Here is a 60,948-nt window from a genome sequence, read left to right as displayed (position 1 = left end):
GCCTCTGTCTCCCAAGTGCTGTGATGAAAGGAATTTGCCACCACTGCCAGCTGGAAATGTGTTTTAAGGCCTTAGCTGTGGTACATTTTGGTAAGTGCTCTAGTTCACTGAATATGATCAAATTATCTGCACTGTTTTTAAATATCCATTTTCTTTTGTTTACATATATATATATAATGGATATATCTCAGTAAATTCTACCTTGGAGTGAGTTTTTTTCTTTTTTTCGAGAAAAGTGTGGCTTCATAGAAGGTGAATAATGAAATTATTTTTCTTATTTAGTCACGTATTTACATATTCATACTCTCCAGTGTGTCATCAGTCTAATGTCAATCCAACTGCAATATATATATATATTTAAGATAGGGTCTCATGAAGCCCAGGCTGGACTTGAACTTGCTATGTAGCTCTGGGAGTGGACCAGGCCTGTGTCTGCTAAGAATGCACTTTACAAGCCGAGCTGCAGCCTCAGTCTCCAACTTCAGTATTTCTAATAAAACCAACGTTATAGCATGCAGGTCTGTGTTTTTGCTTCTTCATGATTAAAATGATCAACTCTTCTTTGTGCATCATCATATTTTTATTTTAGATTAATATTATTTTATGCTAGGCACTCTGCTAAGAAATTTACATGCATTATTTACTTTTCCCAATAACTTTTGAGGTAGAACCATTATTAGTCCCATATAGAAATAAGACAGAAGGTTACAAAAGACCAAAAGCTCTAAAATTAGGGATGGGAAACAGAAGAACAAGGATTAGAGCCTAGATCTATTTTAATTCTGGATGTTCCAAGGGAGGGGGAACATTGGCATGAAGGGTTTAGAAGGTAGTTTGAAACAAGGTGCTGGGGACAAGGTGGCCTGTTAGGTTACTTTAAGGACTGTGTGCTTTTCCCCTATGAACTTTTAGATGTCAGTAAGTAAGTAACCTTAACTAATGAAGGATAAATAATAAGACCAAGATGTGTTCTTCTAAAGTTTGGATGAAGTGTGAAGACTGACCGAGGCATGAGTGAGTACACTGGAAGGCTATTTCAGTACCCACACAAATCAGATTAACAAGTAGATGACAAGGAGGATGAAATAGCAAGGGTTCTAATGGGTCAGATTTGGATCATATTATGAGATCAAATCTATAGCTATTGGCAACTGATTGGATGTAGAGGGTGATGGAGAGGAAAGGGACAGGAACGACTCCATAGTATGGACCTTCTCATGATGAGCAAGGTGTGCACGTTGCCTGAAGGATTTCCTGCAATCTTTGCATTCGTACGGCTTCTCTCCGGTATGAATTCTCTGATGGAGAGTGAGAGAGCCACTGTAACTGAAGGCTTTCCCACAAGTATTACATTCATAAGGTTTCTCTCCAGTATGGATTCTCTGATGCTGAGCAAGGCCGGCGTTTTGGCTAAACGTTTTCTGACATTCCTTACACGTGTAGGGTTTCTCTCCAGTGTGACTTCTCTGGTGCTGAGTGAGTGAGGAACTGTTGCTGAAGGCCTTTTTGCATTCGGCACACTCATAGGGCTTCTCTCCAGTGTGAACCCTCTGGTGCTGATCAAGGTAAGCAATCTGGCTAAAAGCTTTCCTGCAGACTTTACATTCGTAAGGTTTTTCTCCAGTATGGACTCTCTGGTGCTGAGAAAGGTGTGCATACTGGCTGAAAGATTTCCTGCATTCTTTACATTCATAGGGCCTCTCTCCGGTATGAACTCTTTGATGTACAATTAGGTATCCACGGTGACTAAAAGCTTTCCCACACACATTACACACGTAAGGTTTCTCTCCTGTATGAATTCGCTGATGCTGTGCAAGAAACGAAGCATTACTAAAGGCTTTCCCACAGTCAGTACATTCAAAAGGTCTCTCTCCAGTATGAATTCTCTGATGCTGAGTCAAGTGTGCAATCTGGCTGAAGGCTTTTTTACATTCCTTACACTGATAAGGTTTCTCTCCGGTATGAACTCTTTGATGCTGAGCCAGATGTGCATTCTGGCTGAAGGCCTTGCTACATTCTTTACACTCAAAAGGCTTCTCCCCAGTGTGGATTCTCTTATGCTGAGCTAGGTTTGCGTTCTGGCTGAAGGCCTTCCCACACTCAATGCATGCATAGGGCTTCTCTCCAGTATGAATTCTCTGGTGGAGAGTCAGGGATGAGCTCTGGTGGAAGACTTTCTCACATTCGTTACACTTAAGAACTTTCCTTTCTACATGCGCCTTCTTAGGTTTCACCTCAACAGACTTTTTTCGGTAGCTTCTCTTTTGTGGCTCACACTGATGTGTTTTTTCTTTGGTAGAGAAACTTTGTGGTATATCTAGTATTGCATCCTGATGGGATATTTGCCAAGATGGATTACACCCATTACTCTGATCTTCAGGGACTTCTTTATGAACGGTGAGCAATTGATCAGAATGTACCTTCTGACCTCCCAACCCATTCTTAAGCCAGTGTTCACTTCCATGGTTTTCTTTCCAATTGGAACAGTCAAGGCTATATCTAAGATGGCTTCTTTCCTTTGGTAGGACTTTGGCTGATTCTTCATAAATATCTTGCTTTGATGAAAATTCAATGCCTTTGAATATATAATCCCAATCTAAGGGAAACCAAGAAAACAGATGTTTTAAAATCCATTCATTATAAGAAAAGAAAGTGCTCAGAGAAAGTAAAATACTAAAAAAAAAAAAAATTAAAGAATTTAACATCTCTTAATACATCTTAAAAACTAAATTAAGAAAGGTGATTAAGCCGGGCGGTGGTGGCACATGCCTTTAATCCCAGCACTTAAGATTTTTCTCCAGTATGGAGGCAGAGGCAGGTGGATCTCTGTGAGTTCGAGGCCAGTCTGGTCTACACAGTGAGTTTCAGGACAGCTAGAGCTACTCTATGGTGAATTTTTACCTTCTAGGAAAGGTGCTTCTGAAAACAATTTTCTTTGTAATACGTTCTAACCAAATATAAATTTTCAGTCGATTGCTGAAGCCACAATGTCATCATGAAAACATCATTTCTTGTCAAACTGCTTACTTTTATTAACTTAGTAAGGCTTTAATTTGGCTTCTCCTTATTAGTCCCACATAAGATTACCTCTTTTTAAAAAACTACATTTAGCCATTTAATCCCAGCACTTGGGAGGCAGGGGCAGATGGATCTTTGTGAGTTCAAGGCCAGCCTGGTCTACAGTGAAAGTTCCAGAACAGCCAGGGCTACACACTGATCAGAGAAACATTGTTTCAAAAAAAAAAAAAAAGACAAAGAAACCCCCGTCTAAAAAAACAAAACAAAACAAAAAAAACCAAGAGTGCTGGTAACACAGGAGTGCTGGTAATACAGGAGTGCTGGTAATACAGGAGTGCTGGTAACACAGGAGTGCTGGTAATACAGGATGGTAATACAGGAGTGCTGGTAATACAGGAGTGCTGGTAATACAGGAGTGCTGGTAATACAGGAGTGCTGGTAATACAGGAGTGCTAGTCAGACGGCTCAGGGCACAAAGGCGTCTGCCATTCCGCCCGATGACCTAAAGCTGAAGTCCAGAACCCACACTAAAGGAGGAAAGAACCAACTCCTAAACTTGGTTCTTTGGCCTCCATATACATGCACACACGTACACACACAAAGCAAATAAAATATTTTTAAAAATTTAGAAAAATTATAAGAGAAAAATTGTCAACATCAGATCTAAAAGGAGTTAATCATCATGTTCTATAGAACTAAAAAGATAGTTTTATAAAGTAAATTATGTTAATCAACTGTATAGCTCATTTCAAATGCATGATCTATTGAAAGATAATGCCTTACCAAAGATGAAGCAAAGAATTAAATCACCCAAATCCTCCTATATTCATTGCCTCTGTTCCCTACACATATATGTCTTCTCTAGTGAATCCCACCAAAGATTTAAGGGAAAAAGAATACCATTCTGGGAAACCTTTCCGGAAAGCAGAGGTCGACAAAAGACTCCTGTTTTCACAAGTCCATTATTATCTTGATAATGAAGCCAGATAAATTACAGGCAATCCCGCAGGCCAGTGGAGTGTCTAAACACAAATGCAAAATGCTGACCAAAACCATAGCAAATCAAACTAATAAAATACGGGAAGCATAATTTTGACCAAAAATAAATCCAAGGAATGCAAGGTTAGTTGAATATTGAATAATCATCAGTGCGGTTCACTATGTTAATGGTAATATATTATCTGAACAGTTGTAGAATGAGTATTTTTAATTATAAATTTTTTAGCAAGAAAGGGATCTATCTGATCTCTCTCAATTGATATGTAAACATAATCCCAAACAAAGCTCCTTGAGTAGAAATTCTCAATTTCATTCTAAAATTGATATGAACTGTAAAAGTTCTGAAACAGTAAAAGTCAGTTTTATAAAAGGTACTACATGGTGTCAAAGCTTAGTGTAAAGGAACCTGTGTCAAAACTCAAATTGTTTGATTTATATGGATGCAGTTTACCATCTATAAATATATCCTAAGATCAACACTATGTGAGCTGGGCAGTGGTAGCACACGCCTTTAATTCCAGCACTCAGGAGGCAGAGGCAGGCAGATCTCTGTGAATTCAAGTCCGGCTTTGTCTGTAAAGCGAAATCCTGTCTCAAAATACCCCACTTCACAAAATATAATACAACCACTATATGACCAAATACGATAAAACAATCTGAACAAAATGTAAGGTGATGTGGGGTTCCCCTCTGTATGTTGTGAATATTATTGCTTAATAAAGGAACTGCTTTGGGCCTAGAGCAAGCTATAGGGGAACAGAGTAGGTGGGGAAAACTAAGCTGAACGGTGGGAAAAAGGAGGAGGAGTCAGAGAGAAGCCATGGAGCTGCTGCTGGAGACAGATATGCTGAAACTTTGCTAGTAGGCCCAGACCTCCTGGTGATACACAGATTAATGGAGATGGGTTAAATTAAGATAATACGAGTTAGCTAATAAAAAGTTAGAGCTAATGGGCCAAGCAGTGATTTAATTAATAAAGTTTCCATTGTGATTATTTTGGTTCTGGGCAGCCGGGATGAACAAGCGGCCTTTCCTCAACAGTAACAGATCAAGAAAATTATCCTTCAAACAACTCAAATGAAAGGGAAGTTTAAAACTATAAGAGAGAATAGTAACAAAAATCATGAACTATCAGAATCCACAGGAAACAGCTGAAGATACCCAGAGGAAATCTCAAAGCCCTTGACAATTTATCACCAATAAGAGAGACTGAGAGTGGCAGGCTAAGCTACCCTAGCAGCATTATCGAGAATACAATAAATGGAAAAATCAGGAGGAAAGAAAAAGCCAAAACCAAGAATTGAAAAAGAATAGTAGGGGTCTGGAGAGCTGGCTCGGCAGTTAAGAACACTGGCTGCTCTTCCAGAGGACTCAGGTACAATTCCCAGCACCCACATGGCAGCTCACGACTGTCTGGAACTCCAGTTCCAGGGGCTGTGATGCTAATACACTTATAATAAAATAAATATTTAAAAAAAGGAAGAAAAAGAGAATAGTAATACAAAATAAATGCACACGCTGGATCTTGAAAAATACAACTGATTTATGAATAGAAACCTAATACATTACTTAAAATAGCAAACTGTTATAGATATAAAAGAATGAGTTATGGGATTGCTTTGCTCGGGTTCAGGGAAACACAACTGATAATGTAAATGAGAAGGATAACTACTAGGGAAACACACAACACGTAATGAAACTACAGAGGATGTCGAGAAAACTGTCAGTACTGCAACCCTTTCATACAGTTCCTCATGTGGTGACCCACAATCATAACACTATTCTCATTGCTACTTCACAGCTGTGATTCTGCTACTGTTGTGAATCATTATGTAAATATCTGTGTTTTCTGATGGTTTTAGGCGACCCCAGTGAAAGGGTTGTTCAACTCCCCCAACTGGGTAGTGACACATAGGATGAGTGAAACACTGTGTTAGATTAAAACAAACAAAAAAACCCACTGTGTCCTTGACCACAGCTAGGAAGTAAACATTCCCAGGTACCTTTCCAAAGCAGCTACTGTCCTCTCTACGATACAAAAATCACCTGTGGTGGGAATGCCTAACAGGAAATCTCACTCAGAGAGGCCATCTGCCTGGAGCCCTGTGTCCATCAAAAGCTCCTGGTTATCTTGGGGTAACTCTGACCAAGGAAGTGAAAGATCTATTTGACAAGAACTTTAAGTCTTTGAAGAAAGAAATTGAAGAGGACACCAGAAAATGGAAGGATCTCCCTTGTTCTTGGATTGGGAGGATCAACATAGTAAAAATGGCAATTCTACCAAAAGCAATCTTATAGATTCAATGCAATCCCCATCAAAATCCCATCAAAATTCTTCACAGATCTGGAGAAGACAATAATCAACTTTATATGGAAAAACAAAAAACCCAGGATAGCCAAAACAATCTTATACAATAAAGGATCGTCTGGAGGCATTACCATCCCTGACTTCAAACTCTATTACAGAGCTACAGTATTGAAAACAGCTTGGTATTGGCATAAAAACAGAGAAGTCGACCAATGGAATCGTATAGAAGACCCTGACTTTAACCCACAAACCTATGAACACCTGATTTTCCATAAAGGAGCTAAAAGTATACAATGGAAAAAAAGACAGCATCTTCAACAAATTGTGCTGGCAAAACTGGATGTCAATCTGTAGAAGAATAAAAATAGACCCATATCTATCACCATGCACAAAACTCAAGTCCAAATGGATTAAAGACCAATATCAGTCCGAACACACTGAACCTGATAGAAAAGAAAGTGGGAAGTACTCTACAACACATAGGCACAGGAGACCACTTCCTACACATAACCCCAGCAGCACAGACATTAGGGGCCTCATGGAATAAATGGGACCTCCTGAGACTGAGAAGCTTCCGTAAAGCAAAGGACACTGTCACTAAGACAAAAAGGCAACCCACTGACTGGGAGAAGATCTTCACCAACCCCGCAACTGACAAAGGTCTGATCTCCAAAATATATAAAGAACTCAAGAAACTAGACCGTAAAAGGCTAATCAACCCAATTATAAAATTGGGCACTGAGCTGAACAGAGAATTCTCAACAGAAGAAATTCAAATGGCCAAAAGACGATCAGGGAAATGCAAATCAAGACAACTTTAACCTGTCAGACAACATCTTACACCTGTCAGAATGGCTAAAATCAAAAACACCAATGATAGCCTTTGCTGGAGAGGTTGTGGAGAAAGGGGTACACTCATCCATTGCTGGTGGGAATGCAAACTTGTGCAACCACTTTGGAAAGCAGTGTGGCGGTTTCTCAGGAAATTCGCGATCAACCTACCCCTGGACCCAGCAATACCACTCTTGGAATAGGCCCTATCATACAACAAAAGTATATGCTCAACTATGTTCATAGCAGCGTTGTTTGTAATAGCCAGAACCTGGAAACAACCTAGATGCCCTTCAATGGAAGAATGGATGAAGAAAGTATGGAATATATACATATTAGAGTACTACTCAGCAGTAAAAAACAAGGACTTCTTGAATTTTGCATGCAAATGGATGGAAATAGAAAACACTATCCTGAGTGAGGTAAGCCAGACCCAAAAAGAGGAACATGGTATATACTCACTCATATTTGGTTTCTAGCCATAAATAAAGGACATTGAGCCTATGATTTGTGATCCTAGAGAAGCTAAATAAGGAGAACCCAAAGAAAAACATATAGGCATCCTTCTGAATATTAACCTTCATCAGGCGATGAAAGAAGACAGAGACAGAGACTCACATTGGAGCACCGGACTGAAATCCCAAGGTCCAAATCAGGAGCAGAAGGAGAGAGAACACGAGCAAGGAACTCAGGACCGTGAGGGGTGTACCCACACACTGAGACAATGGGGATGTTCTATTGGGAACTCACCAAGGCCAGCTGGCCTGGGTCTGAAATAGCCTGGGATAAAACCGGACTCGCTGAACATAGTGGACAATGAGGACTACTGAGAACTCAAGAACAATGGCAATGAGTTTTTGATCCTACTGCACGTACTGGCTTTGTGGGAGCCTAGGCAGTTTGGATGCTCACCTTACTAGACCTGGATTGAGGTGGGTGGTCCTTGGACTTCCCACAAGGCAGGGAACACTAATTGCTCTTCGGGCTGACGAGGGAGGGGGAGGAAAATGGGAGGCGGTGGCGGGGAGGAGGCAGAAATCTTTAATAAATAAATAAACAAACAAACAAATAAATAAATAAATAAAATTAAAAAAAAAGCTCCTGGTTCTCGGGCTTCCCCTATCGGTGTGAGCATCTGACCTGATGCTCCAACGTCTCTCTGCAGCTTGCTGTTTATTCTTCTACTGCTGCAGGCTGTGTACCTAATAAACTCATGCACTCTAAACCAGCTCGGCATGATAGACCGTCCTCTGCAAGGACCACATGCTTTAAAGAAAGCTACTCCAGAAGCGCCAACAGTGAGCTGGGCCTTCGCCAACATCTGAGGCTGACCAGCAAGGGGCTCCCACTCACCAGGGCAGGCATCTCTCGCTCCTTCCTTCTGCACTATGCAGGGGTCCTTTCCTTGTTCCAGTAATGAGATCACAGCTGGCTTGTAAACAGGAATTCCTGCTTCCAAGAAACAGAAGAGGAATTAGTCACTCTCGGCGTTCAAGTCCCCTCCTCATCAGGAAGGGGGGATATTACAGGTGGGAGCTAAGGGAGACGGGAAATAATTCTTTAGAATGAGCAACACAAAGGGACCAGTCTAAAAAAGCTGCCAATTCTGTAAAATGTAACTTATAAAACAGAATTCTCTTTGAACTTTTGGAGTGGGTTTGCTAGCTCGCCCAGGCTGTTTCCCCAGGCAGTCCTCCTTCCCCAGCAGGTGGCTCTTCTTGGTTGTCAACCTGACTACATCTAGAATTACCTAAAACCCTAGTGGCTGGGTACACCCGTGAGATTTTTTTTTCTTAATTAGAGCATCTGAGGTGGAAGGCCCGCCTTTAACCTGGGCCACACATTCTGCTGACAGCCTACATAAGGACATGGAAGGAAACTTGCTCTCTTTGCCTGCTTGCTCTAGATCTCGTTGGTACGTCCATTGCTTCACTGACATTAGAGCCTACTGTGGGATTCTGGTGTATACTGAAGACCAGCGGAGACATCCAGCCTTATGGACAGAACAACTACAGGATTCTTGGACCTTCTGTTAGTAGATGGCCATTGTTGGACTAGCTGTACCACAGCCTGTAAGACATATGTGTGTGTGTGCACACGCATATATAATAACATAGTATATATACTATATGTGTATACACACACACACACATATATTCATCCTATCAGTTCTGTTCCTCTAGAGAACCCTGACTAATACACCAGTCCTCTGGAACTGGAACTACAGGCATGTGCCACTCCATGGGCTTAAGAAAGAGAAACTGGACCAATAAAATGGCTCAGTGGGAAAAGAATTTGCTGTGTAAGCTTGATATCCTGAGTTCCATCCATGGAACCCTGAAAAGGGGGAGGGAGAGAACTGACATCACAGAGTTGTCCTCTGACCTCCAAACACACACTGTGGCATGTGCACACAACTCCCCAACATACACATGCACGCGTGCACACACACACACACACACACGGGGGGGGGGGTAATTTTAATTTTTTTTAATAAAAAGGAGAAATTTAGTAAAGCAACTCAGGGGTATCCCAGAGACATTTCACAGAGCACAGCCCATGTGTAGAGTTGGAATTCTCCAGAGACGTCCTTACCCAGCGACACTAGGCTCCTATAGTTCTCCAACATCACCTTCCTGTACAAGTCTTTCTGAGCATCATTCAGCCATTCCCATTCCTCTTGAGTGAAATTTACAGCTACATCTCCAAACGTCACCAAATCCTGAAATGATATAAACATGTTCTGGTTCAAATTCTTACATGGGCCTCGATTAGACAGTTAAAGCTGGAACATGGCAGCACATTCCCGCAATCCCAGCATTCAGGAGGCAAATGTTGGGCGTTCTGAGTTCCAGGGCAGCCTGGGCTGCACAGTGAGTTCAAAGCTATATTGTGAGACCCCATCTCAAACCAACCAATCAACAAACAGCAAAACAATACAGCAGAACAGAGAAGAGTTAGCACAAGCTAAACTGTCTATGCTTTGGGTTTTATGTGGCTCAGGCTGTCTCAAATTCACAACCCTCTGTCTCAGCTTCCCAAGTGCTAAGTTTCCCCCCCACCCCCAATAGACAGGGTATAGCTACACAACACAAGCTGGCCTTGAACTTTTGGTCCCTTTGCCTTAGTTCCCCAAGTGCTGGACCTACAGGTATGGCCACCGTAAACCCTTCAGGCACAAGCGGCCGGTTCCCACCCCCAGACTACTCTAAGTGTCACAACCTCAGTTCCCAGCCCCTGGAGATGCAGGTGGCCAAGCTCTGCCCCGTGGAAAAAAAGTCCAAGATCAGGTTAAATACTCCCATCAATCCCTGAGCTTGCCCTGAGATCAAGCCACAAAATGCCAACAATCACAGGCCACCCTGTAAAGCTCTGCCCCTAAGAAACCCTTCATGAAGCCTGCCTCCTGTTCAGTTGCTGCTTCTCTCCTGAGCAGAGGTGGCCACCCTCTTCTGTCTTTCCCAATAGATCTCTTGTGTGAGGTTTGCTGTGTGGTGTGACTTTGTGGTCTTCCTTGGCTCCCAACTGCTGGGGTACCTTTCCCTTCAGAGCTGTAACAGAGCCCCCATCTTACGTTCTAAAAACTGCACGTCAAATGGTTGCCATGCTTGGTCTCGGTGTTCTCTTATGGGAAGTGCGTAACTTCTGAGAAGCTCTTGTTGGAGTAACACCAAAATCAATACAGTGTATAGCACACAGCTGACTCATATTAAATACCAAACAACTTCTCCATTTGGAGAAAATGGGATACGCGGGGCAGGAAAAAAGTGTTATGTAAAAAGTAGTGGATGTGTATTACCTTAGAAAGTTAAGAATTTATAAAAATGATGTATAATTAATTAGATGCATCAAATAAGGCAGAAGAAGAAATAAAGTTGTGAACAAAGAACAGATGAAATAAAAGAAAAACAAGGAGAATGCTAGGCTTACACAATCGTCTGTAAGGAACAACACTGAGGGAAATGTACTAATAAAAAGGCTTTATTTTCATATTCTCTTTATAACAAGAATACTTTAAAATGTAATCTTTATTGACAATAATTAGTTTTTGAGATCCTATTTATGTGTTTTATTTGTGTGCATGAGTGTTTTGCCTATATGTATGTCTGTTTACTGTGTGTGTGCCTGAAGTCCATGGAGACCAGAAAAGGGCATCAGATCCCCTGAGATTGGCATTACAGATGGCTGTGGGTGCTGGGAAACAAGATCAGGTCTTTTAAATATACAGCCACAAGTTCTCTCTCTCTCTCTCTCTCTCTCTCTCTCTCTCTCTCTCTCTCTCTCTCTTTTGTGCACGCGCGCGCGCACGCGCGCGCGCACACACACACACACACACACACACACACACACACACACACACAGAGTTATGCTCCTCTAGATCAGTAGATCTCAACCTTCCTAATGCTGCAACCCTTTAATATAGTTCCTCATGTTGTGGGGACCCCCAAACATAAATTATTTTTGTTGCTACTTCATAACTGTAATTTTGCTCCTGTCATGAATCATAACATGTAGCTATCTGATATGCAGGATATCTAATATGGGACCCATGTGAAAGGGTTGTTTGACCCCCAGAGGGGTTGCAACCCACAAGTTGAGAACTACTGCTCTAAAGAACCCTGACTACAAGCACTCAGGAGGCAGAGGCAGGTGGATCTCTGTGAGTTCGAGGCCAGCCTGGTCTACAGAGTGAGCTCCAGGACATCCAAGGCTACACAGAGAAATGCTGCCTTGAAAAAAAAAAATCAAAAGAACCCTGACTGATATATTCTCCAAAAGAAAGATCTAGCATACCATGACTTGCGTGGGGGAAAGGTCACCTTACCCTGTGAATATGCCACCTACCTCACAAATACTCATAAAAATTACTTTTAGATTCAAACAGAGAACTCATTGTGCTGGCACTGCCTTTGGGAGCAGCAATCTCTCTGTATATCACTTATTTAATTTTTCTTTACTAAATAAATTTCCACTTAAACTGCTGGTGTCTCCTGACTGGATTCTTTCCTTCCAGAGACTCCTATAACATCCTTTCATCATTCCTGAGTATGTAAGGATAATCAGCACATCTATTGGTTGTATTGTTGAAATGTTTGATTTTTATTTTTTTTGAAAGATGTATTTATTTATTTATTACGTATACAGTGTTCTGTCTATCTGTATGCTTGCAGGCCAGAAGAAGGCACCAGATCTCATTACAGGTGGCTGTGAGCCACCATGTGGTTGCTGGGAACTGAACTCAGGACCTCTGGAAGAGCAGTCAGTGCTCTTAATCTCTGAGCCATCTCTCCAGCCCCTGAAATGTTTGATTTTTAAAAACCGCTATTTGTGATGGTTGGTGTAGCTTACTTGACAGACTCTTAGATGTAAGTGTTATAGCTCTGAGGGGAAAGATATCCTGGCAATCAGGAGCCAAGGGTACCACAAAGCCACACTGTACTACAAACCTCTCGTAGAGAATTATTAGGAAAAACGCAGGAGGGTGGCTGCCTCTGTTTGGGTGAGAAGCAGCAGGGAACTGAGAGAGAGATAGATCTTATATAGGGTTTCTTGGGGGTAGCAATTTCCAGGGAGGGGATTGGTAGGATTTCAAGCACTAAACTTAGGGAGAGCTCAGGGACTGGTGGGATTTCAAACCCCAGAAGTGAGCTCAGACTTTTTACCTTACAGTAGAATCATTCTCCTCCTCCCTGCCTCTGCCTCCCGAGTGCCACCACCGCTGCCCACCCTCACTGGGTGTCTTAACTGTCCTTTCTGTCACTGTGATAAAATACCCTGACAAGGGCTGGAGAGATGGCTCAGTTCATTCACTTCTCAGCATGGGATGCTCACAATATCTAGAACTCCAGTTCCAAGGGCTCTGACTCCCTCCTTCCTCCTCCGACCTCCACCAGGCATTCACATGGTACACAGGCACACATGCAGGTAAAACAATCATACACACGAAATAAATAAATCTAAAGGAAGAAAGAAAAGAAAGTACCCTGCCGGGCGGTGGTGACACACACCTTTAATCCCAGCACTCGGGAGGCAGAGGCAGGTGGATCTCTGTGAGTTCTAGACTAGCCTGGTCTACAAGAGCTAGTTCCAGTTCCAGGACAGGCTCCAAAAACACAGAGAAACCCTGTCTCGAAAAACCAAAAAAAAAAAAAAAAAGAAAAAAAAGAAAGTACCCTGACAAAAATAACTTAAGGGGAAAGAATTTATTTCAGCTCACAGTTGACGATTACAGTCCACCACTGCAGAGGAAGTAACAGTGGCAGGAACATGAGACACCTACTCACACTGCATCCACAGTAAAGAAACGTGATAGCAGGGTGGGGGCAGCACATGTTTAACCCCAGCACTCCAGAGGCAGAGGCAAGCAGATCTTTGAGCTTGAGGCCAGCCTGGTCTACAAAGCGAGTTCCAGGACAGTCAGGGCTACACAGAGAAACCCTGTGTTGACAAACAAACAAACAAACAATGCCCCCCCATGTTCGAATATTTGAATCTTAGTCATCAGGGAGTAGCACTATTTGAGAAGGATTAGGAGGTATGGCCTTGTCGGAGGAAGTGTGTCACTGGGGGAGGGTTTTGAATTTTCAAAAGTCCAGCCAGGCCCAGTGGCTCCCTTCTCAATGTCTCCAGCCCTGTGTCTGTGTGCCACCATGCTCCCGACCTTGATGGTAATGGGCTAAACCTCTGAACCATAAGCCAGCCCACAATTAAATGCTTTCTTTTGTAAGAATTGTGATGACCATGATGTCTCATCACAGCAATAGAACAGTGTTTAAGACACTTAAGGATGCTCACACTGTTCTCTATACACATATAATCCAGGATCATCTTCTGAGACTAAATACTGTTTCCTGTAATGGATAGGTCTTCCTTATATCAGTTAACGTAAGATAAGCCCATCTTCCAGATGGTTCTGACAGTTAACACTAACCATCTGTGGCGGTCTGAATGAAAATGTCCCCGCTCCCCTCCATAGGCTCACATGCTTGCATGCTTGGCCTCCAGGTACAGGAACTGCTTAGAAATGAGCAGGAGGTGTGGCCTTGCTGGAGGAGGTGTGTCACTAGGGGTGGGCTATGAATATGTTTTATTACCATTGGTTAATAAAGAAGCTGTTTTGGCCAATGACTTAGTAGAATAAAGCCAGGCAGGAAATCTGAATAGAGATATATAGGGAGAGTAGGCAGAGTCAAACAGATGCCATGTAGCCACAGCCTCATGGTGATACACAGATTAATAGAAATGGGTTAAGATGTAAGAGGAATATGACTAAGATATTAGCCAAAACAGCTTTATTCATCAACCAATAAAACAACACATATACAGAAGGATATGCCACATCACACACCATGCCCAATCTCTCTCTCTGCTGCCTGTGGATCAGGATGTAAAGTTCCCAACTACTATGCGAGTGCCACGCCTGTCTGCTTCCCACGATGATGATTATGGACTACCCCTCTAAAACTGCAATCACAGCCCCAGTAAATGCTTTCTTTTACAGATGAGCTAGGTCATGGTGTCTCCTCACAGCAACACAACACTGACTGAGACAGTCACGGTGTCTCCTCACAGCAACACAACACTGACTGAGACAGTCACGGTGTCTCTTCACAGCAACACAACACTGACTGAGATAGTCACGGTGTCTCCTCACAGCAACACAACACTGACTGGGACAGTCACAGTGTCTCCTCACAGCAACACAACACTGACTGAGACAGTCACGGTGTCTCCTCACAGCAACACAACACTGACTGGGACAGTCACAGTGTCTCCTCACAGCAACACAACACTGACTGGGACAGTCACAGTGTCTCCTCACAGCAACACAACACTGACTGAGACAGTCACGGTGTCTCCTCACAGCAACACAACACTGACTGGGACAGTCACGGTGTCTCTTCACAGCAACACAACACTGACTGGGACAGTCACGGTGTCTCTTCACAGCAACACAACACTGACTGGGACAGTCACAGTGTCTCTTCACAGCAACACAACACTGACTGGGACAGTCACAGTGTCTCTTCACAGCAACACAACACTGATTGAGACAGTCATGGTGTCTCTTCACAGCAACACAACACTGACTGAGACAGTCACAGTGTCTCTTCACAGCAACACAACACTGATTGAGACGGTCACAGTGTCTCCTCACAGCAACACAACACTGACTGGGACAGTCACAGTGTCTCCTCACAGCAACACAACACTGACTGGGACAGTCACGGTGTCTCTTTACAGCAACACAACACTGACTGAGACAGTCACGGTGTCTCCTCACAGCAACACAACACTGACTGGGACAGTCACGGTGTCTCCTCACAGCAACACAACACTGACTGAGACGGTCACGGTGTCTCCTCACAACAACACAACACTGACTGGGACAGTCACAGTGTCTCCTCACAGCAACACAACACTGATTGAGACAGTCATGGTGTCTCCTCACAGCAACACAACACTGACTGGGACGGTCATGGTGTCTCTTCACAGCAACACAACACTGATTGAGACAGTCATGGTGTCTCCTCACAGCAACACAACACTGATTGAGACGGTCATGGTATCTCATCACAGCAACAGATTAGTAACCAAGACACCCTCGCTACTGGAAATGTACTCTGGGCATGCCTGTGGGAGATTATTTTGACTGTGTTACTTGAGGTGATAAAACTGAGTGCCGAGCAAAGGAGATCACCAACTGCTTTCATTGTTTTCTGCCCCTGACTGTGTATGCAGTGTGATCAGCTGCTTCAAGCTCCCACACCTTGACTTCCCTATCATGATGGAATGCACCATGAACTGTGAACCAGAATAAACCCTCCCTTCAAATCTGCATTTGTCAAAGCATTTTCCCATAGCAATGGGAAAAGAAACTAAGACCCCAGTTAAGGTGCTGACTTATGTTTCAGTCATTAAATTGTTAAACAGGAGCTGAAGAGATGGTTCAGTGGTTAAGGGCACTTTCTGTTCACAGCTCGGTTTCCAGCACCCATGTGATGGCTCACAACTGTCTGCAACTCCACTTCTAGGAGGTCGGATGCCCTCTTCTGGCCTCTGCCAGCACCAGGCACACATGTGGTACATATAAATACATAGAGACAAAACACACATACACATACAATAAATTTAAAAAAAATCATTAAATGAATTTTGCCTTGGGATTAGAACAGAATTTTTTAAATTTTATAAAAAGACCCTAAACATACTTCTGTCATTTTGTACCATATATTTAAACAAAGCAGCATTCTCAGTGTTGCCAATTATAAAAAAACTGAATAATTCTGTTTAATATCCTGCAGAAACAAATATTCAGTCAAGATTTAGTCATTTATGTAAAAATAAACAGGTACATGAATCTCATTAGTATTTAAATTTACTTTCATCTTCAATAAATGGTAAAATCATATGTATACCATCATATAAATTTTAAAATAATTTTTCATAATTTATCATTAATCAATGTTTGATTTGTCTGACTATTTTTATATACCTATATGCCAGGGTTATTTGTGAACTTCTTGGGCATGGGGTCATTGATTCACTGTGATAAAACCATTTGCTGCCAAGTCTGACCACCTGAGTTTGTGACCCAGGACCTACATGCTGGAATGAGAGAACTGACTCCCGCACGTTGTCCTTTAGCCACATTTATGGAGTGGCACAAGCGTACATACAGAAATACAATGTTTTATGAGCTAGGGTTTCTCCGTGTAGACTCAGTCTGTACACAAGGCTGACCTCGGACTCAGAGATTCACCTATTTCTGCCTCCCAAATGTTAGGGTTCAAAGTGCGCACCACCACTGAAATATAAGTCTTAAAATTTTAAATTTAGGGACTGGAGAGGTGGCTCAGCAGTTAAGAGTACTGGTTACTCTTCCAGAGATCCTGAATTCAATTCCTAACAACCACAAGGTGGCTCATAACCATCTATAATGGGATCTGATGCCCTCTTCTGGCCTGCAGGCATACATGCAATCAGATCACTCATACTAAAAAAGAAAAAAAAACCAAAAATTTTAAAAAATTAATTTAATATTTCTCAGGTAAAAGAGGGCCATGAATGGAAAAAAAATTTAAATTCTGCTTTAGACAATTTCAGTCTGGCTTACCTTTCTATTCTCTGTATTTTATTAAGAAATGTGTTTAAAATGATTTCCATATTTAAGCTATAGAACCCCTAATTGTAAGGAAAAAGGCTTTTCCTAAATAAATAATCCTTCAGATGTAATATACCCCAGCATATTAACATATAATTAAACCAGCAGACACCAAATCCACAAAAACACAATGTCTATTTTTATTTATCATAGCACTTCGTAGAATCTTTAATAACTACATGTTTAGTAAATGGGGGAATAAATTTCATTCTTGTACAGTTTGCATATTTTTATTTGTTTCCTGGGTATTATATATGGACGCATCTTTAAATGTGTTTTCCTTTGACTCTATTTTATACTACTATTGCAATTATTGTAGAAAATACTTTTGTAATGTTTTAACGATACAGGTGCAATGGACTGGAGAGATGGCTCAGTGGGTAAGAGCACCACCTGCTCTTGCAGAGGACACAGGTTCAGTTCCCGGCACTCACATGGCCCCTCACAACCATCTGTAACACTAGTTCCAGGGAATCCAGTGTCTTCTTCTGGCCTCTTCTGGCACTGTATTCATGTATTGCATAGACATACATGCAAACAAGCACCCGTGACCACAAGATAAAAATAATAAATAGTTAAAAATACAGACTTGCAGGGCGGTGGTGGTGCATGACTTTAATCCCAGCACTCAGGAGACAGAAGCAGACAAATCTCCGTGAGTTTGAGGCCAGTCTGGTCTACGAAGCGAGTTCCAGGACAGGCTCCAAAGCTACACAGAGAAACCCTGTCTTGAAAAACAAAACAAACAAACAAAAAGGAAGAAGAATAAAGACTCAACTGCTTCCTGTCCTACCTCCTCCTCCAACAAATGTCTTTGTAGCCTGTGGTGGTGGCACATGCCTGTAATCCCAGTATATTTTATAAGAGGATTGGGAATTCAAGATCATAGCTGCAGAGGGAGCTGAGGGCCGGCTTGGGCTACATAATGCACTGTCTCAATTTATTTTCCTTAGTAACTTTACTAGTTAATGAACTGGATTACCGAGTGTATCAGCTGTGGGCTGCTGCCAAATTAGAAGATCCCTACAGGTTCTACTATTCTCATAAAATTGTCCTGTCAAAGCTTACAAGGGCTCACACAAACCCTACCTTAGCGGAGCCACACTTTAATAATCAAGATTTGATACATCTGATTACTCAAAATTGTCTTGAATATGAGTTTTTGCCAAATGTCCTAACTCTGAGCACCCAAATGTCCTCTGACTTCCTTTCACACCCAAGACTGTAGAAAAAAGCTCATCGATGCCAATCACAGCTGAACACATCTCCACCTCCAATAGCCATAAACAGACTGTTCAGATCCCACTTGTGGTAGTTTAAAAGAAAATGGCCCCCAAAGGGAGTGGCATTATTAGGAGGTGTGGCTTTTGTAGAGTAGGTGTGGCCTTGTTGGAGGAAGTGTGTTACTGTGGGGGCGGGCTTTGAGGTTTCTTCTGCTCAAGTTTCACTCAGTGTAACATTCAGTCCACTTCCTGTTATCTGCAAAATGTACAATTCTCAGCTCCCTCTCCAGCATCATGTCCCATCAAGATGACAATGGACTGAACCTCTGAACTGTAAGCCACCCAATTAAATGTTTTCCTTTATAAGAGTGCCATGGTTATGGTTTCTCTTCACGGCAATAGAAACCCTGACTAAGGCTCTACCCAAGAGCATATTTTTGCCTCATTTAGCGTTTCTAAGACACTGAAGCCATAGGTGAGGTGGAATGAGTCCTTGACTAAAGACGTAAATGGTGGCTGGGAGATAAGGGACACTCTTAGGCTTCAAGGAACTTTCTTCTGTGTTGCAATGGAGGACAAGACCATGTCACTATATAGAAGAGATTTTTGTTGGGCTTCTGAATTTCAGAAGTCAAAATGTATCTTTTGCTTGACTGAAAAGGTGGCATTTCAGGGAATAAGAAATGCTTCTTGGGGGCTGGAGAGATGGCTCAGAGGTTAAGAGCATTGCCTGCTCTTCCAAAGGTCCTGAGTTCAATTCTCAGCAACCACATGGTGGCTCACAACCATCTGTAATGAGAACTGGTGCCCTCTTCTGGTGTATAGGCACACATGCAGGCAGAACACTGTATACATAATAAATAAATATATATTTTTTTAAAAAAAGAAAGAAATGCTTCTTGCTGGGCAGTGGTGGTGCATGCCTTTAATCCTAGCAATTGGGAGGCAGAGGCAGGCAGATCTTTGTGAGTTCGAGGCCAGCCTGGCCTACAAGAGCTAGTTCCAGGACAGGCTCCAAAGCTACAGAGAAACCCTGTCTCGAAAAACAAAAAAGAAAAAAAAAGAAATGCTTCTTACCTTGGACATGATGTTAAAACTTCAAGAATGTATGACAGTGCTTCTGGGATGGGGGCGATATCCTGAGAAAGCAGAGCTGGACAGAAAAAAGAAACCATGATTTCCAGGTGCACCCTGTGACCACAGCGTCACTAGCCCAGAAGCCTTCCATTCCTTTTCTTTTTCTTTCTCTCATCACACATTTGAGATATCATTAGATTTATGCTTTTTTCCTCCCCCCTCCTTTTCTCTCTCGGTTCCTTTCTCAATAAACTCCCTGTTAAAAAAATTACAATTATTTTTCCCTAAGTACTTTATAGCTCTGGAATTCAACATATATTTTGTGTAAGTTATCTTTTACTTACAATTATAAATAGTAAGAGCAAATACAGAATGGCATTATCAAATCTTCCACCATTTTAACACACGAAGGATTTTCATTATTGAAGATGCCAAGGCAACTGTTGAGCAAATAACTGAGCCAAACTGGAGACTAGACTTGAATTCATTGTGTACAGATGATGATGATGAAGATTGTCCCTACCCTTTCTACAAGAATGCAAAACAAGCTACGAGATGAAGCTTCTTTACACAGTGGGCATCAGAGGGACTCTGTGATGTGGACGTCACCACTAACGAACTGCTCCTGAGAGCAACTTCTTCAGAAAGGGAAGGGAGGGGACGTTTAGTCATCATTGTAATCACAGTGTTTTTAAAAACTAAACTTCACTGCCTTAAAGAATAATGAGTCATTTAAGAGTGCTGAAGAGATGGCTTGGTTAAGAGCATGGGCTGCTCTTCCAGAGGACTGGGGTTCAATTCCCAGCACACAGAAGGCAGCTCACAGTTGTCTGTGAGTCCAGTTCCAATAGTTCTAACTCCTTCCCACAGACACACATTCAGGCCAAACACCAAAGCACACAAAATAAAGATAAGTTATTTTTTAAAAATCTTTGAAAATAAATCATTTAAGTGATATAACTCAGTGCCAAGAAGTCCTATATCTATATATTTATTAATTCTATATCTATTAAAATGCTTCATTCAATCACTCAGTACACTGTGTGGGAAGTCCTTCTATATATATGTTGCTTTTATTAGTTAATGAATAAATCTGTTTCAGTCAATGGCTTAACAGAATAGAGCTAGGTGGGAAAACTAAACTGAATGCTGGGAGAAAGAAGGCGGAGTCAGGGAGAAGCCATGGAGCCACCAGAGGGGAAAGACACAAGCTGCCAGGTAGAACCTTGCTGGTAGGCCACGAGCCTTGTGGTAAAATATAAAATAATGGAAATGGGTTCATTCTAGTTGTAAGAGCTAGCTAGCAATACTCTTAAGCTACTGGTCAAACAGTATTGTAAATAATATAGTTTCAGAGTGAGTATTCCCTGGTCTGGGCAGCCGGGAAGGAACAAGCAGCTTCCCACCTACAGTACACTACATCTGTCCACACAATCCCACGGTCTCACGGCCCCCCTCATGAGACATCTCATACGGTCACACCTTTCCAGCACTGTCCACCTCAAACAGCTACCCTGTCTCAGATCAGTGACACAGTCTTGCAGACCGTCACTCTGGCCCACTGTCACGGCTCCATCACACCTGATAGTAAATGCTTCGCTGCAATAGTGTCACATAGTCCCAAAAGCAGCCTCACCCTCACAGGTCTGCTCGGTGGCACAGTCAAACGCAGTTCTCACCATCTGTCACGGGGCCACCATGTCACAAGGCACTGACACAGGTTCTGTCTCACACAGTCCCATTCAGCCTTGCGTACATTCTCAGAGCCTCTCATGGCCTCGTTAGTCACACATTTTCTGTCACACACTATCACGGGCCCTCTCATACATGGCGGTATAGTATGTGGCATTACACACATCGTCACGGCCTCTCACCGTCTCACACTGTCACAGGCCGTCTCATACACGGCCGTACAGTCTTATGCCATCACACACATCGTCACGGCCACTCACCTTCTCACACACAGTCACAGGCCCTTCAACACTGTGACCCGGTCTCACACCGTCACACACTCTGTCATGGCCTCTATCTAGGTCATAGGCAGTGTTAGCCTCACCAAGTATCCCAGGCCCTCCCAACACTTCGGGCATAGTCATGTACTGTCACGCACAGTGTCTCACAGACTCAGAAACGAAGTGGCTTGGTCTCAACTCTGCCACACATTCTCCCACACGGTCCCCCACGCTGTCACACGCTGTCCCAACTTCTCAGCCCCATACAGCCCGCAGTCTCACCAGACACTCTCACACAGTGGTGTGGTCCGACAGTCACTCACACTGCCACAGCCTTTCGGTCCTACAGTGTGGGTTGCTGGTCCCCTCAAGCAGGCTGCTGTGGTCTCGTACACACACCAACACCACCTCAGGCTCACACAATGTGCAGGTTCAGTCACAGGCTCACACTGTCACTCAGGTCCCCCCACACGTCCCCCAGCGCTATCACACAGTGGCACACGCGGTCTCACAGTCGCAGGCGCCCCGGTCCGTGGGATGCTGTCTCCTACTGTCGCATACATTGTCACGCAGTTGCAGGCGTACAACCACAGGCCCCTCATACACGGTGGCGTGGTCTTGCACGGTCCCGCGGGTCCCGCTACACACTCTCCCACACGGTACCCTGCTACTCACCGGGCTCCTCCTGCGTCCGCGTCACTCCTCGCTCTGCGCCGAGGCCGATTGGGCCGGGCCCGGGGCTCGATCTCGCGGCGACAACAGAGCTCACAAAGGCGCGGCAGCAGAGCTGCTCCGCGCAGGGGCCTCTGGGAGGTGGAGTCCGGCGCTTGACCTGAGCGGCGCAGGGCATGCTGGGAACGCCCACCAGGGCGCGGCTCTCCGAGGCCAGGAGTCTCTGCTGGACTCTGTCCCTTCTCCTCAGGTTTTCAAAAGCCGAACTCACTCTGGCTGCGCAGGCGCAGCTTGCTCAGGCGGGCTACTCCTGCAAGGAATGGTGGAGGTAGGATGCTCGGCTACGCATGCGCAGTGCTGACTGGCGGCTATGCTGGCCAGAGCCAGAAAAATAATGACAGGTCACTGAGTGATTCGGGCTTCCTTTCTTGCTTGTTAAATTTCCCTCTGCATTACCTTTTCTCTCATTTCTTTTTGCTATTGTTGCTTTTTTTGTTTGTTTGTTTTCTTGAAACAGGGTTTCTCTGTAGCCCTGTCTGGCCTATTACTCACAGAGATGCACCCACCTCTGCTAGGATTAAAGATTTTGGGGGTTGAAAGAAAGGAGGATTAAGATTTGGAGATCAAAGCCAGGTGTAGTAGTACACACCGCTAATCCCAGCCCGCACTTGGAAAGCAAAAGCTGGCAAATGTCTGGAAGTTTGAGACCACATAGTGAGTTCCAGAACAGAGAACTACGGAGAGAGACTCAAACAAACAAACAAACAAACAAACAAACAACAAACGAACAAACAAGGATTTGGAGATTATCCTGGGCAGTCGAACAAGAACAATGTTCTACAGCAGCGATTCTCAGCCTTCCTAATGCTGTGACCTCATGTTATGGTGACCCTAACCTTAGCTTACTCTGTTGCTTCTTCCTAACTGTAATTTTGCTACTGTTAAGAATGGTAATGTAAATATCAGTGTTTTCCAGTGGTCTTAGGTGAATCCTGTGAAGGGATCTTGAACCCGTGAAGAGGACATGCCCTACGGATTGAGAACTACTGTCTATACAGAGTGGAATCATTCTTCAGCTATCAGACCACTGAAATCATGGAACCCAGGAGACTGGAATACCAGCCAGAGGAGCTTGTCTGCTTAGCACTCTTGTTACTTAACCCTAAAGCGTTCATCAGGACTCGGGCAATGGAATTAGGGACAAGGGGTGTGGCATGTCGCTGGACTACTTTGTTCAACTGTCCAACATGGCCATATTTTTTTATGTTTTTACTTTTTGGTTTTGGGTTTTTGAGACAGGGTTTCTCTGTAGCTTTGGAGCCTGTCCTGAAACATTCTCTGCAGACCAGGCTGGCCTTGAACTCACAGAGATCCGTCTGCCTCTGCCTCCCAAGTGCTGGATTAAAGGCGTGCGCCACCACTGTCTGTCGTGGGCCACATTTACTAAATCCCCCTTCTCTGTACTGCAGTATTATTTCTTTGATTGGTTTATTGAGAAAGGTGAGCACAGACGTTAGGGCTTCCAGGATCCACGTTCTTATTCTACTCTTACCTTACTCAAGTCTTGACTAAAGCAAAACATTCAACAAGATTGTTCAGTTATATTTGTTAATCTCAAAGAGGAGAGAAGAAAGACCACCAACCCAAATATTATGGCTGAATTAATTAAAACAGACTTTTCTTTTTTAAAATTCAGGTCCACGGGCTACCTCCCACTAAGACCCAGTTCAAGAGTCAGCTTTGGATGTGAGAAAGACAAGGCTTTTAGAGCTTAAGGGTAGGGGTTTCCCAGTGCGGGATGTTGTGGGTAAAATGGAGGGGGGCTTAGAGAAGAAGAAAATAAGCATAAAAAGTTAGTCCCCCTTGAAACAAAGACATGATTGCAAAGTGGGCATAATAGCAGGTAGTCAAGTCAAAACAAGGTAGTCATAAGTGGCCATAAAACCTTTTGAAACCAAGATGGATTTGCAAGATGGTAATAAACAGCTCTTTAAACAAAGACATGATTGCTGTTCCTGTGTAAACAGAGACTGCTCATTTGTTCTGGCTGCCTTGATCTGAATAATCACACAGAACCTACCTTAATTACAGCACTGTTTGATCAATAGCTTAGGCATATTCCTAGCTCACCCTTACATATTAAATTAACCTATTTCTATTAAGCTGTGTATTGCCACGAGGCTGTGGCCTCCTTGACTCTGCCTACTCTCTCTATATCGCTTCCAGCCTAGCAATATTCTGCCCTGCCATAGGCCAAAGCTTTATTCATTAACCAGTAAAAGCAACATACATACAGAAGGACATCCCACATCACTCCTGGAACAGGCGGTTCAGAGTTGTTTGAATTAGGTTAGAGGTGAGGCATAGCCCAATCCCTGAGAAACACAGGTTTAACCATAAACAGGAATGAACCTAGTTTGCACATACTTTAAGATGGCTTTTAAGCCTAAGATGGAGACAGGTTGGTTCTTTATACTATCAAATATAGTCAACTTTTCTCTGAAAGTGTTTTGCTAACTCCTTCTGTTTGCTTGTTTGTTTTTTGTTTTTGTTTTTGAGACAGGGTTTCTGTGTAGTTCTGTCTGTCCTGGAAGTCACTCTGTAGACCAGGCTGGCCTTTAGCACTCAGAGATCCACCTGCTTCTGCCTCCCAAGTGCTGGGATTAAAGGTGTGTGCCACAACAGCCCAGTTAACTCTTATCTCTAGTGAGAACTATCATTGATATCTCATTCATGTCTTTTTTTTTTTGGAACTTGGTTACACTTCAGTGTATGGAACAATTTAACTATTCCACCAAAATTACTAACGGTAGGTATTACATGAGGGAAGTTTGATCTTGAGGGAAAATGCAAATATATTTAACACAAAGATTTTTAAATTGTAATTAAGTAAACAGGAATATGTCTAAACAGAAGAAAATCTTCAACTAGTACACCTATTTAAAACTGTGTTGCTTTTCTTTATATTTAAGAGTTATTTTTACTTTGGAGCTGGAGAGAATGATTTTCTGCTCTTGCAGGGGACCCATGCTTGGTTCCCAGTATCAACATGGTGGCGCACAGCCGCCTGTAACTCCAGTTCCGGCAGATCTGTGCACCCTTCTGGTTTCTGTTGGCACTGCATTCATGGAGTGCACATACATAAACCAGGGTTGCACACCTGGGTGTAAAATAAAATGCTCTTAATCAGTGCTCTATTGCTGGGAAGATACACCGTGGCTAATCATATCAAAACAAACTTTTATTTCTTGTCTTCTTGTGTATAAATTACCGTGCTTCAATATTAGGTGTAAAACGGTAGGTTTTTTTCCCTCCCATTAAGTGAAGTATTTTCTGGAGATCTTCTATAAATGGAAAACTTTTCAGTCACATTTCCACAGGTGTGCATCCTCGGTTAACCGGTCCCAGTCACATACTAAACTAACCACACAGAATTAAAAATCAAACGCCACACATGGTCACAAGAGTTATTGCATACACAGCCATGGCCACGTACTCATAGCCAGAGAAGGAATCACGTGCGACTTTCAGAAGAATGCTACAGGATGCGAACACCTTTCCACATCTCAGCACATAAGGCGCCTGTCTCATGGCTCACAGAACGTTGCTACACCTGATTAGACCGTTTGGCAGCCTCGAGACTACATTTCCCAGAAAGGACTGCAACGTAAACTCGCTCTCTAGCAGCACCAGTGACGCTTTCTGCGCTTGCGCCACCTTCTGGTGTTGGGCAGCCGTTTGTATTGATGTGGTAATCCGGCTGTGGGCAGTAGGCAGCCGGACCAAGGAGGGAACAAGTGGAGGTTCCAGAGCTATCCGGAAGCTCCGTGGTGAATATGGGAGCAGGCGCCAAAGACCAAGAGTCCCAGCCTTCAGACTAATCGCGACACCCCCCCCCCCACACACACACCGTTTTTTATAGGCTTTCCGGTTCTGGACTACATTTTCCGTTGTACCCCGCGGCTAGCACTCAGGTGGTGCCCTCTTCTTGTGCCCAGTTTCTCAGGCAACTTAGTAGACGTAGGACAGTTTGGGAAGGGTCCTCTACCTTCTGAAATTAGGGATATTTTGCTTTTAGCAGTATGTTTGCCTTTGTTTATTCTGAGACGCAGTAGTGTTTTATTGTATGTATATATAATTATACACATATACATACATACACACATTTATAACATATTAAAGCAGATCTGGAGTTGATTAAAAATTTTTACAGTAAAATACTTTTTTTTTTTTAAAAAAGGATTTATTTACTTGTATGTGTGTGGGTGTTTTGCTTGCATACAGTGCCTACAGAGGCCAGAAGAGGGTGTTGGATCCTCTGGAACTGGAGTTATGATAAATTGGTAGTTGCCATGTGGCTGCTAGAACCCCAATATGGGTCCTCTGCAAGGGCAGCAAGTTCTTCTAACTGCTGAGCCATCCCTCCAATCCCTATATTTGCAAACAAGCTTAAGCACAGGGCTTAATAGGCACATAGAAAAGAATAAGACAAGCCCACGTGTGAGTATAACCTTTTAAAGGGATTATATATACATATATACATTAAGAACCATAGAACCACTAGTTTAGGAACAACACAGGACCACCTAAATAATCTTTTTTAGGTTCGCTATCCAGCAGCGGGGAAACTGTTGAGTGAGTCACGGGTAATAACATGGTGCCTATAAATGTGCTTGTAATAAGGGCGCACTTCTCATTACATCGTGTTAAGTGCCTTTCATAATTATTTCGCTTAAAATTAGAAATATTTGTAATGTGTCAGGTATTCCTTTATGATCCTTATTGTTTTTTTTTTTTGAGACAAAGTTTCTCTGTAGCTTTTGGTTCCTGTCCTGGAGCTAGCTTTTGTAGACCAGGCTGGTCTCGAACTCACAGAGATCTGCCTGCCTTTGCCTCCCGAGTGCCAGGATTAAAGGCGTGTGCCACCACCGCCTGGCACAGAGTACCATTTGTTTAGTGAACTCAAGAAGTGGTTAAGTGACAACACGATAGAACCTTGGATTTTTTTTATTTGCTTTTTGTGGGGGCCATTGTGTGCCATGAAAACCCAAAGTGGAGGTCAGAGAACAACTTGTAGGTGTGGGTTCTCTCCTTCCACCATGTAGGTTGTGGGAGTCACACTCAGATTGCCACACTTTATCCACTGAACTATTTCATTAGCCACCCACCGTGTCGTTCTCTTCCATTGCTTTGTTTTCTTGTTTTAAACTCATGTATCAGTAGTGGTTGGTTTCGTTTTGCTGAATGTTCATATAATTGTGCAAATGAACTAGTTGTGAATAACTTTCCCTCATAACTGATGTGCAGTTTCTTGAGGAGTCCAGGAGGGGATGTGTAAACTCCTGGAGCTTGTGAATTGCCTGATGTGGATGCTGGGAACTGAACCCATGTCTTCTGCAAGAGCAGCGAGTGCTCCTAACCACTGAGCCATCTTTTGCCCCTCAAGCTCAAGCCTGATTATAGTCTATAGTGTGTCATAGTCTATTATTATGGCTGGGCTAAACATGATTCCTCACTTACCTACTTGTGGACTTAACCTATTAATGTGCTAATTTTGCATGTTTTTCTTCAACAGGTGTGATTGTGTGTGCAACTTCACATACTGCTGTATCTCTGGAACGGTCCATTTATGTAATGATGATGGAGCCCAACATTCGTACAACATGATCCTGCTCCATCTAATTGCCTGATTATCTTCTGCAGCCTCACCCTAGGTCTTGACTCATGGTAGGCCCCGTTTGGGCTTTAGAGCTCTTTGTGCATTTGGATGCTGGAGAAACAGCCAGGGTGACTTCAGAGTGGTTCCACTTGATGTGTGGGAGATTAAATGGCTGAGTTGTGTGAGTGCTTCATTTTGGATCAAGGGCTACCTACATTATGCAAGCTCTCCTTACTCCCTGGGTGAGGAGCACTTTCCCTGTCCTGTGAGTACTGCATGGCTCTCCATCACTGGAACAAGTCTGAGGACCTCTGAGCTTTGCACTATCTGCGGTATTTAAGGGAAGTAGGGGAGAAAGGACCACCCGTGCTGTACCTCCTCGGCAGCAGCTAAAGTTGGCTTCCTGGTGTTGGGAGACAGTTTCTCCTAGCTATCTACAAGTTAATGGACAGTTAGAGACAGGTGTGGGTATAACTCTGGCATCCAGGGAGCTGTGAGGTAAATTAAGATGTAAGAATTAGCCAATAAGAAGCTAGAGCTAATGGGCCAAGCAGTGATTTAATCAATACAGTTTCTGTGTGGTTATTTCAGGGCTAAGCTAGCCGGGCAGCCAGGAACCAATGAGTGGATCCCCTCCTTGCAACATGGCGGCAATGTAGCAGCTACCCTTAGGCCCGTAAGCCAGAGGGCACAGTCTGTCTACCGAGACATGGCGGCAGTGCAGCAGCTACCCTTAGGCCCGTAAGCCAGAGGGCACAGTCTGTCTACCGAGACATGGCGGCAGTGCAGCAGCTACCCTTAGGCCCGTAAGCCAGAGGGCACAGTCTGTCTACCAAGACATGGCGGCAATGCAGCAGCTACCCTTAGGCCCGTAAGCCAGAAGGCACACGTCTGTCTACCAAGACATGGCAGCAATGCAGCAGCTACTCTTAGGCCCATAAGCCAGAGGGCACAGTCTGTCTACCGAGACATGGCGGCAATGCAGCAGCCATCCACAGGTCCATCTAGTCGCTGACTCCTCCTGTGGTTTCCTCTACTCTGAAATGTAACTGAACACCACGACCACTGTCAACTCGGAAGTAGCCCCTCTTGAACTTTTCCATGGCTTGAAGGGAGTGATGGAAAAAGAATGACCTTGTGCTTAGAGCTCAGTTTACTGGGGGGTGAGACCCTTCTACAGCATCACGTTTAATCTTATTCTGATTATAAGCAAAAACTGCACGGGGACAGGCAAGATAGCTCAGTGGGTAAGTGCACCTGCCACAAAAGCCTAACGACCTGTGTTGAATCCCGGGCGGGACCCACAAGAAGTCAGGTACATTGGCTCATATCTATAATCCCAGCACTCTTGCAGTTAGATGAGAGGCAAAGACAAGAGAATCACCTGGAAGCTTCTGGGGCTATTCTGGATTAGGCAGTACGGCCAAAACGAGAAACTCTGCCTCAGTGAGAGAGCCACTGCAAAAGTCACCCCTGACCTCCACACAGTTGCCTCAGCATGCACGTACTGGCATTTATGCACGCACTGTTGGGTCCCTAGAGGGCAGGCCTTCGCACACCCACTTGATCTGTTTTGCACTCTTAAGGTTGGTTGAAAACAGGAACAAAAACAGGAACAATCTGTTGTTTTCAGCAATGTTTCTAAGGATGTTTACCCCTAAGCCATTGAGTTACGGTGATGAGCTTCCTGCTATTGCTGGTTTGGCCTCCCCTGCTGAGGGCTATATATACTTGTGAGAAAGTGGAATAAAGGGCTTGTCTGCAGAACCTGAAGTTGTGCTGTGTGTTAATCCCAACGTCCCTCCCTCAGAAGAACAACAGTTGCCGTGCTGGCGCAGCAAAGTGGAGGTTCCCACCGAGATCTGAGAAAGAAGGGATAGTGGACGGGGTTGTCCTAGGCCGGTAAGGACGGATTGGGGTAAAATGGGATTCACAAGCAGTAAGAGAGACCTGATATGTCAGATAGCTAAATTGTTAGAGAAACAAGGAACCACCATCAAAGAGATTTTTTTTTTTAAAGAATATAGTCGCAACAAGTCCATGGTTTTTGACAGGTGGAGGTTTGAACATCTCCGATTGGAAACAGGTAAAAACAGATTTGCAGAAACGGCTGCAAAAGGAGGGTGCCGATAGCGTCCCTATATCTACCTTTTCGCTATGGCGCCTGGTTCTCGATGCCCTAATTACTGATAAAGTGAAAGTGAGACCAGAGGTCGTCGCGGCTAAAGAGATACTTGTAGAAATACAGGAGGAAGAGACTCGCCAGTCCATAGGATCGGCAGAGTCACATAGGGACCAAAAGGAAATGCCAGAGGTACCAGGGAGAACTTTGGAATCTGGTGCAGGACTAAGGCTAGCGCCAAAGTCTGCCTGCTTTCGGACACAAAACCAGATAGCAATAACCTCTGAGTCAGAAAATGGGGAAGGCAGCCTCAGCTCTAGTGCAGAGAATAGTTTATCTGATGAGGAAGCACAGCTAATGCAGGAAATTAAAGTACTTCGGAAAAGGCTGAAGCACTGTAAGGCGAAGGATTCCTTATGTGTGCCATCAGCCCTAACTACTTTTAATGAGGACTGGGGAAGGAGGAAGTCCCGTTGGGGACTGACAGATGACAGGGAGGCCGAAGAGGGCTCAGGAAGAAGAGGAGGTATCTGTTTTCGGCCCCAGCACACAGTTGCTCCGGTTATAGAGGTACCTGATCCTAACAATCCAGGACAGGTGCTGAGACAACATGTAGCTTTGAGCTTTAAGGAGATGAAGCAATTGAAAGAGGCTGTGGTGGTATACGGCTCTCAGGCCCCGTTTACTCTTGCCATGGTAGAGTCTTTTGCGGCATTGAATCTTACACCTAGTGATTGGCAGCAGCTATGTCATGCAGTACTATTGGGAGGAGATTATTTATTATGGAGGGGAGAATATCAAAAAAATTGCTTACAAACGGCTAGGTTAAATGCGCAAACGGGACAGGCACAGCACAATCTAGACATGCTAACTGGAGCAGGAGCTTATGCTGATTTGGCCAATCAAATTGTGCTTGATCCTGCCGTATATCTCCAGATGGTGACTGTGGCTACCAAAGCTTGGAAAGCCCTGCCAAACAAGGACATGGGGGATCAGCTGTCAAAAGTTTTACAAGGGCCGGGCGGTGGTGGCGCACGCCTTTAATCCCAGCACTTGGGAGGCAGAGGCAGGTGGATCTCTGTGAGTTCGAGACCAGCCTGGTCTACAAGAGCTAGTTCCAGGACAGGCTCCAAAACCACAGAGAAACCCTGTCTCGAAAAACCAAAAAAAAAAAAAAAAAAAAGTTTTACAAGGGCCTTCAGAACCATTTCAGGACTATGTGGATAGGATATTGCAGTTGGCAGGGAGATTGCTTGGTGATGTGACCACAGCTATGCCCATAGTTAAGCAGCTGGCATTTGAAAATTCCAATAAATATTGTAAGGAAGCCTTGTGGCCACATAAGACAAGAAGCTTAAATGAATACATCGGGATCTGCCAGGATATTGACGGGCACTTCATTCAGGGCCAGGTGATTGCCACTGCCATCAGGCCTGGGTGAGGATCCCGAACAACTGGGGATAAAACCTGCTTTAACTGTGGTACCCTTGGACATTTTAAAAAGGAATGTCCACCACTCACTCGGGCAACTACTGCCAGACCAGGAAAGTGCCCACGATGTAAAAGGGGGGCCCATTGGGCAAATGATTGCAGATCTAAGACAGATGTAGATGGAAGGCTTCTGCCCATCCAAGGCCAACAGCAGGGAAACTGGTGGAGGGCCCCCTCCAGGGCCCCAGAACCTCAGTGTATGGAGCAATGACACCAAGAGTCAGGGGTCCCACCCCGGCAGTGGCCATATCCAGTTTGTTTCACAGGGCAATCCTTTTGCTTTGCAGACCTTGCCTGCGCCACCCCAGGAAGTGCAGGACTGGACCTCAGTACCTCCGCCTGAGCAATCTTGACAGCCCAAATTGGGATTCAAGCTCTACCCACTAATGTTTTTGGGCCGATCCCTAGAGGGACCTTGGGGCTTATCTTGGGAAGAAGCAGTACCATCCTGAGGGGAATTCAAATTCATCCTGGGGTTGTTGATGCAGATTATCAAGGAGAAATAAAAATTATGACATCAGTTTCTCAAGGAGTTACAATAATTCCTCAGGGGGATCGTATTGCCCAATTGGTCTTGGCACCCTTAGTTAACACCTCCAACCCCGTGGCCAGGTCCAGTCGGGGTGCTAAGGGTTTTGGATCATCTGGCACTACAGCCTTTTGGGTAGCTCATAAGAAAGAAAGGCCACGATTGGAGTTGACTATTGATGGGAAGTCATTTAATGGGATTTTAGATTCTGGAGCTGATGTCTCCCTCCTGTCCTTCGAATTCTGGCCTAAGAAGTGGCCATTAAAAAGAAGTACTGCCACCCTACAAGGAATAGGTCAAGCAAGTCCCAAGAAGAGTGCAAAAATATTAAAATGGCAGGATAATGAAAGCCATGAGGGTCACTTTCAGCCATATGCCCTCCCAGGACTACCTGTTAATATCTGGGGAAGAGATGTCCTGAGTGAGATGGGAGCTGTCTTGACCACTCAGCCCACACCACCACCAGCGTTCCAAATTATTTAGCAACAGGGTGGAGACCAGGACAGGGGCTGGGAAAAAATCTGCAGGGCCAGTTGCAGCCAGTGACACCAGATAAACAAATTACCAGACTGTTGGGAGACCGAAGTGGTCTAGGCCATTTTTAGTTAGGGTCACTGTTCCCAAGCTTGCCCCAATTTCTATAACTTGGAAATCTGATAATCCAGTTTGGGTGGAACAGTGGCCCTTGACTCAAGAGAAATTGCAGGCTGCTCATGCCTTGATCCAAGATCAGCTGCAGGCTGGGCACATTGTCCCCTCTACTTCCCCTTGGAACACACCCATATTTATCATTAAAAAGAAATCTGGAAAATGGAGACTATTACAGGACCTCAGGGCTGTCAATGAGGTGATGTAGCCTATGGGTCCTCTTCAGCCATACCCCGGGTCTGGCATATAATTATAGTGGATTTAAATGATTGCTTTTTTACCATTTCTCTAGCCAAACAGGATTGCCCCTGTTTTGCTTTTAGCCTCTCTTCAGTTAATTTTAAGGATCCAGCTTTGTGATTCCATTGGATTATACTCCCACAGGGTATGAAAAATAGTCTTACCATGTGTCAAACTTATGTTGCTGCTGCCTTGGAGCCTGTCCGCTGTCAGTTTCCACAGTTATATATTGTTCATTATATGGATGATTTATTAATAGTAGGGCCTGAGCAAGATCAACTGCTCAGGGCTTATACTCAAGTGCAACAGGATTTAGAGAAGGCGGGGCTGATCATAGCTCCTGAGAAGGTCCAAATGCAAGCCCCATATTCTTACCGTGGGTACCAATTGGCCATGGATGGAATTAAACCAAAAAAATTAACTATTGACACCTCTCATCTTAAAACCTTACATGATTGGCAGCAGTTACTGGGAGACGTACAGTGGATACGCCCCTCCCTAGCAATTAAAACAGGTGACTTAAGACCATTGTATGATATGCTCTTGGGAGATCCTGACCCAACTTCTCCCTGAATATTGACGCCTGCGGCCAGGCAGGCCTTAAGGCTTCTTCTGGACAACATTGAAAGGGTCCATCTCCAGCAGATTAATTATGATCAATCATTAAATTTTGTAGTTCTTGCTTCCAATTTTGCCCCTACGGGAGTCTTTTAGCAGGATGGACCTATTTTATGGGTACACATGCCTGCCTCTCCAGCGAGGGTAGTCACCCCATACTATGAAGCTATGCTACAATTACTTTGGAAAGCTAAGAAGGTTGCTGCCCAGACATTTGGGAAGTACCCTGACAAGATTATAACACCTTATACTAAAGGCCAGCTAGTACATTTACAGCAGTACCATGATGAGTGGACCCTTTTTCTCACCTCCTTTTTTGGAAGTTTTGATTCTCATTATCCTCAGCATCCATTAATGGTCCTATTCAAAAATCATCCTGTTATATTCTCCTGAGTGATTAGAGGATCTCCCATACCCTCAGCTCGTGCTGTCTTTACAGATGCTTCCCCTAAAGGTAATGCAGTAGTGGTTCCTGGAGGAAAAGTATGGAAACGTCCTGTGGGGGATGTATCGGCCCAAGCTGCAGAGGTAACAGCCTGCCTCATTTCACTCCAGCTCTCCTCTGGGGAACTTGTAAATTTGTATACTGATAGTGTGTATATGGCCCATACCTTTAAGCCATTGCAGACATCTGCCTATATATCACATACCTCTAAGGTACGTCACTTGCTCAGCTGTGTTCAGCATTTGATTTGGCAGCGAACTGAGCCTTTGTTTGTTGGACATATCTGTAGTCATACCCAGCTGCCTGGGCCATTGCCAGCAAGTAATGATTTAGCTGATAAAAATACATGTGTTTGCTTTACTTCTGACTGCGCCCAAGAAATACATGATAAATTTCACCTTAATACATGCTCCCTTCGACATCAAACTCGATGCACGCGAGAAGTAGCACAAGCCATTACATCATCTTGTCCTCAGTGTGCTCCTTTCCTAAGCAGCCCCAGTTTAGGAGTTAACCCATGAGGATTATGACCAAATCAGTTATGGCAGATGAATGTTACACACCTGCCTGCTGCAGGGAAACTTAAGTTTGTCCATGTATCAGTAGACACCTTTTCAGGAGTAATTTTCGCATCCTTGCATTCAGGAGAATGAGCAAAAGATGCCATTGCACACCGCCTTTCTACTTTTGCCTATATGGGCAAACCTGAGGTTATTAAGACACACACACACACACACACACACACACACACACATGCCCAGCATATATCAGCAAAAATTTTTTTTTTAAATATTTATTTATTATGTGTACAGTATTCTGTCTGTGTATATGTCTGCAGGCCAGAAGAGGGCACCAGACCTCATTACAGATGGTTGTGAGCCACCATGTGGTTGCAGGGAATTGAACTCAGGACCTTTGGAAGAGCAGGCAATGCTCTTAACCACTGAGCCATCTCTCCAGCCCCCCAGCAAAAATTTTTTATCCTTTTGTTCATTCTATAAAATTTCCCATAAAACAGGCATCCCATATAACCCAATGGGTCAAGCAATCATGGAAAGAGCCAATCAGACCCTCAAGCAATATTTTCAAAAATTAAAAAGGGAGGAGTTCATATTCTCCCCAGCAACTCAATTATCCACCATCCTCTTTATTTTAAACTTTTTGACTGTGGATGCTAAAGGGCGCTCGCCTATGGAGTGCCATACACAGGTTAGGGCTCAGAGCCTAGGATGAAAGATCTTCAAACAGGAAGATGGATGGAACCAACCCCTTTGTTGGCAAAGGTGAGGGGGGCTGTATGTGTTTTTCCTCCAGGAGTTGATGAACCAATTTGGGTGCCAGAGGGGTGTGTAAGGCCAGTGACCCAGGATGAAGACCACGATGCTCCTTCTACTTCAGGTGATGACTCTGGTAACAACAACAGAGTTATGAGTGATGGGGAGTCTGGTGAGAAACCCCCACTTTTAATGCCAGTTAGTATTGCATAATACCTATGGTCCCAAACCCGCTCCTTGGTGTTGGGATGCTGATAGAAATTTTAATCTCCACCCCACAGTTATGTGGGGAGAATGCATCACTCAAGAGCCTGATTTGTTATATTGCTGGACACAATGACTATTTGATCCTCTGCTTGCATTCCTGCCCCATTCTTAATTGTTCTTCCAGGATCTGCAAGCTGAGTAATTGCTGGGACGGTTCTGATGGAGCTTTGATCGTTCGAGTGCCTGCTGTGATTCCTCTGCCTGTGCTGGTGTCTCAAGAACATCAGGAGATCATCCTTTATCGACAGCGGGTGAACAGCTGCAATTATTGCTGCTATTGCTGTCACTGCCACCGTGGCTACAGTTGCTGGAATTGCCATTTCGCATACAGCTGTGACTACAGAGACTGTGGATCAGCTGTCTGGAAGGATTAGCGAGTCCCTACAGACACGGAGTGCTCTGGACTCTCATATTGGACTTGGACTTTTAAATTTAAATCAACAAACTGCTTTTGCAAGAACAGGTAGATTCCCTTTGACTCCTGCAACAAGTGTCTTGTACGTTACACCTGCTAATGTTATAAATGCTTTTGATGTGGTTAAACAGTTGAATGCATGTTTAGATGGCCCTTGAAATTTCTCCTTTTTGAATTTCACCCTTATCATATTGTTAGTATTAATAGCACATGGGTCCCTGCTGTGTCAGTAGAATGCCATGGCCCAGCTTGGGGGCTGGGTCCAGCAAATGTCTGGAATGCTCTCACTTGTACTGATATTGCTTTTGGGGTTATCTGTTTTTGGATTCGCTGCCGCTCTATGCGGCAATCCCACGCAGCACACTGTCACTTGACAAGTGTTGCTCGGACTGTCTTCTGGTAATCAGGAAGTGCCCCAAGTCTGGCTGCGGATGCTGCAGAAGTCATGAGGGATCCCTTCTACGGGCAAATGTCCTGGTATAGAGAGCTCACCTAAGACAGGGAATAAGGCCTCCCATAGACGGGTAAGAGTCTCTATCTAGGGGAGTCCTAAGACAGGGGCTCTCATGCTTTTAAAATAAAAAGGGGGGAATTGTTGAGTCCCTAGAGGACAGGCCTTCGCACACCCACTTGGTCTGTTTTGCAGTCTTAAGGTTGGTTGAAAACAGGAACAAAAACAGGAACAATCTGTTGTTTTCAGCAATGTTTCTAAGGATGTTTACCCCTAAGCCATTGAGTTATGGTGATGAGCTTCCTGCTATTGCTGGCTTGGCCTCCCCTGCTGAGGGCTATACATACTTGTGAGAAAGTGGAATAAAAGGCTTGTCTGCAGAACCTGAAGTTGTGTTGCGTGTTAACCCCAACATCCCTCGCTCAGAAGAACGACAGTTGCTGTGCTGGCGCAGCATGCACAATAGAGGAAAATTACTTGTAAAGGCCCCATGGTGTATTCCATCCAAGTCTACCTGGCATACGACTTCAGTCACAGTGACAAGCGACACTGCAGCCACAGCTACCGACCTCACTGGGTAAAAAGACTCATTTCCATGATGATGCCAGGAGCCATGAACAGAACTGATGAGCGCCTCTGAATACACTCATCAGGTTCATGAAGCAGACGAGCCCCAAGGACTGCACAGGCACCGCCATGGCACAGGCACCACTACGGCACCGCCACCGCCACGGCACAGGCACCGCCACGGCACAGGCACCGCCACGGCACAGGCACCGCCATGGCACAGGCACCGCCATGGCACAGGCACCGCCATGGCACAGGCACAGCCACGGCACAGGCACCGCCACGGCACAGGCACGACACAGGCACAGGCACCGCCATGGCACAGGCACCGCCATGGCACAGGCACAGCCACGGCACAGGCACCGCCACGGCACAGGCACGACACAGGCACAGGCACCGCCACGGCACAGGCACCGCCACGGCACAGGCACCGCCACCGCCACGGCACAGGCACGACACAGGCACAGGCACCGCCACGGCACAGGCACCGCCACGGCACAGGCACCGCCACGGCACAGGCACCGCCACGGCACAGGCACCGCCATGGCACAGGCACCACCATGGCACAGGCACAGCCACGGCACAGGCACCGCCATGGCACAGGCACGACACAGGCACAGGCACCGCCACGGCACAGGCACCGCCACGGCACAGGCACAGCCACGGCACAGGCATCAACACCGCCACGGCACAGGCACCGCCACCGCCACGGCACAGGCACCGCCACGGCACAGGCACCGCCACGGCACAGGCACCGCCATGGCACAGGCACGACCACATTACAGGCACCGCCACGGCACAGGCACTGCCACGGCACAGGCACTGCCACGGCACAGGCACCGCCACGGCACAGGCATCTCCACGGCACATCGGTCTGTCACTCACCTGAACACTGGCCTCCTGCTGTGCCCCTTTCCTCTATCCAGCGCTCCTTGCCTTGCTCTAGGATGGATATCACATCAGGTTTGGATATGGTGAGACCTAAGAAGAGGAAAAACACATCATTGGTCCTGCTGAGAGGCCTTGGAGTAGCGATCCAGGGCTCTCTCACTTAGTGGGGGGACAACTGCAGAAAGCGCCAAAATAAAATGCAATAGAGTATTGGAAGGCTTTCAGCAACTGGCTGCCTTTTGTACACTCAAAAGTGACCAGTCATGGAATGGAAGGGCACCCAATAACTGACAAGGAAGGGGCGCACCCAGGAAGATCCGGACTAACAGAGCAGACCACTTTACCCAGGGAGACCAGATGGCTGTAGTTCTCCAGCATCACATCTCTGTAGAGAGCCCTCTGAACAGGCTGGAGGCACTCCGTAGACAGATGTGCCCACACATGCTCTGAAATGTTTAGGCAGGTCAAGAATCCAGTCACACACCCCTCCCATCACTTCTTTTTAAAGTTATGATAAAGGTACTCATAACACCTTCACCATTTTTAAGCATACAGTTCAGCAATATTAAGAACATTCACGGACTGGAGAGATGGCTCAGTGGTTAAGAGCACCGGCTTCTCTCCAGAGGTTCTGAGTTCAATTCTCAGCAACTGTATGGTGGTTCACAGTCATCTATAGTTAGAGCTAATGTCCTCTTCTGGTGTGCAGGCATAAATGCAGATAGAGCAGTCATACACATAAAATAAATAAATAAATCTTTAAAAAAAAGAACATCCAACTTTCACCTGATCCATCTTCAGTGCATCTGGCAGAATCCTCATGAATTTTGCAGAGTGCAATTGACATGCTATAAGATGCACACCTGCTGAGTGCTGTATGGATGGATGCTGGCAGGTTTGTATACCTGTGGACCTGGGTGACCACCACTAAGTCAAGTGGGCATGTCCTTTGTACCCCTTCCTGCACCACCTGCTAAGTGCTGTATGGACGGATGCTGGCAGGTTTGTATACCTGTGGACCTGGGTGACCACCACTAAGTCAAGTGGGCATGTCCTTTGTACCCCTTCCTGCACCACCCCTGAAGTCCTATCAGGAAGCTGGTCCTTTGCAGAAATCACTCCTGATTATATTTCTGTTTTCATAGACCCTGCTAGCGTTTTCCTCAGCATGGCTCAGAGCTACATGGATAATTTAGAGCCCGTGCAACACAGATTTCACACCACTCTCCATTTCCAGAGTTGCCTCCACCTTTCCGATTTCCAATTGCTTTGCCATAATCAAGAGTGTATAGGTGTTGAACCTTCCAATACCCTTTTAAAGTCTGGCAAGGATTTATTAGGCAGATCACTAGTGGCCGGGCGGTGGTGGCGCACGCCTTTAAGCTCAGCACTTGGGAGGCAGAGGCAGGTGGATCTCTGTGGGTTCGAGGCCAGCCTGGTCTGTAGAGCTAGTTCCAGGACTACACAAAGAAACGCTGTCTCAAAACACCAAACCCAAATAAACCAATGAAAGAAATTAAAAGAAACCAGAAAGGTCTGTCACAGCGAATAAAGCCATGGACAGGTGATTATAGATGCTGAGCCACCAGCACAAATTAGAATCTAGTAAACATCGGGGTGGTTCTTAACCTGCCAAGTCACCCACAAACACAGAAATGACTCTCCATGCCCCTCCCCCCCCATTGCTTGGCTTCCCACATGCAGTCACATGTCAGAAGGCTCCTGCCTTTCCAGCTATCATGGGGCACTTGTGTGTGACAGACACCAAGTTGGGAACCCTGACAAAAATGCCAAGCAGTGGCAGGGAGGAGGAGCAAGCAGAGGCGCCCTCTTGAGAACCTGCCAGCTTTCACTGTCCTTTCTTTTTCTGGAAAGAGAAAAGTAACCATTTTCTGGTCCTCTTCTTTTTCAGCATTGGAATCGGGATATGGTAGCAAAATGCTATCCTTAAAGCAACACATGAATGAAGCGGAGTCACCAGCGTGGGCAACAGTGGGAAGTCTTACAGACTCGAGTGTCCAAGATGACTGGGAAGGCACAGGCCTGTTTGACTGACATACAGACAGGCAGTCCAGGCAGAAATGCCAGTCCTGGGCTAAACAGTCATGAAGAAATGGCCACTTGGGGCTGGAGAGATGGCTCAGAGGTTAAGAGCATTGCCTGCTCTTCCAAAGGTCCTGAGTTCAATTCTCAGCAACCACATGGTGGCTCACAACCATCTATAATGGGGTCTGGTGTCGTCTTCTGGCCTGCAGGCATACACAGAGACAGAATATTGTATACATAATAAATAAATATTAAAAAAGAAAAAGAAATGCCCACCTTATACCAGCACACCTCTCTTACTGTTTATCAGACAAAGTCCTGTAGGAATAATAAACTAAAAAAAAAAAAGACCTCCGACAAGAGGAGTTCCTCAATAATTAAGGAATTCTTCCTATTGAGAAGCCCTACAGATGTAGGGGATGTGCGGAGGCCTTTAAATATGGTTCGCGACCAATCCAGCATGAGAATATCCATTCTGGCCAGAAGCCTATGAGTGTCAAGAATGTGAGAAGGCCTTCAATGCTGGCTCCAATTTCATACAACACCAGCGAGTTCATACAGGCGAGAAGCCTTATGCATGTAAAGACTGTGCTAAAGCCTTCGGTCGAAGCTCGCAACTGATCGAACATCAGCGAATCCATACTGGGGAGAAACCCTATCAATGTACGGACTGTGGCAAGGCCTTCAACCGGAGCTCACATCTTAAAGTACATCACAGAATTTATACTGGGGAAAAGCCCAGGAGTGTGGGAAGACCTTTGGTCACAGGTCTCAATTGATTTGACATCAGACTGCTCATACTGGCAAGAAACCCTTCGAGCGTAAAGACTGTGGGAAGGCTTTCATCAAGGATCCACTCTTAGCCGACATCAGAGAATTCACACTGGAGAGAAACCTTATGTGTGCAAGGCATGTGGCAAGACCTTTAGGGTAACCTCCCAGCTTAAGCAACACCAGAGTGTTCATACTGGGGAGAAACCTGACCAGTGTGAGGTTTGCAGGCAGGCCCTCAAGCGGGTCTCACATCTCACAGTGCATTATAAAACCCATACAGAGGAGGAGCCGTGTGACCGTGAGGAATGTGGGAAGGCCTCCAGTCATTGCTCTCAGCTGGTTCAGTATCAGGTCATCTGTTCCATGGGAAAGCCCTATGAGTATAAGGGATGTGGGAGGAGCGGAAATCGCGCTCCGATGGCCATTCTACATCCGAGACTGTGCAATAGAGGAACACGTGTGAACGTGATAAATGTAGAAAAGCCGTCCCTCGGCACTTACCCACTATTAGTCATCAGGGAATTGGTCCTGGCAAGCAACCACATGAACGGAAGTGATGCAGAGAGCCCATTAGCGTAGGGCAATCCCAGCGTGTGGGTCTGGGAGAAAGGGAGGCTAAATGTAAATAAGATGCCCCTATTTAGAGTTTTCTAAACCAAACAAACAGGGATCACTGGGAAATAGTTTTGTCTCCCGACACATTCCAGAATCTAGTTATGGGATTTTTGTGGTGTTTTGTTTTGGAGACACAGTGTAGCCTTGGCTGGCCTAGAATTTGCCATGTAAACCAGGCTAGCCTTGAACCTATAAAGATCTACCTGCCTCTGCCTTCTGAATGCTGGAATGTTAAAAGTACGTGCCACCACGCCAGCTGTAGTCACAGGGAAGAGGAAGCTAAATCACTCCTGGGTTAACCATGAAGTGAATCCTGCAGACACCATGAGTGGCAAGAAAAAGAATGAACCAATACTTTTACATGCTAAGAAAGGGAAGATGCAACGCTATATTCAGGGTGTACCGATGCACACTTGAATCTTAGCACTTGGGAAGCAGAGGCTGGTGAATTTCTGTGAGTTCCCGGCCAGCAGACTACACAGTGAGACCCTGTCAGAAAGCAACAACAACCCCACCCCTAAAAGCTAAAGCTATATCCAGGAGAATTAAAAGAAATTTATAAAAATGTCTCTCTCCTGTCCTCTCCTCTTCCCTCCCCTCCCCTCCCCTCTCCTCCTCCTCCTCTTCTTCCTCTCTCTCTCTCTCTCTCTCTCTCTCTCTCTCTCTCTCTCTCTCTCAATACTACAGTCCATGTGCAGAGATCAGAGGGCACATTGTGGAGGCACTTGTTTCTCTCCTTCTTCATGGGGTCCCAGAGGCCGAGCTTAGACCGCCAGACTTACCCACTGGGGAACCTCACTGGCCCTTTTCAGAACTCAAAGCACATGCATTGTTTTTAATTCTGGGGAGTAGTTTACAGGCTTTGAACACATGCTTGTGTATGGAAACGAGTGAGTTCTCAAACACACCAAATGAAGAACCCAGAACTAGAACCAGCTATGCATGGTGGCATATGCTTCTAATCCCAGTCCTTGGGAAACTGAGGCTGGGGATTGAGTCAAGTTTAAGGCCATGTTGGGCTACAGAGTAACATGCTGTCTTAAAACAGTGAGGGACTGGAGAGATGGCTCAGCGGTTAAGAGCACTGGATGCTCGTCCAGAGGACCTGGGTTCAATTCTCAGCACCCACATGACAGTTCACACCTGTCTGTAGCTCCAGGTCCAGGGGATCTTACTCCCTCACACAGACATACATCATACAAGCAGGTAAAACACCAATGCACTTAAATTATTAAAAAAAAAAGAAGAAGAAAAGAAAAGAGCCGGGTGGTGGTGGCACATGCCTTTAATCCCAGCACTTGGGAGACAGAGGCAGGCAGATCTCTGTGAGTTCGAGGCCAGCCTGGTCTACCCCCTCCCCCCAAAAAAAGAAACTACCAAATGCCCAGTCAATAGATTCAAAACAAAGCTACAAAAGAGGCATTAGTTTCACATTCTTTTGCAGTCCAAGCGATCGTTTCTAAATTCAGTTGTTTATAAGGCTAGGATCTGGGCCAGGCATTGCTGTGTAGCCCTGGCTGGTCTTCAGTTTGGGGCAGCCCTCTACCTCAGTCTCACCAGCACTGGGTTACAGGCCTGTGACAATGTCTGGCTCTGTTTCTAGCTGAAAACATTCACACTGTGTAGAAAGTATATTTTCATTCCTTCTAGACCAGAAGACGTGGAATCTGTAGGAAAAAGTCTTCTTGCTCTTAGGTGTAGGTGGATTTTTCTGTCCTGCCACCCAGTTCCCAAAGAACTATTTATTATAAATGCTTGGTTGTTACTAGCAAACTCTTCCGTTTTAAATCAACCCATATTTCTTATCTACGCTCTGCCATGTGTCTTGGTACCTTTTCTCAGTACGGCAAGCTCACCTCTCAGAGTCTCCTCACGATTCTTAAGACTCCTCCCCTTCTTTTGTGCTCTCTTTTGGTCTGCCAGTCCCACCCAACCTCTGGCTGTCCAGCTGTTGGACAGCCAGCGTCTTTATTAACCCAACCACAGTGACATATATTCACACAGTGTAAAGGATATTCCACACTGCCCGGTGTCTGATTCTTACGTTACTCTCAACTGTTTCTTCCTATTTCAGGAATAGCTTTGGTTTTGGACAGAACTTTTTAGTTTCTACATGTCTAGATTGTTTTGGGGTCATCCTTTGTCTCGTGTCACAGGTGGATTTTTGCTGCTTACCCATCAGCCAACCCAGCAATTGTTAGCATCTGCTTCCTGCTTTAGAATCTGACAATAGGCCTGGAAAGGTGGCACAGGCCTATAATCCCAGCACCTGGAAGAGAGAAGCAGGCCAGATCTCTGTGAATTTGAGGCCAGCCTGGTCTACAGAGCTAGTTCCAGGAGATCCAGGGCTATAGAGAAAAAACCCTATCTCAAAAAAAAGAAAGAAAGAAAGAAAAAGAAAAAAGAAAGAAAATCTGAAGATAGCAGATTCAAATTTTCCAACTTCCTGTGCATCTCAGAGTGACCTGTGTGTCTCTGTATTGGCTACTGGAATCTTCTAGGGACTTCTGGAAAAGAAGTTGATGTTTTAATGAGAGAGATGCTATCCTAAGAAACTGATCTGTAACAAAACGGTGTCACTCAGGGAGGAGGGCCTTGATGGTGTGCAGTGTGAAGGACGAATGGCTATGAGTGCATCCTCCAGGTGATATCCCACCCTCACATCCTCCAGGTGATGCCCCACCTTCACATCCTCCAGGTGATGCCCCACCCTCACATCCTCCAGGTGATGCCCCACCCTCACATCCTCCAGGTGATGCTCCACCCTCACATCCTCCAGGTGATGCCCCACCCTCACATCCTCCAGGTGATGCCCCACCCTCACATCCTCCAGGTGATGCCCCTCCCTCACATCCTCCAGGTGATGCCCCACCCTCACATCCTCCAGGTGATGCCCCTCCCTCACATCCTCCAGGTGATGCCCCACCCTCACATCCTCCAGGTGATGCCCCACCCTCACATCCTCCAGGTGATGCCCCACCCTCACATCCTCCAGGTGATGCCCCTCCCTCACATCCTCCAGGTGATATCCCATCCTCGTCCTTCAGGTGATGGCCCACCCTCACATTCTCCAGGTGATGTCCTACCCTCGTCCTCCAGGTAATGCCCCACCTTCACATCCTCCAGGTGATGCCCCACCCTCACATCCTCCAGGTGATGCGCCACCCTCATCCTCCAGGTGATGCTCCACCCTGGTCCTCCAAGTGATGCCCCACCCTCACATCCTCCAGGTGATGCCCTACCCTCACATCCTCCAGGTGATGCCCCACCCTCACATTCTCCAGGTGATGCCCCACACTCACATCCTCCAAGTGATATCCCATCCTCGTCCTTCAGGTGATGGCCCACCCTCACATTCTCCAGGTGATGTCCTACCCTCGTCCTCCAGGTAATGCCCCACCTTCACATCCTCCAGGTGATGCCCCACCCTCACATCCTCCAGGTGATGCCCTCCCCTTACATCCTCCAGGTGATGCCCCACCCTCACATTCTCCAGGTGATGCCCCACCCTCCCATCCTCTAGGTGATGTCCCACCCTCATCCTCCAGGTGATGCCCCACCCTCACATCCTCCAGGTGATATCCCACCCTCGTCCTTCAGGTGATGCCCCACACTCACATCCTCCAGGTGATATCCCACCCTCATCCTTCAGGTGATGGCCCACCCTCACATCTTCCAGGTGATGCCCCACCCTCGTCCTCCAGGTGATGCCCCATCCTCGTCTGAGCTCTAGCCCTCCCACATTGGCCCCATACAGACGCTTTCCCAGCAACCACTCTGATGGAGGCTATCCCCCAGTGAAGATGTTCAGATGATTCTAGCTTGGGTCTGACTGAAATACAATCTATCCACTGGGTTGTGGTGGCACACACCTTTAATCCCAGCACCCTGGACACCGAGGTAGGGGGAATCTAGGCAAAGAAATCCTGACTCAAAAATAAGAAAACAACAAACACAAAGGAGGACAGGAGAACATGTTGCCTAGCCGGCACGCCCTGTGTGCCTTGAGCAGCTGGCATGTGGAATTTTGTCACATTCTGAGATTCTTCCTTGCTGCTTTGCCATGGTACCACCATCCCAAAAGACATACCTAATTTTTTTAACCTCACCAAAGGAATCACATTCTTCAATATTTTCCGACTTGTATCTTCATGACTCTCTTTTTAAAAGAGATTTTTGTGTGTTGGCACATCAGCTGATGCTCTCACCTCCGTGTGGCCACCTTGTGAGAATCCACGATGTTTGTTTCTCTGTTTCTCTTTGCTGGATATTCAGGTTGCTTCTGGGTTTCTGATGATTTAAAATTTTTCTGACGAGCCTATTCCATGTTTTTTACTTGTTTGTTTCGTGGCAGTGGAGTGGTGGCGGACACTACATCCACAGTATTATCTCCAGGCTAGACCTCTAACAGTAGATACTTACACGGTGCAGCTAAACTCACTGCAGCCCCACTTGAGAACTGTTGTTGGGCCTGGACTGTTGCCACCATCCAACTGCCACTGTCAGTCATAACACGAGCGAACTGGACCCAGCTTCTTAGGGAGACCTCTGGGAATAAAAATCCCACTGAGCTGGGGGCCTTTTAGGAGTGCAGGAGAAGGATGTTTCCCGTCATCCCTCACAGTGAAACTAGAACTGGTCTGAAAGCTGAGCCTTCTGAGTATGTGAACACACTGCTATCAGTGGGTTAAGGAATTCCTTCTCGGGCTGGAGAGATGGTTCAGAGGTTAAGAGCGCTGGCTGCTCTTCCAGAGGTTCTGAGTTCAATTCCCAGCAACCACATGGAGGTTCAAAACCATCTGTAAACGAGATCTGGTGCCCTCTTCTGGCCTGAAGGCACACATACAGACAGAACAATAACTAATTAATAAATAAATCTTAATAAAATAATAATTAATAAATCTTAAAAAACAAAAACCCACACTTCTTTGCAAGGCCTTGAGTCTGGACTAACTTGTCCCAGAACTTGTATGTCTGGGAGAAACATGAGAGAAAGACTTGCATTATGAGAGCGAAATCTCTCCACACTTGGGAAACAGGTTGGCTGGGTGTGGTGGCGTGGAGTAAACTTACTTGGAAGATTGAGACAGGAACATCACTGGACCCCAGAACTTCCAGAAAAGTGTATGGCATGCTACTGCATGCCTTTAATCCCAGCAGAGGCAGGCGGACCTGGTCCGAGGCCAGCCTAGTCTACAAAGTGAGACAGGGTTACGCAGAGAAAACCTGTCTCAAAAAACAAAACAAGCCGGACGGTAGTGGCACACGCCTTTAATCCTAGCACTCGGGAGGCACAGGCAGGGTCTCTTTGAGTTCGAGGCCAGCCTGGTCTACAGAGCGAGTTCTAGGACAGGCTCCAAAGTTACAGTAAAACCCTGTCTTGAAAAAAAAAACAAACCAAAACCAAAACCAAAAAAAAAAAAAAAAAAAAAAAAAAAGCAAGGAAGGTGTAGTTGAACACTCTACCCAGCAGGTGGCACTGTTGTACTGTAAAACGTCTCTTAGTACCATTGTGTTCTTACCAAAGATTATTAAAAATCCTTTCATCTCTTCTAGCGTTACTCCTGATTGGGCCAATATCTTCTGATATCTTCTGATTCCTTGTGGACAGTTTTACAGGGCATAAATATGATAAATTTCACTATTCATTGTTTTGTTGAGACAGGGTCTCACTACACAGCCAAGGCTGGATTTGCAGGTAAGCACCATCCTTTTTTTTTTTTAAATATTTTTATTCCCTAGATCCAATCGATGTCCTCACCACTATCGTGCTTTAGCACTGAGCTGCCTCTGTAGCTTTAATAGACATTGAATTCAGTGCAATTCAGCTTCCTTCCCGACAGCACGGTTTAAGTGTACCAGTTGAATGCTGGCATCCCCTCCCCCACTGTAGAAACAGAAACCCAAGGAGCTCAGTATGTCCGTGCCTCATCTCAGCTGCAGGATTAGACCATCCTGTCCTCTGTCTAGGAACTTGAAAAAGTGCAGAAAGTCAGAAGATGTCTAGATGGTGAGACCAATGAGGAGGCTTCTGTCTGTCTGTCCATCCATCCATTCTCTCCCCATGTATCATTAATTCATGTATATTACATTATATAAATAACATATCTATTATATATTATTTACCTTTCTATCACCCACCTATCTATTCTTTCATTTCAAGAAGTGGAAAGATAGTCTTGTTATTTAGAAAAAGGTCCTTTCAATCACGTTTGAGTTTCTGCAAATGAGACGATTGAAAGCTTTGTTCTGAAGTTTTTTTTTTCTTCACTTCTGCATCTCCAGCTCCTGGGAGCTAAAAGTGTTTTGAAACAGGATCATCATTCTAGCCTAGGCTGGTCTGGAACTCACCATGAAACCAAAGCTGGCCTTGAATTTGTGGCAATTCTCCTGCCTCAGCTCCTCAAGGGCTGAGATTACAGGAACTAGCCACGCGATCACCCAGTGGTCTGTTATGGTCTTTGCGTGACTACAGGGGGGTAGCTAGTTGCCAGAGCAACCAAATAAGCGCTATCCGCTGCGACTCACAGCTCTGTGGGTCAGTGAGATAAAGGGTTAGCAGTAGTATATGATTTACTCAATCCTGCCTGCCGAATGAAGCACTAGCTCCCCCCCACCCCCCAAAAGCAAAACGAAACACTTCAAGGCTTTCAGAAAGACCAACAAGAAGACAGCCATGTGCTGGGAGAGAGACACACTCCAGTTCTGTGGGGTTAGAAGCTCCCATTCCCAGAGTTCTGGATTTCGTCTTAACTATCTCCACCTGTTCATATGTTGCTTTAAAGTGTCCTATAAACAACAACAACAACAACAACAACAACAAATTCCGTGTTTCCTTGGTATCTCTCACTCTAGCAAATTAATAGAACTTAAGAAGTGAGGGCCGTGGAAACCCTGTAGAGACAGAAACAAAGGCAAAACTGCCGAAGTTTGGGATTTCCATCACAAATAGCAGGGAATTTTGTGGGACCAAGCCTTCGGTCTCCAGTTGACAGAGTCGATGACAGCCAGCAGATATCTTTTGTGGAAAAGGTTTTCAAAGACGTTGATGTGTGTGTTATATGAAGAAAACAGGAAAAGCATGCTACACCCTCGCTGCTTTACATTTCTTTACAGCTTTTCCCCTCCTCCAGCGTTTGTCAGGTCTGTCTTCATCCGTGGGAAGTAAAAGCTCCGACACCAGGGAATTGCGTTTCTTTCTCTTTTCATCCAAGTGGACGTTTTATTTGTTTCAGTTTTTATACAAGTATTGATTTCTTGGTCCTTCAAAGGCAGGGATAATTTCTTCTTTGGCAAAGGGCAGAAAAAGCCTGACTCTTGTCTACTTCCTATGTCATGTTCACTACTCCCAACGCTAATAATGACATTCCCATTTTGCAGACGAAACATGTGCTGATTTGCTGGTCACAGAGGTGGTCAACGTGAGTGTGAAGGAGGAGGCGATCAGATGCAGAATGGTGGCTGTTCTTGTGTGGCAAAGCTTAGCTTGCAAAGATCAAACTTCCAAGCCCGGCGTCGTGGTGACTCACTCCTTTAACCCCAACATTTGGGAGTTGGATACAGAAGGACTAGTAGTTCAAAGTCACCCTTGGCTACATCGCCAGTTCCGAGGCTAATCTAGGCTCACCTCATATCTCTTCCTTCCCTAAAAAAATAAAAAAATCATAGTCTCAAACACTAACATCAAGGATCGAGCTTGGTGAGCTAACAGGGACACAGACATCAAGGAGACATGTCAAGGACTAGCGCTCACGCCTTGGTGGCTGCTGGTAACTAGGGACGCTTCTGGTCTCTAGGCAGTACGAAAAGCTTTTTGAAGAGCTGACGCACGAGCCGCCCCAACTGACACGCCCAGCAACCCTGGGCCTTCCCCCTCTGCAGAATCACGCACTCAGTCCCACAAAGTCCCAGCTCTCACCCCTTCTGCCACCTGCGGAAGCAGAAGGGCCTTGGAAGGTGCCCTTCTCCACGAGCCCCGCCCTTTATCTCTGACTCCTCTGAGAACCCGCCCCTTCTCCCCCAAGCCCGCCCACACCTCAGACTGCACTGAGAACCCGCCCTACTGGCTAAGCCCCTCCCCTCGCAGACTGCTGAGATCCCTCCCCGTTCTCGGCTTACTGCCGCCCTCACCGCTGAGAATCCGCCCATTATTCGCAAGTCCCGCCCCTTCAAATTCTGCTGAGAACCCGCCCATTCTCTGCAAGCCCCGCCCCTTCCTCAAGCCCCGCCCCAGCTCAGACCGTGCTGAGAACCGCCCTACTTGCTAAGCCTCGCCCCTCGCCTCAGACTCCTCTGAGAACCCGCCCCACTTGACAACACCGCCCCTTATCTCAGACAGCTGCGACCCCTCCCTTTCTCCGCTTAGCGCCGCCCTCACCACGGACATCCCTGAGACTCTGAGACTCCGCCCTCCCCCCCCCCCCCGCAAGTCCCGCCACTTATCCAAGCCCCGCCCCTCGCTTCAGACTCCTCTGAGAACCCGTCCTACTTGGTAACTCCGCCCCTCACATAATACTGCTTAGCGCCGCCTCACCACAGACTCTTCTGAGACCCGCCCTTCTCTACAAGCCCCGCCCCCTCAGAGTCGGCTGAGAGCCCGCCCAACTGACTAAGCCCCGCCCTCACCTCCGACTAGCCCCGCCCTCACCGCGCTCTAAGAACCCGCTCTTCTCCGTAGGACCCGCCTCTCACCTAAGTCTTCTCTCGGAACGCGCCCCTTACGCCAAGCCCCGCCTTTCTCGGGCTCTGCCCCTGTGCTGCGGCTGGAAGAGACTGCGCCTGCGCCCAGCTTGTCCGTTGCCTCCCAGCGTCCCTAGGTTGACAGCGGCTGGGTAAGGCGACCGATGGGGGAGTGGGAGCCCGAAAGCTGGGGCAGGGGAGAGCCTCGTAGTCTCCGCGTTTCCTAGAGGTCAGCGTCTCTGGAGGTAGGCTTGGCGGATACGTGGAATCCGGGGGCGCGAGGGCACAGACGGCTGAGGGCGTGCTTGGGTGTGCCAGGCCGGAGTGTGTGAAACGAACTGGGCTGTGCGTTTTCAGGGTGACTGTACGTTCGTGTGAGTGTGTGGGAGAGGAAGACAGGGTCTGAGAAATACATGGTGCGGATGTGAGGTGATCGTGAATCGTATGGTAGTTGTCTATCTTCCGTGGTCTACGTTACAGCACTTAATGCTTGGAATGTCCAAAGTACCGAATATCCTGATGAGCGTTCGTGGTGGATGGATGGCAGATTCCAGGTAGCTTCAGGGTCAGGGCTGATCATCGCAGACGCCAAAAAAGATTAGAGGATAAAGAATTTCAGTCCCAAACCCCAACTGGGAGAGGAGAGAGGGGCTGAAGGGTAAATTGATCACCAAAGGACAATGTTGTCGTTGTTGTTGTTTTGAGATAGAGTATTGTGTACCCCTGGCATTTCTCAAACTCAGTGTGTAAGTAGAGGGTGACTTTGAACCCCTGATCTTCCTGCCTCAGCCTCCAAAGTGCTGTGATTTCAGGCATGTGCGACAACTTTGTGGAGCTGATTCTCCCCTTTACTTTTTCCTCCCCTCCCGTAACTTTTTATGTGAGTTCTGGGAATTGAATTCCGGTCCTCAGGCTGGAATGTGAACTTTACCCACTGGGCCATCTCTCCAGCTCTTCATATATCTTTAAACATATTCTTTATAATGATCTTGTTAACAGGGGTTTTATCGAGTTCTGGGAGCCACTCAGGCAAATTGATTGAACTGTGAGGAACTCATAGAAAACTTTGATTTATAGCCAGTCCTTCAGCAGTACAGGTGAGACGACTTGGAACTTGTACCTAGCATCAGAATTCAAAAGCAGTCATTGGGACTGAGTCCTCAACCTGTGGAGTCTGGCTTGATAGTCCCAGAACTGAATTAGATGAAGAGATACCCAGCTTGTGTCTTCTGCAGAACTGTTTGCTGGATGTGTTTGGGGAAACTTCAGAAGTGTTTGTGTTGCAAAGAAGAGACTGAATTTGTGTATTCTCTGTATCATCAAAGCGTGTGTGTGTGTGCGTGTGCCTGTGTGTGTGTGTTAGAGAGTTGAGTCTGAGAAAATAGAGGGTATGGATTTTGTGTGTGTGTGCGTGTGCCTGTGTGTGTGTGTTAGAGACTTGAGTCTGAGAAAATAGAGGGTATGAATCTTGTGTGTGTGTGCGTGTGCCTGTGTGTGTGTGTTAGAGACTTGAGTCTGAGAAAATAGAGGGTATGAATCTTGCCTGAGTTTAAGTGTTGTATGACTTTTCCTTTGGGCTTTTCATGGTTATATCATTGACGTGTTGGAGAGAGTAGTGTATCAAGACCCTGCAGCCATAGCAACTAATTTAGAGGAACAGCAGATACAGGTTGGGCTTTTGTAATGGTGAAGGACCTGAGCTGTCCATCATGAGATGGGTGAAGTCATAAAGTAGGATGTGCACAGCAGCAGTCTGTGATCAAGGAGAAGTTGGTACCAGGGAGCGGAGTATTGCCGTGGCAGGCCTGACCCTGCTGCTTGTGGGTGAAAGGTGGCCTTTGGTACTTCGGTTAGGAACGAGGTTGAACACTTTAGGTATTTAATGGACCATACTGGTAGGCACAGGGAAGACAGTGGCGATAAAAGCAATGCAGATTATGATGGCCTGACTCATAGGTTTCAGAGGAGAAGAATATTAGCAAGTGGCTTAGAGACCATTCTTGTGATATTTTGGCAAAAAATGTGGCTGCTTTTTGCCCTTGTCCTATAAATCTGACTGAGGCTAAATCAAAGACCTTTGGATTAATGACATTGGCCAGGAGCCTAGTATTGACTGTGTCGTGTGGTTCTTAGTGGCCACTCTTATGCACGTCTGTCATGAAAAGGAGCACCAGGAAGTGTATTAGATCTAACTCCAGTGCCCAAGGAGATCAAGTTCAAAGCAAAGCCTAATGCTAAATGGAATAAGGGAGTGCTGGCCCCACCCAACTAAGATTTCAACTTGTGAAAAGGACTTAAAGAAAAGCTTAAGCAGTGAAGGAAACCATCAGAAACATAAAACTGATATTTAAGTAAGTAGAAGGGCCATGTTCTAGCCTCAGAAAGCAGAAGAACTCGGCTGCTTTGGCCGTGTCATCCTAGATTTAGAGTCAACGATAGAAGAAAGGGTTATGGACTCTCCCTCCGTGGCTAAGGAAAGCTGCTGGGGACAGGCATGTGTCAGGGTATCCCATTATGGAGACCCCGAGAGGCCATTGCATGAAGCTGGGAATATGTAGCTGGGATTGTGTTGGAGCCCCAAGATTTTGGAGATGCTAGAGTCCTGGGATAGCTGCCAAGAGTAGCTGCAGACAGAGCGTGGCACCGGCCTGAGAGAGAGATGTGTGCTGCAGTTAACAGAGCTGGCAGAACTGGAGATCTGAAGAGTGCTTGGACATCAGACGTGGAGGTGCAGAGCTGGGAGTTCACCCTGCTGGTTTTGGTCTTACGTCAGTCCAATATTTCTGCACTATGCTCCCTTTCCTCCCTTCTGGTATGGTAATGTATAGTCTGTTTGATTGTATGTTGGAAGTATGTGATCTGCTTTTTAATTTTTATTTTACAGGGGTTGCAGTTAAGAGGGTGCTTTAAGTCTCAGAAGAGATTTTGAACTTTTGACTTTTAAACAGTATTGAAACTTGATAGACTATGGGGACTTTTGAAGTTGGATTGAATGTACTGTCATCAGGGCACTACTTAAGAAGGATTAGAAGGTGTGGTCTTGTTGGTGTGTCACTGGGGGTGGGCTTTGAGGTTTCAAAAGCCCAAGCCAGGCCCAGCAGCTCTCTCTTCCTGCTGCCTGTGGTTCTGGATGTAGAACTCTCAGCTACTCCTCCAGCACTGTGTCTGCTCATGTGCAGCCATGTTCCTGCCATGATGGTAATGTACTAAACCTCTGAAGCTGTAAGCAAGCCCCAATTAAATGCTTTCTCTTGTAAGAGTTGGCATGGTTACAGTGTCTCTTCACAACAGTAGAACACTAGTTAAGACAACATGTTGGAGAGAGAGTACCAGGACCCTGTAGTCATAGTGACTAATTGAGAAGAACTAAGAGACAGCTTGGTCTCTGGAATTGGTGATGGAACTGTTAATATTCTCTAGTAGAAGAAGGAGGGAGTGTCACAGGATCCTTATCTGGCATTGTCGCGCTCTCTCTTGCTACCCTCACCCTACCCCCCCCCATCTGTATACAGATGCTCTTGGGAAATGTTAGAGGGCATAGGAAGTAAACTATTAACTAAAAGGGGAACTCATGATTCAGTTCCCATGAAGATGCCATTCATGATAGCGTGAGACTTTGGGGTGATGCAGTAGTTTGGGGGTTACCCATGCTCTTATAAATAACTCTTTTCCCATGCTCTGTAAATAAGCCCAATCAATTCATGGATTCAACAAGTTGGATTATCTGGGGTAAATAGATGTTTGTTTTATGTCTCCTTAGAAAAAGTTTACACAATGAGAACTAGATCTGCCAATATATAAAGTGTCAAATGCATGAGGCTCCTTGGAGAGGTTAAATAGAAGGATTCACTTCTGTGAATGTGTGTGGTTGTGTAAGCAAGAAACTGGGCTGTGAAAGACTGTGTGTTTTTTGCCCTAGAGTTTATATTGCTGCAATGAAACACTATGACCAGAAAGCAAGTTAGGGAGGAAAGGGTTTATTTGGCTTACACTTCCACATCACTGTTTGCCAAAGGAAGTCAGAACAGGAACTCAAGCAGGGCAGGAAGCAGGAGCTGATGCAGAGGCCATGGAAGGGTGCTGCTTAACTGGCTTGTTTCCCCTGGCTTGCTCAGCCTGCTTTCTTACAAAACTGAGAATCCCCAGTCCAGGGATGGCACCACCCACCATTGGCTGGGAGAGCCCATTGATCACTAATTGAAAAAATGCCTTACAGAGAGAGCTCATGGAGACATTTCCTTAACAGAGGCTCCTTCCTGTCTGATGATTCTAGCCTGTGTCAAGTTGACACACAAAATCAGTCAGAGGTCTATGTAGTTTTTTTTTTTGAAACCATATACCATTTTCCATAGTGAAGGCAATCCATACTCCCGTAGCAATATATAAAGTTTCACGAGGTAGTCCAGGCAGGAGTGGAACTCTATGTATCCCAGCCTAGCCTCCCTCATACTCACCATCTCCCTGCCACTGCCTTCCAAATGCTGGGGTTACAGTGGCCTCCCTCTGTGCCCAGAGGACATCACGGTGGCTGAGACTGGGAGAGAAGGATGAACAGGTGTGTGTGTGAGCAAACTGGATGAGAAAGATTCTCTGAACCGTAGTGTGGTGTTTGAGAAGCCTTATGAATGTAGGGGCTGAAGCTGTGGCGTCTGCATGGGAAAGATCTAGGTAAGAGGCTGTGATCTTGTGGGTATAGAGAGAATAGGGTGTCTGTGAAGATGTGTGTGTGTGCACCCAGACCCCTCTGAGATCATGGTGTATGTGTGTGGTTACCAGCGTTGCGCCTTCTCTCGGGTGCCTGTGATTGTCTTCCATGGGATTAGAAAGTGTGTGAGCTCTTGTGTTGGTACTTCTGATGTCGCTTTGTATGCTGTAATCATGGCCCGGTGTGTATGAAGTGACTACTTTGAAGATTAATTAATAGAATTAGGTTTATAAAACAAAAAACCCACTATTACATTTTAAGTTAAATTTTAATGTTTTAGTTTCGTTGTGGGGGCAGAAGCATACCACAGTATGGTGTGTGTGTGTGTGTTAGAGGACAACTTTCAGGAGCTGGTTTTCTCCTTCCAACAAGTGCGTCCTAGGAATCAAACCTAGATCCACAGGTACTTTTACCCTCTGAGCCATCTCCCTGGGAGATTTTTTTTCTTTCCTTTCCTTTCCTTTCCTTTCCTTTCCTTTCCTTTCCTTTCCTTTCCTTTCCTTTCCTTTCCTTTCCTTTCCTGTTATTCTTTCTTATTTTTTGTCAGGTTTTCATCCTGGAAAGTATCCTTCTTCAGACTTCTGATTGTTGGGATTTTAGGTGTGCACTACCATGCCTTATTAGCATTAGATTCTCTCTCTCTTTAAAAGATCTATTTGTTTTCATTTTTTGCGTTTGAGTGTTTTGCCTGAATATATATCTATTCAGGAACTGAAGTTACAGATGGTTGTGAGCTGCCTTTGGGTGCAGGGAGCTGAACTGGGTCCTCAAGAGCAGTAGGTGCTCCTAACTGCTGAGCTGTCTCCAGCCCCCAGCATCAGTAGCTTCTTTCTGTGTGCTGTTTGCAACTGCCTGTTGTGTATTGCTGGGCTGAGTCCTGGGTCCTAGCATCCCAGAAGCTGCCGAAACTGGCCTGAGCTGTCAGAAGGGAGAGGAGCCCACTAATCTAGGTCGGAAAGGAGGAGAAATGAGTGAGCTCAGGGTGGGGGTCACACAGTGGCAGGACTGATCCCTAAAGTTCATTGTTCCACAGTGAGGAGAAAGTGAAGGTCCTGGGGTTTGGGCTGGAGGAAGACAGTAACTCTTGTCTCTGGTGACTTTCGGAATGGGATTTCAAACAGATGGTGCCAAATTATGGATCAGAAACTTCCAAAGGGAACAATTCCACCTTTGCATATAAAATGAAAAAATAGCTATTTTGTGGGAGTATTTATGTACAGTCAGACCAGATAATGGATGGGGTATAGATGAACTTTTCTGTCCTGCCAGTGAGTTCTCCAACAACTATACAAAGACTTACTGTTAATTATAAATGCTCAGCCGGTAGCTCAGTTTGTCACTATCTAGCTCTTTATTTATTTAAAAAACATATCTTTTCTCATTTGACATGCCAAATCCATTTCCACTCCCTCCCCTCCTCTTGCCTCTTCCACCTCTTCCCTCACCTCCCATCCCAGCCCCCATCCACTTCTCAGAGAGGGTAAAGCTTTCTATGGGGAGTCAACAAAGTCTAGCACATTGCTTTCGGGCAGGACCAAGGCCCTCGTCACCATATCTAGGCTGAGCAAGGTATCCCTCCAGAGAGAATGGGCTGCAAAAAACCAGAACAAGCAGTATGGATAAATCCTGGTCTCACTGCCAGTAGCCCTATAGTCTATCCTAGCCATACAACTATCACCCACATGCAGAGGGCCTAGTTTGGGCCTATACTGGTTCCCTTGCCTAGCTCTTATAACTTAAATTAATCTATATTTTTTACATTTCTTATCTACACTCTGTCTTGTGACTCAGTACCTTTTCTCAGTACAGCAAGTTTATCTCCTGCTTCCTCTGCATCTTCTCAACACTCCTGAGATTCCTCTTTTTTGTGCTTTTTGTCTGCCAGTTCCTCCTAACCGCTACCTATTCAGCTATGGGCCAGTGAGCTTCTTTATTAAGCCAATCACAGTGGCATATATTCACACATATATTGTTCCACAGTGAAGAGAAAGTGAAGGTCCTGGGGTTTGGGCTGAAGGAAGATAGTAACTCTTGTCTCTGGTGGCTTTCGGAATGGGGTTCTTTATGAGCTGTAAAGGGATATTTCACTAGGGGGTTTGGGGATAAACATTTAGGAGACTTCAGTGTATAGGAAAGAGTGATTTGCTATACTCCAGTAGTAACCACTGCCTAATATGTCAGATACTTTTCTTACTGCTCAGATCAAAACCCCTGACAAAATAAAAGACTCACAACTTGAATACAGGCCGGGTGGTGGTGGCACATGCCTTTAATCCCAGCACTCAGGAGGCAGAGGCAGGCGGATCTCTGTGAGTTCGAGACTAGCCTGGTCTACAAGTGCTAGTTCCGGGACAGGCTCCAAAACCACAGAGAAACCCTGTCTCGAAAAACCAAAAAAAAAATTATATATATATATATATATATATATATATATATATGTATGTATATATACATACAACTTGAATACAGCCCACCATGGGACAGAAGTCATGGTGGCAAAGCGTGAGGAGACCGGTCACACTGCCTTTGAAGGATAGAAGCAGAGAGCCATGAACCAACATCTGACTTTCTTTCCTCATTGTCCCTTTTTAAAAATAAACCTGAGGTCTCAGTTTTATTACCACAGGGTGATTCTGCTTCTTTATTTAAGCCGCACTGGAAACACCCTCAGATATGCCCAGCATTATGTCTCCTAGGTAATTTTATTATTCATTTATTAGAAATATTTTTCCCATACACTATATTCTGTTCATGGTTTTCCCTCCATCATCTTCTCTTAGATCCTCCCCACCCATCCAACTCCATGCCTTCTTTTTCTCTCTCTTTAGAAAGCAGGAAAATAATAAAACAAATAAACCAGAAATAGACAGAAAAAAAGGTATGAGAAACACATATACACAGAGATACACAAACAAAACCCACAGAAGCACAAAATCAGAAACCCAAATAAATATGTAAGCAACAGACCAGCCAGGTTAAAAAAAAAAGCCCAGACAACAAAACAAAAGAGGAAAATAAACTTCCAAAAATACCATTTAGTTCATTTTGTGTTGGCCATTTACTCTTGGGCCTCAAGCCTGCCCTTGAGTGTAGTGTGTATACCCAGTGAAACTTCATTTGGGAGAAAAACTAATTTTTCCTTTGCAAGCAGTTGACAACTGGAGATAGCCTCTGGGTTCGGGATGAGGGCTCATGTCCACTTGCCCTCTCAGCGCTTGGGACCCCATCTGGCTTGGACCAGTGCAGGCTCTGTGTATGCTGCCAAGGTCTCCATGAGTTGATATGAACGTCAGTGTGGTTGTGTCTAGAAGACACTGTTTCCTTGTGTCCTCCATCCCCACTGGCTCTTCCCATCTTCCACCTCCTCTTACGCATAATTCCCTGATTCCTGGGAAGAATCCCATTTAGTACTGAGTGTTCCAGGGTCTCTCACTCACTGCACATTGCCCAGTTAGGGTCTTTGTGTTAGCTTCTTTGATAATGGCTGAGCAAGACTCAGATCTGACTCCCAGTTTGGTGTTGCAGGTGATGAAGTTCAAGCATCCTACCTGCTCTCAGCCAGCTACATAGATTTGGACCAGTTAAAGCTGGGAGGGAAGAAAGGGAAGGAGCAGCTTGCATAGGTGATGCTGGGAGAACCATGAAGACCTTGACTTTCCCTACCTCTTTCTCTAGGCTGGACTTCCCAGGACACAGTTGTTCTCCAAGGGAGGAGAAGGCAAGAAATGACCGTTGAACTAATGAAAGCCATGTTACAGGTTAGTTTATGTCTGTTCTCCATGAGAACTAAGTGTCGCTACTTTGGAAATTCTGTTAATAGTCTGTCCCCGGACCTGCTCACCCCTACTCCTACAGGACGTCATTCTTAACTTTAGCTGCCTAGTAGGCGAAGAATAGATGTGATAAGGCCTAGAGCCCACTCTGAAATTCTTTCTCTCCCTGCCATATATACACTTCTTTATGCTATCGAATCTTACTAGTTCATGGCAGGCACCTTGAATGTGCCTGTTATCACTGGTTCTTGAAAGTTAAGGAGGGTTGTGCCCGATTAGTTCTTGGATGGGAGACAGAATATAACTATGGATCCCAGCTTGGCAATCCTCCTGTTTCATGCTCCTGAGAAGAAGGATTATAAGTGTGGAACACCATGCCTTGCATGTACATTTTTAACTGGTTTCAGCTCTTGTCAGAAGGCTTGTCTTCTTTTACATGAAACAGGTATCTCAGTACTATTGAATTGGATTCCAGGTTAGATGGACATGCAAAGGCCCTCTACATGGATTTCTGTCCCTAAAATAATAACATGGAGTTTGCAATTGGAATCTGAATTTGAGGAAATCTGTGGCATCCAGCCCTCAGTCTGTGGCATCTGGCACTGTCCAGGGAGAGTGTGTGATGACCGGACTAGATTAGAGGACTGTCACCTGCTGCCCACTGCAGAGCTGGGTTGCAAGTAGGCAGATTTCTGAATGCTTTGATCATCAGAGATCATGGAAGTTTTGAGAGTGCAGTAGAAAAGGAGGTTTTTGTTTTGTTTTATTTTGGTTTTTAAATATCCTCTCACCCATCATGAGTCATGTTATTCTTTTCTTTTTTTCTTTCTGTTTTGAGATGAGAAGAGGTGGCCCATTTTGTGGCCCAAGCTGGCCTTGAGCCCCTGGACACAAGCATCTTCCCTTCTCAAGCAGCTCACCTACAGTTAGTCTCTGACCTACTCCCAATCCCAGCCAGCCACTGTTTCCTGTCTACATATTTGGATTTCCTGGGCATTTCATATAAGCGGAATGATACAAGATGTAGTCATTTGTGTCTTCTTTCATTTAGTAACTACCTCTACCCCAAAACAGAATAAAAAATGTTACAAAACTTTGTAAATGCTTTTGTGCTGTCTCAGGACTCAGTGACCTTCACAGACGTGGCCGTAGACTTCTCCCAGGAGGAATGGGAGCGGCTGAGTCCTGCTCAGAGGAGTCTATACAGGACTGTGGTGCTGGAGAACTACTGGAACTTGGTCTCAGTGGGTAAGCGCCCTCCCTGCGGATAATCCAGAAACATCCAGAGCCTGCAGCCATGACAGGCTTGTCAGCAGCTTCTGGGCATCCTCCTGTCTCCACCTCACATCCTGCTGTGGGAAAGTGGGGATTAAGCATGTACTACTGTATTAGCTCCTGCATCTTGATGTAGGAATGAGGGAATTACGCATGTGCTACTGTATTAGCTCTCCATGGGTCCTGGGAATTCAGATTCAGATCCTTGTGCCTGCACGGCAAGTGCCTTACCCACCGAGCCATCGTCTCAGCCTGTTTGTCTTAGTTTTTTATTTTTATAAAAATATTTTCATTCTTTGAAACTTTTATATGTGTACAGTGTATAATTTTATCCTTATTAATTCCTCAACACCTTCTCTAACTCCTACTGAGATATACCAGCCTGGTTCCCTTCTTACTTCATATTCTATTTCTTTTTTATTATTACTATTAATCAATTACCCCAGAGTACAGTTAGTGCTGACCATATGTGAATAGGTTTGGGGTCATCAAACAAGGCGTGGTCAGCAGCAGCCACATCACCAAAGCACTATTGTGGAATATTTAACTATGTAAAGATGTGTTGCATCTGTTTGTGTTGCAGAATACGACTTTAACTATGTGAAAGTGTGTTACGTTTGTTTATGCTGTATTTGTTTAATGTGTTGCATTTGTTTCAACTTGCCTGCCTAAGGAACCCGATTGGTGTAATAAAAAGCTGAACAGCCAATAGCTAGACGGAAAAGGATAGGTGGGGCTGGTGGACAGAGGGAATAAGTATGAGGAGAGATCTAGACAGCAGAGAGAGGAAGAAGGAGAAGAGAACGAGGGAGAAGGAGAGGACACGCCCAGTGCTAGAAGCCAGGCATCCACCGAACAGACAGAAGAAGCAGTGAAAGTAATATAGCAGGAACGGAAGGTAAAAAGACCGAGGCAAAGCGTAGATAGAAACAGATTAGAATCAGGGCTAAGATAAGACTGAGCATTCATAACTAATAAGTTTCCCTGTCGTGATTTGGGAGCTGCTTGGTGGCTGAAACAAAGCTTGGTACAAAGGACAGTGTCTGCTGTAGGCAGCCATAGCTGCGCGTTTGTTTATTATTTTGCATCCTTGAGTGGAGTAGATTGCACAGAGTTTTAAAATGTGACACTGCAGATTGGCTACATTTTGCTTTTCTGGCCATGGTTAACATTTCTCATTTTCATATTCCAGTGATTCTGGGGTTTATCATGGATAGTA

At 45.4% G+C, this 60,948-nt stretch overlaps 3 protein-coding genes across 5 annotated transcripts in view; 2 read left to right on the top strand and 1 right to left on the bottom strand.

Annotated features, from left to right (window-relative positions):
• Positions 1-569: 569 nt before the first annotated feature.
• Znf583 (zinc finger protein 583) lies at positions 570-22,516 on the bottom strand. 3 transcript variants are annotated; one of them, XM_075992618.1, is made up of 5 exons: positions 22,249-22,516; positions 19,622-19,697; positions 9,752-9,878; positions 8,510-8,608; positions 570-2,596 (listed from the first exon to the last, which is right to left on the bottom strand). In XM_075992618.1, the coding sequence occupies exons 2-5, from the start codon at positions 19,628-19,630 to the stop codon at positions 1,122-1,124; spliced, it is 1,710 nt and encodes a 569-aa protein (XP_075848733.1). In that variant the 5' UTR covers positions 19,631-19,697; positions 22,249-22,516; the 3' UTR covers positions 570-1,121. The 3 variants fall into 3 exon arrangements, with proteins under 3 accessions (XP_075848733.1, XP_075848751.1, XP_075848743.1); XM_075992636.1 differs by having other exon boundaries at positions 8,510-8,605; XM_075992628.1 differs by lacking the exon at positions 22,249-22,516 and adding an exon at positions 22,135-22,193.
• A 17,737-nt stretch (positions 22,517-40,253) lies between these two features.
• Positions 40,254-41,261, top strand: Znf582 (zinc finger protein 582; the record flags this gene model as incomplete). Its single annotated transcript, XM_075986528.1, is given in 4 exon segments — positions 40,254-40,392; positions 40,395-40,646; positions 40,649-40,750; positions 40,753-41,261. Coding segments are annotated over 4 exon segments (1,002 nt in total), but the record flags the coding sequence as incomplete, so codon positions are not given.
• An 8,675-nt stretch (positions 41,262-49,936) lies between these two features.
• Positions 49,937-60,948, top strand: part of LOC142860822 (uncharacterized) — a 15,828-nt gene continuing 4,816 nt past the window's right edge. The window contains exons 1-3 of the mRNA XM_075992589.1: positions 49,937-50,221; positions 58,357-58,439; positions 59,576-59,702. Coding sequence (XP_075848704.1) covers positions 58,407-58,439; positions 59,576-59,702 — 160 coding nt within the window. The 5' untranslated portion in view covers positions 49,937-50,221; positions 58,357-58,406. The remainder of the gene's footprint in view (positions 50,222-58,356; positions 58,440-59,575; positions 59,703-60,948) is intronic.

Source organism: Microtus pennsylvanicus, chromosome 1, assembly GCF_037038515.1.
Source record: "Microtus pennsylvanicus isolate mMicPen1 chromosome 1, mMicPen1.hap1, whole genome shotgun sequence".
Classification (NCBI taxonomy): Eukaryota; Metazoa; Chordata; class Mammalia; order Rodentia; family Cricetidae; genus Microtus; species Microtus pennsylvanicus.
This window is presented reverse-complemented; position numbering and strand designations above follow the sequence as displayed.

Bases quoted from the DNA above. Each gene is read 5' to 3' on its own strand.
- Znf583 (XM_075992618.1), bottom strand. The intron at 8,609-9,751 runs GTAAGGACGTCT...GTTTCTTGGAAG, and splicing joins TAGGAGCCTAGTGTCGCTGG to CAGGAATTCCTGTTTACAAG. The intron at 2,597-8,509 runs GTGAGTGGGAGC...GGTTTCCCTTAG, and splicing joins AGCGAGAGATGCCTGCCCTG to ATTGGGATTATATATTCAAA.